Here is a 72089-nt window from a genome sequence, read left to right on the forward strand (position 1 = left end):
CAACATCAAGAGCCAAAATCCACACACTTCCATAATAAATACTTTTATGCTCTGACATATATAAATAAAGGCCTTCCAGAGATATTGTGCTGTAGGTGCTTCGAAATAATCTGCTGCATAGCCACCTGTGTCCCCTTGCCGGAGGAGAACCTGCTCCTCAAGTGTGACTTTAATTTATGGCTCAGAAAGCCTTAGCCAAGGGAAAAGTGTTACTGTAGTGGGCACGGCAGGAAGGCTGGTAAGGCACGTTACACCAACTCGACAACCACACATAAGAAGTCAAAGGAAGTTTTGCTCAATTTGACAAATTTCTAGGCGAGAAATGGTAAAAATAAATACTGAAATCTAAGTGAACCTAAAGCAAACACTCTGTCTATTCTGCTAAACATCAACACATTCAAAGGTTCCTCTCGTTTTCACGCCTGGTAGATAATCAACAAATATGACATATTATTGGTAGAATACAGCGCAAGCTGATTTTGCTTTCCTTCTCTGGAAAAACTTTGGTTCCACTTAAAAAAAGTTCCATTCAGTGAAACCAGAAAGTCTCCACGGCCTTCAGTTTCTGTTGGGAGTAGTAGTGACATTGAAAATTGTCCACAGCAACTGAAAAGTGCAAAATGGTCATTGCTGAAAAAGGATGAATGGAATGTGAAATGAAAAGTCAGTCACTGTCTTTCCACCTCTCATCGAGTCCTGAGATACTCTGGTGTGGAGTAGTTGAAGAGCAGGAAGTCCATTCGGTACATGTTGAACAGTTTCTTCTGGTAGAAAGGATTGATGTGCTTGAAGAAGCTTGCTGCCATGTTGCCATCAGTCCTGGTGCTTTTACCAGACGTCGGAAATTGAACCATCCCCTCCACTCCGGCCAAACTGAGCACGGCCTGAGCGTCCGGCTCCAGAGTCTCGTACTTCCCCACCACGTCGTAGTGGATCAGACACGGGTGGCAAAGCGAATGCACTCGCTCCCAGTGCTCGTTCAGCGGTTCCTCCCGTTGGGTCCGGGGATCCACGAGATACTGGACGAACTCTTGGAAAGAAACGTTGTTCCCTTTCTCCAGTGCTACGGGGTCGGCGTTGGGCCGGTGCCGGCGGATGATCTTGGTTCCGTAGCGCTTGTGGAAAGCCGTGTTGTAGCGCCGCGTGAACTTGTTCCGGTAGGCCGACACCAGGCGCTCGAAGGGCTCCCGCACGAAGATGAACTTGAGGTAGCTGCGGAGGCGCTGGTTTATCTCCGAGACGGAGAACTCGGAGAGTGTGCGGAGGTTCCCGGCTACGTGCGCCTCGTTGGCAGGGATGGCGAGGGGGTCGGTGTAGCGGCCGTCGCTGGTAAGGACCATGAGGACACGCTTCCAATTCGTGCAGGCTACCTGGAAGTCAAGAGAGGGAGGAGGAACACACATTTATGAACAGAAACACTCAATGGCTGCTGTGTTTATTCACTGTAACAAACTTAAACCTCTGGAAACTGACCCACGAACACAACGATAGGTTTGACTCTAGTGAATACTTGCAGCAGGATCTTTAAAGAGTGTTTTCAAACTTGAACATTGTGTTCCACACATGACAAAACTGAGAGAACTGTGCTCACCCCCTGCCCCCACCCTGTCCTTGTCAACAGGAAACTTTTTTTTGCCACTGACTCACACTGAAGGTTACAATTGGAGCCCTGTTCTTTTTTCTATTTTTTAGTCTGTATTTGTGTACATTTTTGCAAGTCAGCACAATTAAAAATGTGCCAAATTAGTTATTAGTAGTTCTTTTTTTATATAGTCCATGGATGTTCAAACTGTTGCTGGATGACACTGTGAAAAAACTAAAAACCCTTAAAACCATGACATTTCTTATGAGTTTCCAGTAAGGATGTAAGTCATAGTGGATCTAACAATGCATCATGTATAAATCATGGCCCTGTGTTCAGATTTGACTGAGTTATTATGACACAGAGGAGTCATTTGGAAGCCATAAGTGTCTCCTACATCATGTCATGCAGTATCTTTGTCCCTCTGAGATCCCACACTCCCCTTTAAAACCCTCCCAGTGCGACAAACTAACACAGTTTGAATACCTCTGGTCTAGGATTTCAGCTGCACTAACTTAATGTAATGGTAACCAACCTTGGGTACATAGCAGTAAATAAGGCTGTGTTTATCATCCACAATGAGGTGTTTGAGATCCTCAGGCGAAAGCACCCGGCGCTTCCTCGTGTGGCTCAGACACGCCTGCTCCAACAGCTCCCTGCGGCCTTGGAGGGACCTCTGAGCTGCCAACAGCTCCAGCTGCTTGTGATGAGGACCATGTAGTGCGGATGACGGAGGGAGCAAACAGGCCGTTGAGGGAGGAAGAAGCACAAACAGAAACACCTCGTAAAAATTGCTGCAGAGCCAGTTTTCTATCCAGAGGACGACTCCTGACACAAATCTTAATAGACAAATGGATTTCATCTACATCTATAAAGGAGTTACTGTATGACAGACTGAAAGGCAGAAAGCAGTTGGGAAGCTGCCGGCTCCTTATTGGTTGGCTGGTATTGATACTTTCTTAAACAGGATTCCGAGAAGCCCAACATCTTCAGTACACAGTGAGCCTGTTTACACCTGTCAAAAACTGATTGAGTGATCCGATCACAAGTGGACAGCAAGACACATTGTTCACATCACCGTCTCCAAATGTGTCCTACTGACCACTTGTGTCCACTTGTGCCCAGATTTACATTACTGCCCGCATCACTTCTGCTACGCACATGCACATGGCATTTGTTTAAAACTTTGGACCGGTGGAAACTGTTGCCTTGTGAACACCAACGACCCAAAGGATTTGGGTTTCAGGAGATTTCAGGAGTTTCAGGTTCTGCTTTTATATCTGTATGGGCTGTTCCAACTCTTTTGAGTAAATGGGCAGAGCCAGTTGCGCCAAAAAAGGAGGGCACAATTAAAAAACAAACAGCATAGAGAAGCAGTGGTTTTTGCAACTGCACTGCTAACCTCAAGACCCTGGTGAGCGCTATGGACGACTGGCGGGGCCCTTCACTAGTGATCAGTGGCTGAAACATTAAAGGATGCGGCGTGAAAGCTTTGATTTTCTGTGCGGAAAGTCCTGCATTTAAAAAAAGAAAGAAAAAAAAGTCCTGCGTTAATAACATATTTCCTGCTTCATCCTCGTCTGAGACGCATCAGGACTCATTAAAGCAGATATCAGCTTCACGGCCGTTTCGGCTAATGCTGCGTTCAAGGCAGGCTTTTGAAACCGTAAGTTACAGCTTCAAGTCACAACTACGACTTGGTAGCGTTCCAGGTAACCCGTAGCTCGTGTTTTTACCATCCTGTTGTCTGTGAAAGTTCCCTATAACGGCCACTCGTAACTTCCGACCCGTGAACTCGTACCAGATCGAACTGGTATGACTTCACAGGAAGGAAAAACACAAAGTACGAGTTTCTTTGAACGCACCATGAGTTAGCAGCCCCCGCCCTTGTCAGGCATCAATTGGTCCTCGTGCTACGTCACCACATTCACGCGCATCCCTTGGCTGCACACACAGCCCTTCATGCCGTTCTCTCTCCTCATTGGATAACACTTGTATCCCACAAGGAAAATTTTCTCCTCGGGTTACAGCAGAGCAGAGTGACGGAGAGACTCGTGTTTAGGCTGAAATACTTCATGTAAGTGATTGCTGACGGAAAATAGGACTATTTAGGACTTATATTAACAAAAACATTCCACTGATATCTGCTTTAACGTTTACACTAAAGAAAGAAATATGTTTTACAAAAAGTTTTGGTGCCGGTTGATCGCGATACAGTTGTTCAGAGAGATGTAAACAGGCTCAAAGAATGCTGCACAGAAACATCCCATCAGACAATGACATGACAATAAGTAATGAATACATTTCAATGAATTCACAGATAGAGGGCATGGGTAAAAAATAACTAAATGTGGGTGGGCAGCAGGAAAGGACAAAAGTCTCTGATTTCCTCCAGAAAAACTGAAAATATGTGCACAGTTAGTCAGTTAATTGAGTCATTATCAATCAGCTGTCATGAATTTCTTTCTTGTAAAAGCGTATCCCTTAATCTTAAGTTTACATCTGGCCAATTAATGGGACACTGTTTAAGAAGTTTAAATTAATTAGCAGCTGACAAGACAAAACCAAAATTGATGACATAAAGACAAAGAAGCCGGTCGTGAACATCAGATGGTGGACAATACTTTGTTGAAGGCCAAGCTGAACATATGGAAAAACTTTGGTGTGATCAGAGACAGTGATAAAGCTGTCAGTGACTTGCCACTTGTAAAAAAGTGTCACAAAGGATTGATGCAGGAGGAGCACAGCTGCTGTGCCAATGCAACTCAAACAGGAGAACTAGAGGTTTCATGATGCAGTTAGTGGTCTCATATGTGTGCCAGGACATTCACACTCTAAACTGTGTGTGGCGGTGGACTCCATCAGCGCCTGTGAGGGCTGTGTGGACACTCAGGTCGAGTTAGATCAGGTAGAAGCTTCTGACAAGTTTGGATGTGTGGACAGATGATCAATCACTTTGTGTTGCAAGTAGGAGCTGACTGAGCGGTTGCAGATCTTAAAGGGCTGATGGATAACCCCGGATCAGCCATTGTATAAGCACCAAGTAAATATAAACTGGTGTTATAGATGTAGCCCTCTGCACTTGATGCCTGTGTTTAATCACATGTTGTGGCTGGACTTATATTGATGTGGCAGGTCCAGATTTGACTGCATGTTACATAACAGGCTGCAAAGTGAACTCAGTTAAGGCCTTGAATCAAATCTACAAATCATGTTTAATCAACTATACACTGATTGTGACAGTAAGCATCAGTAGATGGTCAGTGTTCAGGTTGCTGTGACCTTGAATGTTAGGCTAATATCCTGCAGCTGAACCTTGAGTTCAGATGCCAAAATTGACACTATTTATTTTCAGAGAAATCAAGGAATGGTAATAAACTCTTTCTTTCAATGTTCCAATTAACATTCAAATGTAACAACTTTTACACTACACACTACACAGTGAAGATAAAAATGAAATTCTATGTTTATTTGCAAGCTTTAGAGGCGCTGGTACAGTAGGTTTCCAATACAGATGCTAGGATAAGATGCTGGCTGTAGCTTCACACTGAGAAGCTGCAGATACAGGGAAGGTGTCTAGCTCTAGGTCAGAGAGCAAATGTTCCCCTTTCCGAAATTTCAAGACATGTCTTTAAAATGAATATGGTTTTGAACAGTTCAGATTCTGGTAGACAAAAGACCCATTTAATGAAAGTCCAAATGTTTTGTTAGGGGATTTAGTGTTGTGTTGGCATCTTACCAGTAGCCTAATTACTCAGTCAGAAAAAAAATGTCTGAAATAAAACTAGAAAAATAAGTATGTCTGTGTGCGTGCGTGCGTGCGTGCGTGCGTGCGTGCACTGGCACTCTCACCTGGTCTCCATTGTAGAGGGTCTGCAGTGGACTTCTTCTGATTTTGCCAGGTCTGCTGCCAGTCTTCAGACCAGGCTCTAAAGTGAGACAGGAGATATATAATATTAAAAAAATTTCAGAGGACATGTTCCTGCGATGTCTTTATGAACTGATGCTCCAGTTCATTTCTAAGCTTTTGACAGGATTTATGTGAACCGACGAACGCCACAGTAAATCTGTTACATGCTGCGGGTTTTGTGTCAACAGGAGAACATGTCTGGTGGATTTTCACAGCGAGGTCTTTGTTGACTTTCTCACCACTGATTTGAGACTGACCACATTATTGTTGGTTTTCATAAGCCTGTATGTAGGTCACAGATGAGACACACTTTTTTACAATGTATAATGTATTTGCACAGAGGCTTGAATTACACTGTAAAGACGTCCGGGCAGAGTTATAGGGAAGGTGAGTCAGGGCCAACTTTCCAACCCTTCTCTGCTTTGCTTTTGTCATGATGTGATTCCGTCTCATAAGAAATCCTCTCCCTTTCCATATATAGATTTCATAGGTCATAATGTTTAGGCAATGGCTACTGAAATGCCATGTGACCACGTACGCAGTGACGCATCCCATTGGGCGAAGACAGTGAGGCGCTGACGTTAGATGTGCAGTGTAAGACATGATGGAAAAAGGTTAAAGTCAATATGATTATCAACAATAAAGCTCGCTCTTTAAGTTTATCACAGTCTACTGAAGCAGCCTCAAACTGGTTGGATTTAGACATAGGTTTTATATTTCCAGCTCTCTGACTCTTTAACAAACTGGACACACGCCACTTTAATGGTTCAACTCAGTCTGCTGTGAAATCTCCACAATTAAGTAAGAAATAAACAGATTTTTGACTGAAGTGTCAGTGGCAGAGTGCACCCTGCTGTCAGTGTAAACCAGACAAGTGGACGATGGTATCATACCTTGGTTCAACCATAATAAGAACAGTGTGTTCCCTCCACACTCCTTCTGTCACCCTTACATACTCCTTCTGTCTCTTTTTGCTCTGGCAGCAGTTGTTTTCTTCTTGGTTTGATTTGAGGAAATTACAGTTTCCTTGCTCTGCTGAATATATACAGCAGAGCAAGGAAACTGTATAAGACAGAACAAAAGGCCCTCTACCGATTTCCTAACATTACACTACCGAGAAAGATAAACGCATGTTGGTTAGAACAAAGCTTTTATTTGTAATGATGGACCTGCCGGAGGCTCCAGTCGGTTTGAAGAAGCTACAATATCTAGATGGAGACTTTATTATCGCCTCTCCTCCCTCCGTCTTTATAAACACATCTGTCTTCTCTACCCCCTCCCCCTCCCCCTCCCCTCCAGCCCTGATGGCAGTCAGTGTTGGTGTCTGAAGCTAATGGTACTGAGCAAGAACAGTGATTTGTTTTGCACATGTGGCCAAACAATGCAGAGCCGGGCTCCGCTGTGCTGGCACTGCATCATTCGAAGCCACGGGTGGATGTGTGCAAACTGTACAGCACTGTAAGCACTATGGGTTTTGTAAAAATTCAGCCTGAGCAGCCTCTACTTTGTTTTTTCATCTAAAGGTTAATAACCTGAGAATAATGACGTTGTCTGTTGAAAAAATAATTGTGTGTTTCACTCATGCTGCTGGACCAGTTATATCATTGGTGCCTAAATAGCCTTTGGCACTAAGAAGAACTACTTCATGTTGTTATATTATCATACCGTTCATATTGTTTATACTCTTTTTATTTTACACAGCCAGTATCAGCATCAGTAAATACATTATATTAAAGTGAAATTACATGAGAACTTCTTATTTCACTCTTTTCAAACTCATTTTCAGCCACACTGTCTGACTTGCATGTGATGCAGTGACTGGGTTGGGACTGCAGTTACCAGCTCCAGCATCTATCAACAACCTGCATGGGAGGTGTTTAGGGAACATCAGTAAATTGAATTGTGTACAGGTTAGGCTTTTAGAGAACATTAGGGAAGTGTAGCTTTTACCAATAGCCTGAAGGGTGAGGTGTTTAAGGTACATCAGTAAAGTGTAGCAACAAAAACTAACCTGGATTACCCCTTTATTCGAGCAAATTCATTACTTTTAATATTCCAAAATATTAATTTCAGCACTTAAAGTTATTTATGTGTTTCCTAAGTTGAAAAATATCTGACCTAAATTGTCAGCTTAAGGGGAAAAGGCCCTGCCTAGTATCACTTCACATCTTACACGAAGCTGAGATGATAAAACGGTGTGGAGGGATAAGGAGCGTGTTTTTGTGCAGGGTTTTGCATGAGAGAAACTTCTTGAAAGAAAGCGCCATCATATGGAAAGCATATCCGCTGGCACTGGGACAAAAGTGAAGGGTTATTCTATGGAACGCTGAAGGCGACTGAAGATGCTGTTTCTCTTTCTTTCTGCTGAGTTGGCGTAAAACACTCAAAGCTACATTCCCCTTGAAATGACAGAGGAATATATAAATCTCTGTGTCTGATTGGGAGTCTACGTAGTATCATGCTCTGAATCATAACAACTTCCTGATATTTTGAAGAAGAAAAACCAAAAAAAAGGAGAACAATGACAGCGCTGGTGGTGAGTCAGCAAATGCAGCAGAACATGTAGTGAAAGAAGATCTGAGATAGACAGCGCGACTGAGGCTGCCGTGATACAACCTCTGTCTGTTTCTCCTCTGCGTGAGCTCTCGTGAATCACCCAAAATCCTCGACTTCCTCTGGGTGAATCTGTGCCACATCATCTGAACGGACAGAGATAGACATCTACAGTAAGTCCTGCTGGACCCTGCTGAAAAGCTCTACTTGATACGTACACAATCCTGAGGCCATGTATGGATACGGTGCACAATCGCAGTTACGTCTCACTTATGGATACGATAAGGTAAACATATAATTACATGTTGGTACAGCGCTCCATGCACAGTTACAACGTCGCTGTTCGGATGAGACGATGAGAAACTGCTCAATGACAGACCAAACATTTGAAACATCACAGCTCATTGTCCACAGAAGTCAGACTGTCCAAATCTAATGAATGAGGTGTCTAATCTCTCAGTCAACAGCACTGCCGTCCACATCTTAAGCAGCAAAGCCTTCAGCAAACTCAGGACGCTTCCTCAGGAAGCTGGAAAGTAGGTCAAGAGACACTTGTGGAGGCTCTACTCATTTTAGTGGTTTATTGTGTTCTCAAGTATAAACATGACATGATGGAGAGGAAATATTTCATCCATTCTGATAAGATAAGCAGGAGACAGGAGCAGGAGAGAGTGACAGTCAAATACAGAACGTATTTATCCACTACAATCACTGAGGGAGCTGAGGCTCTAAAACTTGGGAGTACTGTCAATTGTTTAACGGTTTGAAAAGTTTGAGACATTACACCATTTAATAAATCACACAAAGTCATATGTGACATGAAAAATGGCTGTGATAATCCGTTATCCACTATTATTCTCCAGGCTGATATATCTCACCTGCTGGACTGCCATTACAGTTTGTACAGACTTGAAGGATTCATGGTCCCCAAAGTCTGAACCCTACTGACTTCTGATCCCTGACTTTTCCTCTATCACTACTAAGGTCTTAATTTTACCCCTCTCCAGTGAATATGTCAGGTCAACTGGCACTAAATTGTGTTACCAACACTACGGTGCAAAATAAAACACAGCACTTGTGATCAAGATAGCAGCTGTGTTATCTGTGTACATCAGTATGTGTGATGCTGGTAAAGATGGCGTCCATGTAGTGAGAGATAGAATTTCTTTCTAAAATGCCACTTGAGTAGCAGATCAATAAGCTCCTGCTTAATCATTCTATTGGTGTCTACTGGTCCCAGAAGGCATCAGCAAGCTTTGGGGTTCCTCTTCCCCTAGCAGTGTTTTTTTGTTTAAGTCAGGAATGATTTTTTGATCTGCTATGCATCAACGTTTTTACCTGCACTAACTGACAGTTGTTGTTTTCTGCTTAAAGGAAAAGCACATGACTACTACTCTTGTGATTATCACTAACCACATCTTTTTCAATGTCGTCGTGTGTTCTATCACATACACCAGAAAACCACAACTTCCTCTCAAATCCAGGAAGTGACACAAGACTGACAGTTAAAGAGGAGCAGAAGAGGCCCTAGTCTTACTACAAACACACACAAATGGGCCTGTTTAACAGTCTGCCAGGCCTGTAAAGCTGTGCTGCTGTTGTACTCTCAGACAAACATAGGTCTATTAAGTCTGTAACTGGTCTGGATCTTTATAAACAGACAGCAACTATCTTTTGAATTATCAGCTCACAAAGAGACAGTGACAACGTTTGTTAAGAACTTAACTTAACGCTCTGACTGCGTGGGCGCAGTACATGCAAACTCTTTAGCTGTTGTTGTTCTTACATTTTTTTCTTATCAAGACAAATCTCTGCCCCCCTCTGACAAAATCATCTCTTTTTCGAGATTCAAAAAACCTCATCGCATCTGTGGGTATGATAAAGATAAGAATAGATCCTGTGGCATCAATAATGTAAAAAAATTGACGCAAAGAGGTAAAACTTTACTTAATTGCACTTAAAAGGAAGCCCTGTCATTATGAGGGCCACATAATGGAAGTTTCCATGAGCTGAAACAAAACCACAGTGTAATTAGCTTAACTGGAGTGTGTTTCATAAAACAACATAATGTGATCGAAAGGGAAACTAGGATTGAAAATTGAAATGAAAACTATGGAAGGTGGTAGGAAGTGATGGCACAACAGGAAGTAACAAGTTACCAGATGTTTTGTGTCTGTGCTAAATGTAGCTTGTATTTTAAAAAAAAGCATGCAAGCACAGCATCCACATGCTAAGAGCTGCAGATGGTGGTAATTAAGCCAAAAGGATGGGCTGGCTTTACGATCAGTGACATCCTTTGTAACGGGGCTGGCACTTCCTCTTAATCTCACCTGTGTACTCCTTAGATTTTTGAAATGGGTCAAAAAATGCAACAGGAATACATCTGAAATAGATTTCTGGAGTTATTACTGCATTGACAAGCTAATTTCTTACTTCAAACTAACCGTACAAGTTGCAGGGCACATGATCACACTTTTAGGTCCAAGTGAACATTTTTGCCAAATCTGGATAAATTACTTCAGGGCGTTTGTGAAATATCACCTCATCCTACTCTCTTTGCTGTTCATTCCCAGTTTTATTGCTGCTGATAGTAAGTAAGTGTTGTGCACTTGCATTCTGTGTGTTTTGTATGAATGAATGGTGATGCTAAGGTGAGGTAAACTTTCCCACAGAATTTTCTGTAGGAAACAGAAATTCTCCTTGGGGTGTTAGTTATTTACAAAACAAAGCAGATCTTAACAAATGGACTTTTAGAAGTGCTTCCCACAGAATGAGGCGGAATAGAATAAATAACCAGCTGGTGCGGCGTGTGGTGCAAAGCGTGATCTGAAGAGCTGCCGGCATTGTGGGGACCTTCAAGGCATCATAGCATTGTTTGTTTGTCTCACAACAGCTGCACTGGTGTTGATGTCAAAAGATAAATGGCAGCGTGCATAAAGTAGCACTGATACTCTGAATTAAAAGATCACACTGTGTGTGTGTGAATAGTCATGTATGGAGATGAGTAATACATATTGTCAATGATAGCGATTACGGTGTTTGTGCGTACCTACAACTGGTCAAGTAAAGATAGTGTGCATTGAACTGAATTTTGCACAGACTGTGTGTGTGTGTGTTTGTGTGTGTGGAAGACACATCAGAGCAGGCCTTGATGTTGCCTCTGTTTATATTGGTGAGGTGGAATCCATCACTGTCACAGGGACCAGCAAGTGAGGAGAGAGGAGCATATGTGATGTCTGGCAAAACAGACTTCAAAAACCCACCACTCATCTGTGGCAGTCTCTTCTTTTTTAATCCAGCTAGGATTTGATCAGTGTGTGACAACAGCCGCGACAGAGCACTGGAGACTTAAAAAGAGTGGTGAGGTGTATAGCAGAACTGCTGCTTTAAAACGTGTCATTCAGGTGCCAGCAGGCAGTTTGGCTTGTTGATTAGACAGTTTGCTTTTGTCTCCAATAACTGGGAGATAGAGACAGGAGTTTTCCCTTAATCGCACAATAAATGAAAATGAACTTGATAATTTTTCTGGCTTCGATATATTGCCATGTGCACGTGTTTGTTTTCTTCATCTCTCACCCAGGGCCGTTGTATAGGGGAGAAAGGTGATGATAATTCTAGGGGCCCAGTGCCCAGTGGGGCCCATAAAAAACCCCAGTAGTCTAATCTTTGTATGACTGATTTATTCTGCGTAAGACCCTGACTAATACTCATAGTACACTGTAAAAACTCAACATCTTTCCAAGAATATTTGTCTTATTTCTTGTCCAAATGTCTCATTTCTAGTCAAAACTAATCTCTTTCCACTTAAAGCAGAACTATGCAACTTGGCCGCAAATAGCTCGCTCCTTCGTTGGTTTCTCTTTTTTTCCCTCTCCGGGGCTCCCCCACAGTTCTGGGAGGCACATGTCACTGTCGTAAAAAAAAACTCGCCGCCGCCACCTCCTCCACCCCCTCCCTACACGTGCTTGTGTTTACTGCTGAAGGTAGAGAGCGGTGTTTGCTAAGCACGGAGCTAATGCTAACACGGAGATAACGCTAACAGGGAGCTAATGCTAACACGGAGCTAACGCTAATACGGCCACACACAGACAAAGACACAAAGACACAGACATACACACACTTTCCAAAACGCGAAGGCGTGCGTGTGTGTGTCATGATGTATTACATTATCTTATAAAAGATCCATGGTGTGTGTGTGTGTGTCTGTTAGCATTAGCTCCTTGTTAGCATTAGCTCCGTGTTAGCCACAAGCCGAACTTCATCAGTACAAACATGTTTCCATGGTTTCCTCCGACTTTCCGAACTCAAACCAATCACGATTCATGACATGCATGACGTCATCTGCGTTCTTATCTCGTACTGCCGTAAGGCAGTTTCTCGCGATACTTCTATCCATTGATGAGATTTGTGACACCGAGACGGAGGACTGATCTTGCAAGTGCGGTTTTCAGCCAGTGGGGGGGGTGAGCGCATTGGCCTAGACCCCATTCACCTCATAATAGGTCACTCTACCATCACAGTGACTCTGAGCCACAATAATTACAGCCCAAATCCTGCATAGTCCTGCTTTAAAATAAGACTCATTACCTAAAAATTAACTTGTTTTTAGATAATTTTCACTTAAATTCACAATAAATAGAAAAATCTGCCAGTGAAAGCAAGTTTTTTGTGCTTGTAATAAGGAAGAAAAACTTGCTCCACTATCAGATTTTTTCTACTTATTCCAAGTGAAAATATGCTTGAAAGAAGTAAAAAGTGTCTAAAAACAAGCTACTTTTAGCTAAACTTTTTGTTTTGACTAGAAATGACATTTTGACTAGAAATAAGACAAATATTCTTGCTAAGATACTTGAGTTTTTGCAGTGTAATGCTGCATTAGCATCAAAACAAAGAAGGCTAAATTAAAAACAATAATACATACGTAGTCTAAGAAAAAAAAAGGAAAGGTTAGGGGGAGGGGCCCACTTTAGTATTCTTTAAGGGGGCCCAGAATTCCTAGCAACGGCCCTGCTCTCACCTCCAAACAGGCTGGATGACAAGAGGCTTCACTCTGTACATCTGTCTCAGCACCTGGGTGCGTTTGTTCCATAGCAGAATGAACGGAGTGAACCCTCTTGTCAGTCATCCACTATCTTTGTTTCCCAGAATGCATTTCATGGCAACCGGTAGCGATAGCGGTAAAGCTTAATTTTTAATTCTCGCTGAAGCACTGTTAACACGTCACTTTTTAGTTTTTATATTTTTACATGCGAGAAAGTTACAGTTTAGATCCCCAGTCTGTGGGCAGTTTATCCAGATAACGTTTTTGTGCAGAGCCACTGTGGAAGCAGCGGGGGCTTCCCAGAGGCAGCAGCCGGTCTGCTGAGCTCCGGTCAACCTCCATCGTCATCCTGGGGGAGAAAACGAGCCGAGTAACTTAAAGTAACATTGCGGAGTTTTTCGGCCTTAAAATAATGTTTCCAGACTCATTGCAATGGTAGAAAAATGGTTAATAGGATGAATGGTGCTGCCGCTGCAGCCTGAGCGGGGTCGCGTCGGCTGAAACTGCACTATGTAACTTCCCTGCACGGGTACGAATCACCGCTGAAATGAAATCTAACAATTGTGGCAGTCAAATTAGTTTGTTTGAATAAAAAGTGAAGCTTCAGGTGTGTATTGGACAGAAGCTGGTGTTCCTATAGGCGTTTGTTGTTGTGCGCGACGTACAGCTGCCGATACAAGCTGAGGTTGTTTTTTTTTTTTCATTGCGCTTACTATAAGTGTTCCCACACGATACACACAACTGTTTGTTTTTTTCAACCGATCCACGGACCACCCACATGCCTAACGAATCACGGATCAACAACGATCCCTTGCACCACTAGGAATCACTGTGGTATCCAATAGCAATTAAGTGACTGCTCATATGTGATAATATGATGATATTTAAGACGGCACACCTGAGAGTGCGGTCTCTGATAATAACCCGATGTGCTGCATCCACTGCTGAAGCAACTAAATATAAAAATATAAACTCAATATAAGCTTTATTGTTTGTTTCATTCCTGCCCCAGTAGCTCCTCTTCACTACTAAAGTTCTTTTTACGTTTGGAGTCTGGTGCTCCCTCCCAGATTTCCATTTGGGCCTTTTAATTAATTAATTAATAATTTAAGTAATTTAACTCACGTGAAAGAATAACAACTGTCTCACTATCAACAAACTCCAAAAGATTGACATAAACAATCCTCTAACTGTACGATCACTAATATTTTATCATGGTAGTCTTCTGTAAAAAGTGGAAGTAGTTCAAGAGATCCTAGATTTAGGTAATGAGGGTGATGATAGAAAATGGTTTCCAGTGTGAAAGGGTAAAGCCTCGGGTTAGTGTGGATCATGTAAATCCTGACAGCTTTAGTCTACCACCCTTCCACATAGCAAAGTTAGTTTGCATAGTAACAAGTACATACACTCTAACGCACACAATGACACAGCACCACAGCACTGCTGAGTCAACACAACCACATGAAAGAGGATGAAAGGAAAAAGAAAGTGGGTGTGCATCTCTATTTTTGTCAAAATTACGATGTATCTAATAAGAGGGGCTGACTGGAAATAGCACATGTCAGGGAAATTTCCTCACAATGTCAAAACCATTTTTACACTGTCCTGGGTAAGATTTTATTGGGGTAAGATCTTAAGTAAATTAAAAAAAGAAAATCAGGTCAAGAGTAGGCTATATCCCAAGTTTAATAAAATATTTTTCCTTTTTTTGTCCAATGAAGCCCCAAAACTTCTCTTTCTAGACTGATTTCATGAAGATGGCAGTGATTTAATGCTATGCTACTTTTCATTAGGGGGGCAGATTTAATATTTTCCCAATAGCACCTACTTTTAATTTTGGTAACTTGAAAACAGATTTGAAAAGAGGGAATCTCACTAATTTTGCCTTAGTAAATCAAGAGGATAATGAGTCTGATGTGATTAAACTACCAAGTGTGTGATAGCACACTGGGGAGGACTTGTATTTTTTTCCGGAGTGCCAAACCCAGGGTGTTGGCACAGGAAGTTAGACAATGGAAGCACAACAATAATACAGTTTGTATTGTGCTGTACATCCGGTATTATACAGTAGGCTTGATTTGGAGATGTGGTTTTGTAAAACAAGTGGACTGGAAAATGACTACATTTTCAGAAGGACATGGGTAGGCTATATGTCTGTTTTCAGTACTGTGTCTATGCAGCAGTGGTAGGAGTTGATCTCCTTTTGGGGAGAGAGGCTTTGGCTCAGTGCGATCATGCAGGTTTTACGAAAGGAAACAAGTGAGGTCACAAAGCTCAAATGAGAAGAGGTCAGAGGAACAGACTAACAACAGACAGGTAGTCCTGCTATAGTTAACTAAAAATGGTTTATCCTGCATCACTAAAAGTTAATCATGACCTGTGATGAGGGGAACTGAATCGCAGTGTAGGAACAAACAAACACAATAAACCAGCAAGAAGTAACAAACATAGGTAAGGACCAAAAAAAGGTGTGTGTGTGGGTGGGTTGGGTCATGTAGGTTATTATGTTATAATGTTAACAAGACAACGGATCCATAAAAACTATGTGGAATATCAGCTTCTTAATTCACTGTATAATTCAGAGAGAAGAAACAGAGAAAAGGGGATTGAAGGAGAAGAGGGAGAAAGGAGAAAGAAACAAGAAGCAGAGAGGAGAGAGAGTTTGGTGACAAATAATCAACATTGAAAATAATAGGAGTAATTTCTCCCTTTGGGACTCCAAGAGTGAAAATACACCAAGACGCGTCCATTTGGTTTCAATCTAACAGAGACAGAGAGTGTCTTTTGAAGCCAGTACATATCAACGGTGGGGGGGGGTTATTGAACACTCGAAGAGAAGGCTGGATTCCATCGTTTTGGGCCAGAGCAATCTAGTAGCAGAGTAATTTGTGGTTATCAGTACAAGCAGAGCGAATCACAACTTTAATGAGTTCAGTTCAGTTTGACATGATTGTCTCCCTGTTTGAAAAAACATTTTATTGACCGGACCCGACACCCCTCCAAAAAAAAAAAGATCATCGGATCTATACGAATCTCATAGGTGACCCATTAGCGAATTAAAACAGCACATTTCGCAGACAGTTGTTTGTCTATGAACAAGTCAATCAGCGAGTACACTAACGCACCTTCCACGCATTGTAGAAAAATCAAGAATGTGCCTGTATCCTGACTGACAGAGTTCTTGGTGTATAGAATAAATAAAGGTGGAGACAGAACAGCCCTGAGGGCAGCCCAAACTGGGAACTAGCAGATCTAACAGCTGTTCACTGCAGCGCTAGTGTGTATAATCATTTAGTAATTCATAACGCTGGGACATTTACCGCAGTACCACAGTAATACAACACCAGCCAGTGTTAAGCTCATTACCATCGCCGCTGTTTTCTTCTCTTTAATCTCAACCTAGCTCCCACCGCTCCGCCAGCATCCAGGGATCATTACTGGACGAAATCTCATATTTCTCACTCTCTATATTCTGCCGGTTGGGTGAACGTCAGACCTCCAACACCTCGGGAATGAAAAGCACTCGCGCACACGCTAAATCCCAGCGGCTGATCACAGCGGCGCTGTTATCCCAACTGTATTGAAAATCTGGCACATGAGGACACTATGAAAATACACTTAAAAACCACCAGTTTCAAACCTAAAGGAAATGTATTCTCGACTCTCTTTACTGAGTCTGACTAACCGTGCAGTCTGGTGTGTGACATCATGTCATGGTCAGGATATTTCCAACAGGCCTACGTTAAAGTGTGTCAGTGGAAACCCTCTGACTTGACGTGAATGTATCAGGTGTTGGTGTCAGGTCTCAACTTCAAAAGGCCTCTTTCAGAAGTCCTTATCATGATTTTTTACTAATGTAGCCTATAATGTGCAGCTGTTTTAAACCCAATATGTTTACTCTTAGTGGATATAACTTAAACAGGTGACGAATCTGCGTTTATTGCATTTTCAATGTGACAACATGATTCAAAGTAATAAAATATGCACTGCGCTGTGTAAATATGGGCCAGATTGTTCTACTGAAACACTACTGACTGGTTCCTTGTGTCTTGTTTCAATTCACTGGGCTCTTTCATCAGATTGAAACAAGAGCAGAAGTGAGAAAATAAAAATGGATGGAGAAGACTGAGATAATACAGAAACAAACAAGAGAGTTGGTTCTCAACCCAGCCTGACTAGATACACAGTAATTAAAGACGCCTTGTGCTTTGTTGACATCCTGTGAATTATCCCTCTCTAATGTGGCTTTGCATGGAGCTGTACAGCAGACAAGCCTAAACAGGTCAGGCACCTAATGAGTGGAAGGGGATCAATGTGTGTGCTACTTGTAGATTTGGCAACATGTGGTTTATTTCTGTCCGTCACTGACAGGTCTGCATACTTGGTTTGAAATGTGATTTATTGCATTGTGTCACAGTGTGTGAACGAAAAATTATGGGTGTCATGATTCCTTTTAATTTCTCACTAATAACGTATGATTCAGCGTGCTGTGACATGTAGCAATAAGGTTTTATTGACACAAATCCCACGATTGATTCTGCTCATCTGACTGATGTTTTTTTTTAAACAATTCCCTCATCTTTCTGTGAGAAGAAAAAAAGTAGGACAAGGCAGGTTTTCAGTCTCAACACAGCTGTTTTATCATCTCCAATATAGTACAGAAATGAACTGACTGTACCCTCGAAGCTAGCTGTAGAAACAGGATGTCATCACGTAAACTGTATTTGTATAGCATTTGTTTTCATTTAGGTTCCATTAGGCGAAGAAAAACAAAACTGCCTAAGCCTGCCTGTGTGGCACTAATGCGCTAGTAACACAGGATTTGCTTATAGTAACGGACACAGCAGGGAAACAGCAGCACTAGTGTATAGAGTGAAATACATGGTATGACAGGAATTTGTTGCATGAAAAAAAAAATCTTAAGCATTTTTCTATTGTTTCCATCCTTACTTAACATTACCAGGTCACAGACAGTCAAACTAGCTCAGTCATCATCTTTCTATACGACTTATGGGTTTCCGGGCACAGTGTAAAGATGAGTTTGACATCACTGTTTTGCAACGTGCGCATGCTAACATTGATTGAAGGAACTGATATGATCTGAGGTGTACGACTCTCAGTTCTCACCTCTGCGACACGTGTTTCACTAGTGTTGCACAACATCATCTTGAGCGTGCTGTGCAGAATTCATCTGAATACTTTTCCATATTAACTGAAACCCATATTGACCCATCAGGCTCCTCTTGGCAAACAATGTTACCAGAAAATAGACAGTGGCTTTTTCACTCTGCACCATTCCTCTCCTAACATGCAAAACACCTTGTAGTCAAATGCTCTTCCTCCTAGACTGTCCCCATGTGCCACTCTACTTCAGCTCTGTGTGGTCAGAGCAAATCAATCACCTTTGCTTCTCCTCTCTTGTTTCTCTGACTGAGCTCTGACCTCTCTAGTCTGACCGTCCCCTGGGGGCCAATCTGTCTTTCAATGTCCAGAATGGGCTCAGCCCAGGAAACAAAGGGAGAGGAGAGGTAAGAAGAGGAGAGAAGAGGAGGGTTACAGCAGAGGAATGCAGGAGGTCTCAGGGAGGGGGTTTTCAAAACATTCCACTGTTCACAGTGACCTTATTCATATACGTTCAGATTTCTTTATGTCTGTGCATGCCTTCTGTTTCATATGTGCACCTTTGCACACATGCACACTTACACACACACACACACATACACACACACACACACACACACACACACACACACACACACACACACACACACACACACACACACACACACACACAGAGGTGTGCCAGTGTGGCTGTGTCAAATCATTTGTTTGTCAAATGCACAACCCTGGCAAAAACACATGGTCCCATTTAGAGCCTGAATGCTGCATTAAATGTGGGTGCAAAGCTGTAACTCTGTGTAATAGACTAGTCATTAATATCTAGCTACTGGGAATTGCTTTAATTCTGTAGGCTCACCATTTAACATGCATATCAACCAAGACGCTGTCTATTGTTTACAACACCAAGCAGGCTATAATATACTGGGTCCACAATGGTGTGGTTTACGTTAAAATGCATGTGGATGTCTATGCAGTAGCCTATGAAAATATGCTTTTTATTTTATTGTGGTCGCTGCACAGTATTAAAGGCAGCACTGCTGTGATATTTAAACACGAAACCAAAAGACTGTCTGTGTTTGTGAGTGTATGTGGCTCTCACCTGGCTTGGTGATGCTCTGAAAGTACAGCACGAGAACGAAGAGCGAGCCGAGGCACGTCGCCAGGAACAGGCGTCCTCCTCTGGGCATCTTCATCCTGAAGCCCGGCTCTGCTGGCGGAGCCCCCGACCCCTCGTCGCTGCGTCGACACGGTTCATACGAGACCACCGGCCACAAAGATGTGAGACTTGTCTGAGAAAACCCTATGTAGGTTTGCAGGAAACGAAAAAACAACAACAGCCCATCAAAGAGTAACGTTACCCGGACCAGTGGACGAAACAGTTTACGTCAGCCGTTAATTTTAACGTTGTGGGGGACATACATCCAGAACCGCCCGATGTGGTCTTTGTCGCGTTTTAAAATTAACGTCAACTTGATAAAGACGACAAATTAAGCAAGGTCACCTTAGATAAAACATTGAACAGTATTAAACGGCCATGGCAAGCCTAAATTCAAAATAAAAAGTAAATAATGTACAGTTTTGTTTCGTTTCTGCTCCCACACCAGTGGCGTCTATAGTTTGTCGGAGCTACACAAACTTCTTCTCCGCCAAATATGGACAGGGCACCATGCCATGACGTCACACCCACCCCTCACTCGCGCCCTCTGCCCGTTTCAGAGGCTGCTGTGCTGCCTTCATGTACTGTCGAACATATGATAACTACACTGGGAAGGTTGGGTTTCCCTCACCAAGTAGCTACACACTACTGACCCCTGTGTTTGTATTAAATGAACAGCACAGAAAAATAATATCACACATTTTGGACTGATAATTATAGTTATGACTCTATTTCCAACTACAGCTGAAATGTCCCAGTGGTGTGTGAAGCTTGAAGCTTCCGAGGAGCTCTTGAACGCAGCATAAAAGTCGTTAACAGAGATTTTCTGTCTCGTGTAGCAATGACAGATAAATGGCAACAATTTCAAAACGTTTATTTCGGATACATTTGAAAGAGAAATTATTGCCAAGTGAAAATTCCAGACTAAACAAACATTGAACAAAAAGGGTAACAACAACTGTATGCATACCAACCTTTTGGATTTTGGTCACATTATAAGTCCATGTCCTATTTGCTATGACACAACATAATGGGCCTTTGCACAACAAAATATCAAAGAAATTAGTTTGTTTATCTTATGTAGCCTATAACTGTGTCTTATGACACAGTATTCTCTGGTTATTTTTCATGCAATTCTTAACTTCGTCTTCACATGCTCAAACTCCAATCTGCTAGACTTTAAGTGTCAAATGAGTTCTATAAATTGCTTTTCCATGCCAGAATCAAAATCCCCCTCTGAACAAGAGCACATTCCTGTGCACACCAGGGCTGAGTGATGAAAAACAAAGTGTCAATTTAACTCTTATAGAGTCGAATTTAACTCCATTTCAGATAACATTTGGTCCCACTCGAAAATAGAGTAAAATTTACTCAATGGCCAGTGTCAAATTTTCAGTGTTAATTCTACTCAATTCAGTGTCAAAATTAACAATGAAATGTGTAAAAATATTTAACACTGAGGTTTGTTCACACTGTTCAGAGTAATATGATTACACTTTATAGAGTTAATTTTACTCAATTCTGTGTCAAAATTAACAATGAAATGTATTAAAAATATTTAACACTGAGGTTTGTTCACACTGTTCAGAGTAATATGATTACACTTTATAGAGTTAATTTTACTCAATTCTGTGTCAAAATTAACAATGAAATGTATTAAAAATATTTAACACTGAGGTTTGTTCACACTGTTCAGAGTATTATGATTACACTTTATAGAGTTAATTTTACTCCAAATTTAGTTCTTAAAATGACACTATAATGTGTAATAATATTTCATTTTTATTTCTCCACAGTGTTATTTTTTAATTTTAGGTGATATACTATACTACTGAACTGCTTTGATCTAAACAATAATAAATTAATAATCAAATAGCAAATAAAACACAAACAATTGAGGTTACAGTCACAACTTCCTTTAATGCTCACCAGATGAAGCAATACGGAACAACAAAAAGAGCTGTGTCATTCACTCCATAGGACATCTGTATGTCAAAAGGCCTGGGATAAGGCAGTTTGTCAACATGAAAGACAACAAAATCTTGCTTTCTCCTTGTTACTTCATACGCATGGAAATGTTCTTGAAAACTTACAGTAAATAAAGGCAAAGTGAGCAGCAACAGTTTTTCATGAATTATCAGGACAGACTCAATCTGGTAAAAGAGAGGCATTTCACATTCAACTGCACCACAAATAACCAAATGTTTGCGGTAAATGAAACCATTGTGTTTAGCCCAATTCACTTTCATAACTTGAACATTGGAGGACACTTGCATTGCCTCGACAATTTCAGAACCACCTTTTACCATTTCTAAAGACACCATTTTTCCAGGACCAATGTCTAGCCGACTAAAAGTTGTTGAAGATCGCCAAATACATGCCATATGATGCTGGTGTTTTTTGGCCAGCGTTTTGGTGATATTTTTAAATGACTTGAGCTGTCTCTTAAAGAAATTATGCTTGCCTTCATAGCGCATGCACCAACTATGAAGTACAGGTCCTATTTTCTGGATGCAGCGGGGATAATGTATAAGAAAATGGTGCTTTGGTAAAAGGTTTTTCTGGGGATACAACATCTTGAACAGTTTGTGGTGTTCCACAATCAAATGTTTTAAATATACACACATTCCTTGAGATACCATGGCAGAAAATACAATGTTTATTATTTGTAGTAATAAAAGAAGTAGGCCCCAATGTTGGTCAGTAGGAGTTACCAAATCTCCAAAGAGGAGTGGAGTATTCCTCAATAAGCACCATGACTGAACCGCATTCAGTCCCAGATCATTAGACTCTCCACCTAAATTCACTGCCACTGGCCTATTGTTTCTCTCCATGAATCCATAATCAAAACTTTGTATTCTTGAATTCAGCTCCTCCAGTGTAACATGTTGTTCTTTAAAATACAAAAACAACAGCTTCAATTCGTACTGGGCCACTCCCTCCAAAATGTCATGCATCACATCAACTGAGAAGTTCTCAGTAGTGTGAAAATATGTCAGTGAATTCAATAAGCTTGACCTCTTCACACCAAAAACATATGGGAGAGATGGATTATCAGCCATTTCTTGACAGTGAGCTGTGTGGGTGTCTTTTGTGCGCAACACAATTTTTGAAGACTCCTCTGAGAATTCAGTTTGAAAGTCACCTTTTTCAGCTAAACAAAATCTGCAACAGTACCTTGCACTGAACGACTCCACCAGACCAAACCAGCTATGTATGCCTAAATTATCACCAGTTACCTGTACCACACTGCCACGAACACGACCACCGTATAGGGGAATCTCAATACCATCTTTCTCTAAAACTTTAATGTCTCGAACAACAGGAGCAAGAACTTCACTAAAACCGTACCGTTTAAGATCTTGTGCATGAAAAAGGGCACACAGGTGTATGTTGGCCAAAAATGAATTCCATTTTGGAGAGAAGTTTCTTAGGGTAAAATATATTGCACCTAGTTTATGAATACCTCGCTTGGAACCGAGAGGATTTGCAACCTCGAAGTCATCGTAAAACATTTGTATCTGCACTGTTTGCTTTTCAGTTGAAAACAGAGGGTGAGTCTTGAAAAAAGATCCATCACAAATATCTCTTAGTCTTGAGTCATCAGTGTCTGATTTTTTCAACATTTCTGCAACATACTTACTTTTAAATATCGACTCCAATGTAGATAAAATTGGAACATACATGAATTTATCTTGAACAACTATCTGATCATATGTCCCAGTCTCTTTATTTCGTCTTGTGTCAAATCTGGAGCCAATTACACATTCAACTGGTTCTACAGTTTCCCACTTGCTGGATAAAAATTTGGATCGCTTGTATTCTGAATTAAGAATTGTGAAAGGATTCTCCAACCCATCAAAACATGCTTCAACTTTCTTGCATGTTTCACTTTCTCTTTCATCACTGAATACATGCTGAACAACAGTTTCTTTAGCATGCTGCTGAATATCTTGAACAATCTCTTCCATGGAAATCACAACAGAGTTTACTACACTTTGGCCTACACCTGCTGCCTTTAAATCAGAAATGACAGATGCACAACTATTTACAAGGTCTTCTGCAGATAATGTAGACTCTGCTTCTACATGGTCAGACAACACATCAACATCAGTGGCATTATTTGTGTCAAGAACACTTTGGTCTGGTGAAAAATCACCTTCTCCTACAGAATCAACTGAATCGCTTACGTGGCACTTGTTCAGGTGTTTTCTAAAGCCAGAAAAGCTACCAAAAGAACGTGGGCATCCTACTTGGCCACATTTAAGATGAAGAGTACGGCCAGTACAGAGACCATGCATTACCTTAAGGTGCTTTATAAGGCTGTTTGGACTGCCATGGTCACTTCTGCAGAGAAAACACCTCATTGTTTAATCTAAGCAGACACTAATGCATTATTCTTGCTCGCAGTTCAGCAACTCTGGGAGTTTCCCTTGTTTTCCCAACGTCAATGTTGTAGATAGTTGTTTGCAGAAAAGTGAAAAAGTTAGCAAGGGAAGGACTGTACGAGGTACCAAAGATGTAATGGGCCTTAAAGAGTTCGTCAAGGGCTCCCACTGAACCTGTTGCCTTACATGGTAGTGCATACTTGTCGATGACAATGAAGAAGGTGTGGATGCTGCTTCTCGTAGGCCCCTGAGCGAGGAGGTAAGGCTGGCTGCTTTGGCTGATGTTGTTGAGATGCTGCTGTACACTGGTTCCAGCCTAGAATCAAACATTAAACAGCAATATTTAGTCACCAGTCTCTCGCAATAAATCACTGTACATGAAACTGAAGTTATGAAAAGCATATGACAAACAACTATCCAGCATACTTTTATGAATTTGATGAGGTGTTCCACAGCCTGACTTGCAGACATCTTCCCTGGCCTCTTCCTACCCTGGGCAGATGGTGGCAGGAGATGAAGGAGCAGCAAGATGGCGGACATGTCACTGTCCCAGCCTAAATGGCAACAAACATCAGGTTAGCATTAAGATAATGATAGGTTATAATTCATTATATCATCGATATTACAGTATAGTACAATGCATAGTCAAGTGTGTTATTGTACCTGTTTCCAAAAATCATAAAATAAAAAAGACAGTGTATAAGATATATAAAATATGAAATATCTATGCTACATGTACGTTGAACTGGCAGAATTACAAACAGTCACTGTCTTACCATTCTCAACCACAACTGTTGACTCAGCATTCCTCATCAAATCTAGGAGCTCTGTGCTCGGTACAAGTCCATGGCACTCTGTGATTACTTTTGCTTTGAGACTGGTGGGCCACTTTTCCAAAAATTTGTTTGCCGTCAGTTCATCAAACAGCAGCCTGAAATCTTGTTCTATCTGTAATACAAAAAACAAAGTGCAAAGAAAGGAGAGATGAGAGACACTGCATGTATGATGCCCACTATGTGCGCCCACATTTGTGGACTTAATAGATTTGACGCTGTTATGTAAAATGCGATGGTGGCGATACATTTAGTTACTGTGTAGTGCAGGCAAAACTAGCATTATGATTTATGTTTCTGTCATGGCATAGATAATGTGTGTGAGAACTCGACTGAAGTTGCCATGTCCTGCCATTAGTAAGACATTTTCTCAGTTCACAGACACAACCGGTACCCATAACACATGCTGTATGGGATATTTCATTGATTCATCTTATGAAGATGTAGATGTGGACTTACCAGTCCTGGTGTATCGAGAAACCGTGGGAAGACTGAGAAGACATCTGCTGCTCTCTTTTCATCGTTGACCATTGAATGGCGATAAATGAAGGTAGCTTTCATCTTCTCACGGACAGTGTCTTCATCAGCAGAGTGTTTCAAAACAGCAATAGCTGCTTCCACTTCCTCATCCGATAACACTTTGTCAGCAGTGAAGGGTCTGGGTTGACCACGGCCTGGCCCACCACCTTGAGACAAAACACAATTTTATTGACTCCTGCCTACACAATTCATCAACATAATATGTAACTGATAAGTATACTTACTCTTGGGAGATCTACTAGCAGGGGCACCTCTTTCCTCTGCAGCTTTTCTTTGAATGGTCTTCAACCGCCATGCAAGGTATCCAGAACCACTCTCTGGGTCGTAGTAATGTTCCTGTGTAATTAAAAAAAATGCAGACTGACTATGCTATCAACATTTCTAATGGCAATTAAGTGTGTTGTAAGAATCCTTTTACTTACATATCCATGTTGTGAATATGGGTCTTCCAGATATGGAAACAGAGCAACTATCCCCTGTGCGTACATCACCCTGACATTTTTAGGGGGGGACGTCCTAGTGTATGAATTCAATGATGACAATCACTCAATTAGACTCAATTAAAAACAATCCAATATTAACAATGTTTCTTTAGAGCCTATTCTTACCCATGTGTTTGTGTCATCTCAGCAGCAAGTATGTTTATCATCTGTCTTCTGGAGGCATCTTTCAGGGATTTGGTTTTTGCATACTCTTGCATGATGTGTTCGCCCCCAGGCTTTGTTGTGAGGATTTTTTCAATCAACTTAAATGGAAACAAAATATACAGTCAGAAGTGTTTAAACCATACGTACAATGGGGAAATTATAACAGAAAAACACTACCCATCAAATCGAACAAAATCCAGATTAAATTTAACTATGTCCACGACCCACCTCTTTTGCCTCTAAGTTTATGTGGCATGGCCTTTTATGTTGACTTCCTTCTGCAGCGGCTGCTTCTTCAGGAGGGTCAACCATCGTGAAGTTCAGAATGATGGTATCTTCAGATGCTGCTGAGCATGATGATGATGATGACGACAGAGAAGCATCTGTGCATTAAGGAATATGAACAAAACAGAAGAATATTAAATAGAAATGTTATTACTCCCATCCAAACCTTTAAGTTTAATATGAACACATTTGTGAATGGTCAGTAATTACCAAGTTCTTCATTGCTCAACATGACTCGGAAGGTTCCAGGTGACTCCTTCACTAATTCTTCAAAGACCTCTCCGTCAACTTCTGTGTCAGATTGGTCAAATACCTTCATATCTGGCTGCCTACATTCTGGTATGTTAAATTTTTGGCACACTGAAGTAAAGGAAGGAAAGGGAAAATTATGTTACAGTTACAAGACCATTTCCTTTTGATGAGAATCAAAATCATAACTAAGTGGAGTGAGCCTCATGTCTTCACAAAATGCTGTCAGTAGCCAGTAGGTTATTCCATGCATTTAAAGGCACAGCAGAAACAGTTATCAACTCAGAGGAATGTTTTATGGTGAATTAGGTGTATTAACTAAGTAAAAGGTTGTGATATTGTGTTATCCTGATGTACTCACCTTCTTTCATGAAGGCATCCAATGTTAGGTCAGACAGCCTGACATACTTCTGCTCCCCACCAAATGACACACGGAGCAGCATATTCTATTAAAATAAACAAAGGTAAAAACAAAAAAACAGTTGAACAAAGTGCTTACATTGTTCCATGTTCCATAACCTGAGCCTACTTACCACGGTCCACGCTTGACGCTTTACACCTACATCTGCTTGATTACTGTGAACAACAAGGCAAAGTGGCCATAGTTGAGTTAATAAACAAATCAAAAATATTTATTACACATATCTATTGAATGAATGCTGCATTTTGGAGCACAGAGGAAAGGAGACTGGACTTATACCATGCCGATGTATGCTTAAAATATCAATTTCTAAAACGTTAAGTCCTATTTTTATCAACATTGTGTCTCATATTATTAATTTCACACAGTGAGCTGGTCGTTATGGAGAAATAAACCCATGTGTGAATGGAACCGGACACGGACAAGCACAACTTAACAACTTTATTCCTTAGTGAGAGCTAGGAACAGTACAGTAGGCTAACTGGCATGCGCAACTTCACTGTCTTTGTGTAATTTTTTAAGGCACCACTTTGGCCAGTTCAGAAAATGGCAAACCGACCAACTGACCGTTTGAGTCATCGAGTATTGAGGCCGCATGTCGGGAGAGGGAGGGGGGCTATGCCGTGGTGTAGCTACTTCTTAGCTTCAAGCTAATTCGCGGTTAGCTTAACGATTAGCATACTAGTAAGTTAAACAATAACATAAAACTTTACCATAAGACAGGCAGCATGTCTTTGTGTGTACCAACATTGAAGAAAAAGACACGCAGTTAATGGTGCAGCTTAATTAACGAGAAATGTCGAACTTCTGAACTGCTAGCAAGTTGATATTGTATGGGACGTGTAGCTACTCGACATAACAGCCATTCAACAGAGGAATGAGCAACATGTCCTCAATCTACATTTATGAACCGATAAAACCGTGTTGAGATGGAAAACAATTATTAAACGTTCATAATGTTACTTACCGACCCAGGCAGGACTCCAGACCTGACTCGCTCTGCTCCAGACTAACCGTCAATGTGCCGCCAGAGTGTTCAAGACGTCACGACCGACTGGCGCGGATATGCCACTCCGTGGAGTTAAAGTTACACTGCATGTCTGCAGGATTTTACACTGACTTTTAACTCTACTCTCTGTGGAGTTAAAGTTACACTGCATGTCTGCGGGATTTTACACTGACTTTTAACTACTACTCTAGAGTGGGTTTACTCTCCATATAGTTGTAAATACTCTTTCTAGGTTAAAATAGGTTGACTCTGAAATATTGACACCCCATTTTTTACTGTGAAGCAGCTTTAAATCATGTCATTTCTAGATGGAAACTTTTTCTTTTTTGACAAATTGTGAGCCATTACTGATGAAAGATGATGATATAAAGCCTGAGGATGAATGAACATGCAATGGCCACGACAAAAATAATGTGTAGACTCAATCTGTCTGAGTGATCAATATCAAAAAGACTTCTGTTTAAAGATTCCAAACAGTGTGTTTTGTGCCCCATTTACTCACAGCTTTACATCATGTGGGTCTGTTTTCAAAATTCACACATTGATTCTTCAAACAAAAAACACCTGCATCCACCAACAATTATGGTAAAAGTTTACAACCAAGTGTAAGTATACAAAAAAAAACAATTTAGTGCGGTTGTACAAGGATAACAGAGACAAAAAGAGATGCACAGATCAGACAGTGATAGGAAATGTCCAGGTTCTGTCAGCTTGGTGCCACTGAAGAACATGATTTTCATTAAAGGTTTCCATTTATAGAAGAGTTATTTTAATCACTGTATTAGTATTGGATTTATCCTTCAAATTAGAGAACATACAGTTCATCCTAAGGTAAGATTTAACCTGATCAAAGTCTTGCGACGTGGCAGAAGCTGAGCCACTGAGGAAGTGCCAGGTCAGCGTGTGAGCAACATTCACCGCTGTATCTGAGAATGCCATAATTATCCACATGCCCATCATTAGATCTGCTACGTGCAATGCCTCCTGGGTTTCTTGGAAGCACTTAACAGGGATTTTAGACTTTAGAATGAGAGAGGCTCAGTTAAGGATGACTTGGCAAATTATGTGGTTGTTTGGGGTAGTGTTAGCTTGCCACACAACTCTCATCAGTGGATGTTTTTTTTTGGCCACCCACAGGCCTCCATCTACTCCCTACTTGTCGCTGAGGAGTTTTTCCATCACCTGACATCACCTGTGTTGTTGTTTCACTTCCAGTAGCAGTTCCTCCACTTCACTGCTAAAGTTATTTTTATGTTTGCAGTCTGTTGCTCCCTCTGCAGATTTTAGTTTTAGCATTTCAACTTTCTTTCTCACTTCACCTTCTCTGTTCAGTGCTGTTAGCCCTGCAGTCCCATGCCCTTTTACAGGCATTGATGGGGCGTATGGGGCATATGCCAGGGCTGTTTATTTTTGGCCCGCTGCCCAAGCTCAAATTTAAAATTTTTGAAATTATTATTATTTTCCCACTGTGATGTATGTTGCATGTACTGTATGACTCTGACCACTAGGTGGAGTCTGTCACCAGTGTTGTTAACCTGCTGGGAGTGTTCATAGAAGAAGAGACGGGAAGTAATGCTGCGTTCCAGGCAGGCTTTTGAACCCGTAAGTTACAACTTCAAGTCACAACTTACAACTTTGTACTGTTCGAGGCAACCCGTAACTCGTGTTTTTCCGACCTGTTACCCGTGAAAGTGCACTATAGCAGCAGTCAAACTCGTAACTTCCTACCCGTGAACTCGTACCAGATCGAAACTGGTACGAGTTGCTCCCTCTGCAGATTTTAGTTTTAGCATTTCAGTTCATGAACTCGTACCAGATCGAAACTGGTACGAGTTCACAGGTCGAGTTACGGGTTGCTACACAGGTAGCAGACCCGCTCAACCAAAGTACCAGTAGGATAAAAGTCACTTTGCTTCGCTTTAAGTGAAACACAATGATCAATATTATTATTCACATGGGTGTTTATTTTGCACAATTAAGCTATGCTATAGGCATATTTAATTCAATGCACTGCAACATGAATGTTTAGTTTGGCCCGGGCCGCGACCCTCCACCCCGATTCATTCTTGGTCCTTCACTGAGAAGAATTTGGGCACCCCTGACCCTATGCTAATCCTATGTTAATTAGGATCACCTGGCACCCTCACAATTTATGAGGAGATGGTATTCTTCAATGTAGGAACACAGCTGCGAACAACTCTGAGGCTTAAGAACACGTTGATGAATCTGACGTTGAGTTTTCTTGAGAAAGAATCTAAGAAGATTTTGGTGAATGAGGCCCATTGTCCATCCGTCCATCCATCGTCTACCGCTTTATCCAGTGTCGGGTCGCGGGGGCAGCAGTCGGAGCAGGGATCCCCAGACTTCCTTCTCACCGGACACTTCCTCCAGCTCTTCCGGGGGGACCCCAAGGCGTTCCCAGGCCAGCCGAGTGACATAGTCACTCTAGCGTGTCCTGGGTCTTCCTCTGGGCCTCCTCCCGGGCCTGTATTGGATGAGGCCCATTGTGGATACACATTTTCTCTTGATAACTAATGGTTAGCTATAGTTGTTCTACACTTAATGAAATTCAATCTGCTGTTACCAGAGTGTGGAATTGTAGCAGTGACATTGTTCCTAACATAGGCTAAGTTCATAATTTTTTTTTTTTTACAAACTGGTACATAGCCATTCAGTCAAAGTGGGAAAAGGCCAGAATTACTTTATCGCCCATAATATTAAAGAATACATCAAAGACCAGAAATAATTGATGATTTACAGTAGTAATTCAAGAACACTGATTGCACCTAAATCAACACAAGCTGTGGAAGAAGTTTTGAAGTGTATTTAATGTATGACTAAACTTGAGGGAAGTAAACCTTTGCAGTTTTCCATCAAGCATGTGCTGAAAGACCTGCAGTAGACGGATAACTTCATTACTTTCCTTTGATCTCGTATGGTTTTCTGTCTGTGGCGCTGGGATGGGCGGGGTCGACTGGTCCAGTGTGGAGACATCCCATGTAAAACTGAAAGACAATAATAGGGCCTTAAAACATGCTGTACAACATGAAGGGACATTTTCCTGGACATGAAGTTGAGTCAGTTTTTAAGTCTTGGAAAAGATTTAATCATAAGCCTGTGAAAGCAGCCTGTAATACTCTCAACTGCTTGTTTCAGACAGTCATACACAAATGAATTGCTGCTTTTGTATTTGTCATCGTACTGTACTCCGTTTGCTGACTATTACTTCTCTGTCTACATGCATGCGCTTGCTTTCATTTGATACACACTGCTCTATCAAGCCAGTCTTGAAGTGCCTCAAAATCCCCAAACTGTGAGAACAACTGAAAATCATCCTCCTCAACCTTATAACAAAGTGAGAACAAGAAAAAAATCCTACAGAAACCCCATGATATGAACGACATTGCCTTTACTTTCATGTTCACTCTATAATGACCATGTGCTTTTTAGATGCATTCAAGCCACTAATCTAGGCAACATCAATACGACCAAAGGATTCTGCCTATGTAAACATGTAACATCCATGTGGGACCCAATGCACGTGTGATCATGACTTTCAAACCCAGCTGAACCTTCTTTGTATGTCATGTCATATGCTAAAATCTGTCTAGTAAGGGTTGTAACATATCACATACAGGAGATCTAATCTCAATGTTAAATTCAAAATTGTATTTGACAAAATTGGTTTAGCTCAAGGTACAATACACCAGATTGAGTCAGGACAGTTTATCTCTTGACCAAAGGGAAATCACATCGTGGAGGTGATCAAGTTGCAGACAGACAACCAAAAAGACTTGTGACGTTGCAAAAATCCAACTATGTGAGAACCAGATCATTGATTCATCAGGCAGTTCATCAGACACTGTGACCCTCCCTAAAATTGCACATCAAATTAAAACTGATCTGGCAGAAATTCCACCGAATTTTATGTTAAGTCAGACACAACCAATTTAGGGTTGTGTGCACAGTGTTTGCCCATCTCAATCAGATATGTCCCACTCTTCCAAAACAAACAAACAAAAAACCGAATACCACAAACTCTGAAACAGGAATATTTCTTCATGTATGTAATTACAAAACAAAAAACAAAGTGTTATTATCTTAAATGAATTATAGATAGGACTTTTCATAGGGTTCCAGTGACTTCCAGTTCACATAGATGCTTTTGATTGCATGGGTAATGCTATAGATGTTTCTGAGGAACCAATATATCATGAATATTTACTATACTAAATATTCATATATTAAAGCCCTTCATCATAGATGACTTTGAGCATAACAGAGACCTTTTATTACTTCTTAGGTGAGATTCATCTTGAAAGACTCTTGCTGTATAACACGGTTGTGACACTTGATCCCTCTCCCCCTCTCTGCTCCAACTGATGAGGCTGTTTAGTCACCCTATAGGAGATTATTGGACTGTGAAAACACTTTTATTGAACCATTACTTGCACCATGGAAAGCATGAATCACTGTGTGTGTGTGTAGCCTCTCACTTTACTATACTTGTGGCGTCTGTAGGTTTGTGAGGACCAAAATGCATTATGTCAAGGATAAGGGATAGAAAAAGGTTGCATAACATAACTATAGTCAGGACATTTAGCCTGGTGCTAACTTTGTGATACACCCTCATGCGGGCCACGTTTTTTTTTCTTGAGGGATAGAGTTTGAATTAGGGTTAACTGAGAGTAAGTCATGCTTAAGGTATGGCAAGGGGCTGGCGTAAGCAATATGTTAACGAGTGTCCTCACAAAGATAACCACAAGTGTGTGTGAGTGTTTGCGGACTCATTTCCTTTCAGCTGTTATGAGTGTAATGGTATGTCAAATGCTGAAGTTTGAGAATATCAGCAAAAACTCCCTAGGCGGTGTAGCTAATAAAGCCTCAGGACTCTCTTTTTAAGCTTCTTTAACTTGTGCTTTGATAATTCACAGAAAGTTGCAAAAATAAAAATGGAGCAGAATTTCATGTTTTAATAGGGTGTTGTACCATGACAAGATGCCAAAACACCTTCAATATGTCTGAAACTCAGTTGGAGAGAAGCAGCACCATCCCTCCACAGCCCATGACCTCATCTGCAGCTTGGTTGATGATGGTGGAAAATACCATCTCTCACATGGCAAGGCAGAGTTTCCTTTAAGTGTTCAGCTGACAGCTGGGTTGAGGGCTGCTGTGCCATATGTTTCTCCTGTTTTGTTTTCAGGGCCATTAAACCATTTGGTGACCATTTGTGGCCCCTGTAGATTAAGGGCAGAAGCTGACTCCCATCAAATCACCTCTGAAGGTGCTCAATGAGAACACAGACTGGTCTTGTGTTTCCTTCTTCTTTGAAGAGCTCAGAATACGTTCATGGACAGTTTGCTGGGTAGGGAGGTGTGCAGACAAAATGCTGGTACCCCCCCAGACTAACTGCGTATTTATTGTAAACATGTGTGAGACTGGAGGTTCACATAAATCAAAGACGTTACACAACAATGTTTATTGCCTGTTAAAGATGTGAGCTAGGCAAAGCATTGTGGAATATTAAAGTTATTGTTTTAAATTTCCACATTTCTTTTCACGTTTATTTTCCCAATCTCAGCCTAATGAGCAAGTTTCCATGGCGTCTGCTGTCTAAATCCACAGATACAAACGGGGGTGAATGGTGCTAAAATACTTCACTCAATGGCTGCATGCTCAATTATGCAGTAATTTAATTTTTGATCAACGGGTGAGCAGCGTATTCCCTCAGCTGAACATCTGTAGGAGCTGCTCAGAGAACAGCAGCAGATCAGCGCGATCTCTCCCTCCTTGCAAACGCTGGCTCTGATCCAGCCCCGCTGGACTTTCAAAACTCTGAACATAACCTGGTCGGGACGATGGTGATCGAGCCGGGTTAAAAGAGAGCCACCTTCGTATTACAGTTAAAGGTACGATATGTAAGAATGTGGCCAAAAATGTTGCTGCAGTCAAATTCAAAACACAGCAGCGCGTTGTCCCCCCTCCCCTACCCACCAGACTCCAGGTTGCCGGACAGCGACGCGCTAACCTGCTCTGCTCACTCAGTCAGTCTCAAAGCTATAGTAAAAAGCTAAATATTCATCAACAACTTCACTGTTTATTGCTCTGACGCACAGTAACTACGAGACTCAGGTGATCTGCAAGTTATTGTTACATTCACCGCTCCGACGCTGTGTCTGTGTGTGCAGCGCTGACACACACACACACACACACACAATGAAAAGAAAGGGAAGTCCGCACAGCAGAGATGGCTCCCATCAATTTATTGTGTAACTTTCGGGGCAAGCCCTTCGTCAGACATCAAGGATTGAGTGAGGGCGCACTGTCCTAAATCATCCCCCAGGGATCACATGACACAATCAGGCCTAGTGAGCCACAGGTGTGAATGATTACGATCTTGATGTATACAAAGAAATAAAACACTATCAACTATCACAATACTGACAGTAGAAAATCAAATACACAAGTTTTTTTCACTATCACAGTATTCACAGTAGAAAATCCAATACACAAAGCATTTTTCACTATCACCATGGACAGTAGAAAATCCAATACACAAAGAATAATTCACAACAAGAATCTAGCACAGTAGTAGCAGAAGAAAGACAATAGCAACACACCAACTACTGTCTAAGCAATGTCTGTACAGGAGGCATCTAATGAACTCAAACAGGGGAGGCACACAGGATACAACAGGCAGAAATAGCAGAAAGGGCTTCACAGAAAAGGCCTCAAATCAAAATCTATATTGAGCCCTTTCGGAGAGAGCGTGTCTAGTGTATATATCCAAAAAGCTTCTCTTTTCAATACCAAGGTGTTGATGTCACCGCCTCGTGGGGGCTGTCTCACATAGAGTCTATGCCTATATACCTGAGTGCAGAAACATTGTGAGACGCTTGTGTGAAATGCAGTGCCACTGGGCTTCTGGTGTCATGGTTTCGAATGTTAGATCTGTGTTCAGAGATTCTTGTCTTGAGTGGCCTGATGGTCTTACCCACGTATGCCAAGCCACATGGGCACTTGAGCAGGTATATAACATTTTTAGTGTTACATGTGATGACCCCATTGATGTTGAAAGGCTTCCCTGTCCGTGGGTGATTGAATGTGGATGTCTTATGCGTGAAGTTACACTGGGGACAGTTTCCACACCTGTAATTGCCTGCGGGAACAGCCTGCAGAAAATGAGGTGGAGTCACAGATGTAAGGTGTGCTCTAACCAACATATTTCTAAGGTTAGGGGGTCTCTTAAACACAACACGAGGGGGTGAAGAGAAGCATGTGAGCGAGGGGTCAGAGTTGATAATATGCCAGTGTTAATTGATGATTTTTTGGAAGTCTCTGCCCAGAGGTGAGTATTGAATAATGCAATTAACTCTACGCTCAGTGGCTTTTGAGCACGTGCTGTTAAGACATTGAGATTGGGATACAGCATCAAAACAATCATGTGCATGTGAAACCCAGTCTTGTTTGTATTGTTTCTCCGGGAACCTTTTTTCTAAGACAGAGGCTTGAGCATGATAGTCTGCGTCAGAGCTGCAGATGCGACGTACCCGATTGAACTGGGAATCGGCAGACTCCTCTTGAGAGGAATAGGATGGAAGGATTGTCCATGAAGGATGGAGTTCCTGTCAGTGCTTTTACGGTAGAGGTCAGTGCCCAGTCTGTCAGTGTCTCTGTACACCAAAATGTCTAAAAAGTTCATCTTGTGTGTATTGTATTCAATGGTGAATTTCAAATGATGGTTGTTGGTGTTGATGAAAGTGTGGAACTCAATGAGTTCTGCTTCTGAACCTGTCCAGATGAAGAAGATGTCATCAATGTATCTCTTCCAGTGGGAGATGAGGGGCAGGTACAGGTTGTGGTGCTGGTTGAAGATAACTTCCTGTTCAAAGAGTCCACAGTATAGTGAGGCGAAGCTCGGAGCCATCTTGGCACCCATGCTCGTGCCTGACACCTGGAGTGGACTCAAGGGTGATTAGACGTAGTACTCAAAGGCAAAGATTGCAATGTTTTCAGAAAATTGTTCACGACTTACCATGACAAAAACAAAATCTCTTGAATAAAATTTCATCCATAATCTTGAAGTCACAGCTTCTCTTCCTGCCACAGCAACTAGGGCAATGGGTCAAGCATGTTCCTTCCCAGCTCAGACAGCAAAACTGTTAAAAAAATAAATAAATAAAGGAGAGAAAAAAAAGGACTGAATGGTACAAAAGTGGCAGCATTGCACTCAGCACACTGTGTTGTTTGTTAGGCCAGGGCAATACAGCTGTTTCTTTCATTATTATTTATAGTATTTGTCTTTAACTAGCTATTTGAGAGGAGTGAGGAGTCTTTTCGAGTTCCACTTTTAAAATGTTCCATGAAAACAGGCCCAAAAGGGCTTATTGGTGCTCAGCATGCAGCAGAAGCAGGTAAGCCAAATGTGGGTTTCAGACAGTTTAAGATGAAGGGAAATGAGCTCAGTAGGTCCATCCTGTCTGAAACGCAAGCAACAGGCCCCTCTACCTTGTCATCATCAATACTCTGAAGAGTGAAATGAGAGGTTTATTTTAACAAACCTTCTGTCTGCATACATCTGCATGGTGTCCAGATTCATGTGTGCTTCTCAGTGAGCCTTCTGGACTATCACCATAACCACATGTTCCACCACATATTTCTTGAAAGATGACAATGGATTTTTCTACAAAACCTCAGATTACATTCAATGACAAGGAGCCATTATAAAAAAAAAATAAAATAAAATAAAATCTCAAAATGAGAACCTACTTTTGTTGGTTTACGTTTGTCAAATTTGTGCTGGAATGCTGATGCAAACAAATCTGCCATAAATTCATTCATTTCTGTCAGATTGATGCCACCTGTTCATGGGGAGGTGACATTCAAGACATTTGACTGTTAGCATACAATTTCCATACATGTCTACCTGATCTGCTCCTTCTGTGGGCAAGTGTCACTCACAGTGGCTGCAAAGAGGAAAATACTTAAGCACTGCCAGTCCTCTAGTCCTGCTTTTTGAAATCAGAGGACAAATGGATGAGGTTTTGCATGACTCTGGGATTCTATTTCTGCAGCCATGTTTGTGAAAGACAGCATGTGATAGTCATTTATATGCCATGTTTTTTCCTGTTTACCTAAGCAGCTTCTGTTTACTATTTTTATGTCTCTCTGCTGGCACCACCCACCCATCCCATTCATGTTAATATGATTTCTTCATAACAACTTGAATAAATTGTATTCACATTTGGCACAAACATTCATTTCAACTCTGATTTTAGATTTTAGTTGTTGAAGTAGGACAGCTACCTCACAAATCAATTTTTGGCCTTGTGAGTGCAATGTCTTGGGAAATCTTCAAGGGAAAAAAAATTAGTACAGTACAACAGTACAACCACAAGGCAGTAATTCTAGTTTCCATGCTCTTTTATGTGGTGGAAGTTTGTTTTGCATAATATCCTGGATGACTGATAGGTTTGATTTGGGTTAGTATTCTCCCCCTTTGTCTAACCCTAATCCTCACCCTCTGGCTGCACTTGGTAGTAGATACTGGAAGTCACCCCATAGTGCCCACCCATTGGCTTCCATAGAGTTCGAAAATGTGTCATTTTGATTCCTTATCCATCATTTGTAAAATCTTCTGTAAATATACTACCTTCATATTTCTGTCATTACAACAGTAAAAAATAATGGTGTTTTTCACAGGTGTAATGGTGTTTTTCACAGGTGTGTGTCTGCGTGGCAGAAGCAATCAGTGGATTTTGAGAATGGTCTGCTGCTGTTGTCTCATGTTAATGTTGTATAATGAATGTGTGATAATATACAGTAACATGTCAGCATCCACCGTGCTGTGTTTAGCAGGCAGGCTGCTTTTCACTTGGTGTTACATACCACAATGGCCCCGGTTTGATTTCCCCGGAGGCCCTTTCCTGCATGTCATACCCCCTGTCTCTGTCTTCCGATTTCCTGTCTATCTACTGTCCCGTCAATTAGAAGGAAAAAGCCCCCAAAAACACTTCAACAGCATTTTCATTTTAATTCATTTTTTAATTGTGTAATAATTGTGCACCCACTGTTTCCTAAGCGTGCTCTAAGAATGAGTCCCAGCGACGGGTCTGAAAGACGAATAACCGTCCATTCTTGAGGCTTCTTTATAAGGTCACTTATCCACAATCTACAATGCTGTACTGACAGCCCCTCCCAAGGGATTTAACAACCACTTCCTCAGATGACTCAACAGCAACAACACTAATGACACTAATGACGATTCATTAGTAGCTACTCTCAGCAACAAAGTGTCACCAGTCCCCACAGAGGCTTGATGCTTGTGTCTCCTCACCAGACTGTTGGATCTGAAGAAGCCTCCTCAAAGTTAGATTCTTCTTAGTATTGTTAGCCGAAAGATAAAAATGGATCTTTATGGACTTGTTAAGATCTTACTAATCACAATGTAATGAATCACCATTTCGAATCACTATGGGCTGCTGCTGTGATTTCTTTGTGCTTTATACATTAGCTTTTGACAGTGTTTCTCCGAACACATCAAGTTCATTTTAATTTTACTACTAAGAAACAACAATTAGGCTATACAATTACTTTTAATTTTAAATTGTTTATAGACAGGGTCATGTCTGCTTTAAGCGTCATGTTTTCACCTATAGTACCATTTAACACTTTCTGAGTTGGACCATTTTGTATACTCTCCATTAGTTGAAATACAACTTACAGCTTTCTTTTTTAAAGAAATGTGCAACAGTTTGCCAAATAATTAAAAAAAATACAAATATATATGCACTTTTTGTTCTTGCATGGTAAGCAACCAGTTGGCTTAACCAGCTGGAAACATCGTCTTTCAAAAAAAAAAAAAGAAAAAAAAAGATTCCCATGCAAGCTTCGAACAAGCAGCAATTAGCACGTTATCCCATTAATACATTGGCATTCGAGAAAATTGTTTTAAATATCAAGCTAACACATTTAACTGACAGATGAATTCTATCAAACTTTTCAACTAATTCCTGGTAAGAAAGTCAAATTATTCTCCAACTTTTCCTCTTACATCATTGGGTTGTGTCTTACTTGGCCACTTGATGTCAGTGGTCAGACCAGTCAGGATTTTCTTTGGATAGGACTTCATTTTCTCATCAGGGCTTCACTTGGTCAGCTGTTCTGTCAATGCTGGAGGTTTGGCATGAGCCACAACAGCAGGAGAAGCTCTTCTTTGACATCTTTCCCACAGTTTTCCTCCCTACTCATAGTGGAAAGAAAGCCTGCCAACCTCCAAGGTCCCTTTTTTTGTTTATTGATGTATAGTCTCAGTGGCTGTTTCTTTTGTATCTTTACCAATACTGAATCTGACACAAAGGAAAAATTCAAAGCGAATGTAACCAGGTGGTTATTTGCTGTGTATATACAGTATATTGTATTTTCCCAGGCTTGTGGCTCCGCCGAGCCATGGTTTCCCGGCGCAGAAAGCAGTTCTTTCCTGTTTTCTCCTTTTTCTTTTTGTAAAATACAGTCTTGCATGTGGTGATTAGTGGCAGATTCACAACAGGTGTGCACCTGCTCACAGAAGGCTTCATTAGCCACTCCCCTTGCCACCCCACACTTTTTCTTTTCTTGAATACAACTAAAAGACCCATGCTGGTTGTGTTACATATTACCAGCTACTTTCAAGCCACAGTTCACATCTACTGTGGCGAAAATGCATCAGTGAGTGAGCACTACGTATCAGCCACAAAAAAAGACTTATAATCTTCACAAAATCGCATCAAGCAGGACTTGATCTCGCTTCAGCAAAAGCAACATTGTCATAAACCACCAGGTTATCTCTGAGTTAATGTAACTCACAGATCCCAGTACTTTCCCTGCCTATTAGTCAATTACATCAGTACTATCCAGGTAAAGTTTTGACTTGAGCTGACCACAAGTGGTGAAAAAAAAGCTTTCAGTGGAGAAAAACCCAACATTCCCCCCATGGGCAAGCACTTAACAGTGGTAAGGAAAAACTCCCCTTTAGGAAGAAACCTTAGGCAGAACCTATAGGTGGGAGGCCATCTGCTTTGACCAGTTGGGTTTAGAGATAAGGAGAAGACACAGAAGCAACAATAGAAATATAGCCTACTTCCACCACTGATGGGCACACAAGTGGTGGTCAGCACAGCAACCATGACTCACAGGAGCACCATCCATAACTGGCAGGGCATGCGACCATGATCCATAGCAGGGGTCGGCAACCCTAGGCACGCGTGCCACGGTTGGCACGCGGCGGCATAATCATTGGCACGCTGGCACACCGCTACCAGCTCACGAGTCACTGGGCGTTCACACCAAAAGCGACCGGAGCGACCGCGGCGACCAGCTGCCATTCATTTTCAATGTAGGCCTACACTGGCGACGAGGAGCGATGAGGAGCGACCGGCGGCGGGAGCGACGTGATGGGAGCGACGCGACGCGAGCGATGAAAGTTGGGAGAGATTGAACTTTATGCAAATGAGCAGCGGCGCGACCGCGGCGACAGCCAATAGCGGACTGGGATTCCCACAGCCGGAGAAATTGAGAGAGAGAGTTTTTTTCAGTTTCCTCTTGCAGCTTCACAATGACCGCATGGATGAATGCATTCACAACCTTAAGTGAGAACTGTATGGAGTTACAGTTTAGCCATATAACAAAAAAAACATTTAGCATATAGAAGACTATATGTACCTCACTCTCGATTTCCCTTCCAGGGACCAGATTTTGCAGGTCTGTGGCAAATAACTTGTACGGTCCCACTTTGCTCCACAGAACACCTTGCCAGTCATCTATTACTGAAAATTACAAGACAGGGTTGTTTCAGGCCTCATCTATAACTGAGTGCAACATAATTTTCCAAAAAATCACCCATATCCTGCTGATGCATATGACAGGCTCTGCATATATACAGATCTTTTACAATATGTTGGTCTGAAATGAAATTGTATTATATCTATACTTACATTCCTCTGGGGTAACCAAAAATGAGGGCTTAAAGGGAGTTGTGTTTGTGCCCTCAAGACTTGTGGACAAAGAGTTTGGTGGACTCGGTGTGATTGTGCCCTCAAGACTTGTGGACAAAGAGACAGGTGGTGATAGTGGTAGAACTTGAAGGGCTGGGCTGCAGTGTTGTAGGACAAGTGGAAGAGGTGGTGGCAATTCATTTTGAAGGGATTCTTGGCTGTGGTTCCATAGATCTCTTCAGATGGTCAATGTTAATCTTTTCAATGGTGTTTCCTTTTGGGGTAGTTAGATCAACACTTTTTCCTTGAATGCTGGTTATGGTAAACGGACCCAATAAATCAGCCTCTAAATTTCCCCCCTTTTCTTTGTTCTTGACAAATGTTTTTTTCATAGTACTCTGTCACCCACCACAAAGCCATCATCTTCCCCCCTTGATAACTTCCTCTTTCGCACTTATTGTTGTCCTTCTGTGATATTGGCCTCCACTTTTGTGTACACATCTTTAAGGTCTGTAGTTATTTTGGACGGTTCCTCATTTTCAATTAGTGCATTGAGATTTTCATCACTTATCTGAAACATTCGTATAGATAAATAAACATAAGTATGTATACAAATGCATATGGTTGCCAAAGCAGCTCCTATTGTAGGAAAAACCATCATACCTGCCACTTGTCTGGAATTTCAGATGGATAACGGGCCTCCCTTCCATACATTAGGAAGTAAGGAGAATATCTTGTTGTTTGTTTGTTTTTGTCCGCAATCCAAATACAGTTGGTTTAAAGTATTTGTCCCAGTCAATTGGGTGGTCCTGCACCGTCTTTTTTCAAAGCCCTGAAATTGAAGAAAAAAAGAACAAAAAATTAAAGCAGAAGTAAGCGATCCGGTCGTTTTGGCTAATGCTGCGTTCCAGGCAGGCTTTTGAAACCATAAATTACAGCTTCAAGTCACGACTTACGACTTTGTAGCGTTCCAGGCAACCCGCAACTCGCGTTTTTTCCGTCCTGTTGCCTGTGAAAGTGCACTATAACGGCCACTCGTAATTTCCGACCCGTGAACTCGTACCAGATCGAACTGGTACGACTTCACAGGTCGGAAATACACGAGTTACGAGTTGCCTTGAACGCACCATAACGTCTTGTCAGCCGATGGAGTTAGCAGCCCCCGCCCTCGTCATGGATCTATTGGTCCTCGTCCCTACGTCACCACATTCACGCGCATCCCTTGGCTGCACACACAGCCCTTCATGCCATTCTCTCTCCTCATTGGATAAAACTTGTAGGATACGAGAAAAGTTTTCTCCTCGGCTCAGAGCAGAGCAGAGTGACTGACAGACCCGTGTTTCGGTCCAAACACTCTATGTAAGTGATTGCTGTCTGAAGATGTAACTATTTAAGACTTATATTAACACAAAAATATCGCTTACTTCTGCTTTAAGGGAGCTCTATGTAGGCATGATATGTTGTTTGGTTTTCTTTAATTTTCATTTTGTTAATTTATGCAGTGACCTCACCTGGCAGGGACTCTCTTCCTAACTTGTGTTGAGTCAGTGGTTTACAGAAGATAAGTAACTTAAATAAAGAAAATGGTTCTATTGTGATTAATTAATTAATTAATTAATTAATTAATTTGGGGGGGAAACCCTCTGAGAAATTAAAGTAAAAAGTAGATTCTTTAGGTGTAAGTCCTAAGGTGGCGTTGTTGGTGTTAAATTCTCTAGATCTGCTACTCGCAATTTCAATCCGGTATTGGGCACTGCCACACAAAGCACATTGATGCAAACCAGGTTCCCATTGCAGCGGAGGCTTTGTGTCTGTATCTGTATGATATCCTGATGATTGGCTCTGGGAAGGTGGACATTTTCACCCATTACAAGTGCTGATGGTACATAATAAAACAACAATATATTTAACACTTTAAATTTAAACAATTTATTAAAAAAGTTATAAAATGTAGTTCACTGTGAAATTTTCCAAGGCAGCAATGGCATTTTTTTTTTATTCTGTGTGCTGAGGATTTGTAAGGTAATTCATTGGCTTTGAGTACACAAACTTATGCAGTCATGCAATTAATGATGTAATGTTATGATTGTACCACAGAAGGAAAGGAAGAATCTGTAATATTCAACAGGTTCTGTGGTTCTGCCTTACATCACATCAACAAACATTCCCAAAGAAAATAATACAAATTCCATTACATGGCCAACCATGTGGCATCCAACAGTGCTCAACTGACTAGCTTACATCTGCCAAACATGACCTCAACAGTTTACAGGCCTCTGCAGCTGGTGCACCATGATGCTAGATTAAAGCATTACCACTTCCTCACCAAAGATGTAGCTGACATCAATGAAATAAATGCAGACACAGCGGGGACACCTCGTAAGTGACGCAAATACTGGGTGATGGCTGACGCAAACAGAAAAAAGGTATTTGAACGTTTGTACATTTTAAAGTGTACTGAACTGAAAAAAGTATGTCTTTATAGACTGGTAACAGAAATGTGGCACATTAACATGGCAACTTTCTATACAAACTTTTAATGTCCATGGAATAGAAACAATTACAAAGTAGTGCTCATAATGATAGACAATGCATGTTAGTTTGCGTTTTTCCACCAGAAAACCAGCCACCTCAACTAAAACAAATACACAAAAAGGCCAAACCAACTACATATGTCAGGTTCTTAACACTCTCTCTGTGGCTCTTATACCCCAAACCATTCATTCCTAATAAAGATCAACTGGAATTGTTTTTATATAGTGTGTTTGGGTGTGGGTGGGTTTGTTATTCAAATTCACAAACATTACTCAAATAGGGATAAATGGTCTGTTGGTCAGCTGTGAAATTATACACATTTGGTGCTCAAACAACTATTTACAGTCAAATAAACTAAAGTGACCATGTTTTTATGATGGGGGAACATGTCAAACAAGATCAGAGTTTGTGTTATTTAGTTTACGAACAGCTCTGCACAGAGCAACAAGTATTACCAGGCTTTGGGTACACAGACACACACAGTGCTCATATCAGTTCATTGTTAGTTATTGTTAGTTATATATATACGTATATATCCTTTTAATAGTCTTCATCCGGTTGTGTTTACTTCATTCTTTTAAGGTATCAAAACACTAAAGAGTCTAATTTTATGATCCTGTGCCATCGTGTCTGTCTGCTCTCTCATCTGCAACATGGTGAAACTAGAGATTTTACACCCAAACATTCGTGCACCAAAGGGAACACATGTCACATTGGATAAATCTGTGTGGCCACACATAGTTCTGATTATCTCTCCTGCAGTAATTGCTGTTCTCCAGCCTGGTTTAGGTGGTCTCCAGAAGAATCTCCCTAACACAGCCTGAGTACTTCCACATGCTGAAATCTTTGCTAATGGTTTGGCACATGGCTTTAATGAGAGCTTCCAAGACTTGGGGATCTCTTCCTGGGTACTTTCTACGATGCCACTTCAATAACAGGACACAGGGCTTGTCATTAAATTGATCTGATTAGGTTTGGAGAAATTATAATATGCAGAGTAGGCCTGTGATTTCTCTGCACTATGGTCTCTGAGTCCAGAGAGGCATGCCTGCTGACTGGGCCTTTATCCACACTGACAGTGCAAATTACTGTAGGGCTCGTACCTTTCCAAATGTTTGGAGGAGCTCATGGCAGTGGAATGCCTCTGCATTTCATCCTCATAAAGCTTCAGCTTCTTCTTCCTCAGTCCAGCTGGAAGGTAAAAGTGGACTGAATATACTGCAAATGGGTTGTCTAACCGCAGCGAAACCACTTGAATAGTTCCCAAAGTATACAACTTCACTCATGTGGCGCTCAGGCCCAGGCCATCCCTCAGCACTCCAACTCTGCTGAGGCTGAGTCATTTCAAACCCCATGGTGGCGGCGTAAGTGGAACAGAAGAAATATTGATTTCTAATTATATTCATCAGGGAAGAAGAGACCGCATAGGTTGGGCTGATTACACAGTGGCATTACTTTGCTTGATTGTTTTCCAAGCTCTCATGGGAAGGTTAATGACTCCTTCAGAGAAATATGCAAGAGAGATGGGAGAGGTAGAAAGAGAGAAGTTGGATGCAGGTACTGTCTTTTACATAAAATGTTATGAATTTAATCCACAAGGCACACAGGCAGGAGGAAGCAAAGCTCTAAAGGTTTTGGGTTGGATAGAGACCCAAAATTACAGAGAGCAGGAACACCTTCCTTTAACTAAAGAGCTTCAACCTATACAGAAGAGACATGCAATTTGACACAGACGTATGTCCTTAGTTTTGGCTTCATGAAATGTTTTTACAAACATAAATAAAAGCTGACTTAAAGCAGATATCAGCTTCACGGCCGTTTCGGCTAATGCTGCGTTCAAGGCAGGCTTTTGAAACCGTAAGTTACAGCTTCAAGTCACAACTACGACTTGGTAGCGTTCCAGGTAACCCGTAGCTCGTGTTTTTACCATCCTGTTGTCTGTGAAAGTTCCCTATAACGGCCACTCGTAACTTCCGACCCGTGAACTCGTACCAGATCGAACTGGTATGACTTCACAGGAAGGAAAAACACAAAGTACGAGTTTCTTTGAACGCACCATGAGTTAGCAGCCCCCGCCCTTGTCAGGCATCAATTGGTCCTCGTGCTACGTCACCACATTCACGCGCATCCCTTGGCTGCACACACAGCCCTTCATGCCGTTCTCTCTCCTCATTGGATAACACTTGTATCCCACAAGGAAAATTTTCTCCTCGGGTTACAGCAGAGCAGAGTGACGGAGAGACTCGTGTTTAGGCTGAAATACTTCATGTAAGTGATTGCTGACGGAAAATAGGACTATTTAGGACTTATATTAACAAAAACATTCCACTGATATCTGCTTTAATAATTGAGATGATTAAGATAATTTGGCAAGACAAATGGTCCCTGTCCAGCATGCCCACCTCCTTCAAAAACTCAATGAATAAAATGTCTGCCCATTGAGAACTGTGTAATTCAGTGATGTGAATGAGGGAGAAGAGAAACTATGAATAAAGCTTAGTCACAGTTTTCCAAAGTGAATCTGCAGACACTCCTTTGTGCCAGTCAGGCTATAGAGGAACCAGCCCACTAAGTGACATGATCCATCCAACAGACTTAAACACTTATTAATGAAAATGTGGTAAGGTTTGGTTCTGTAACGCTGTAGGTGCTTCTCCTCATAGCTTTCCAGATCACCATCATGTTACAAGCCAGATGTCTGTACTTTTGGTTTCGAAGAGTTTACTTCGAAACAAAAGGCTGCTGTTGGTTCACAAAGAGGAGTAGCCAAAGTTACGATCGACAACATGGACTCCATGTGGGCTCAAGACCACCTGGTTAGGCCTCAGGGATCTGACAGATCAGGGATCTGTATAAAGTTAAATAAGTTACAAAATGCCAGGGCTTGCTGACTGACTTGATGCAAGAACAAAAGTCTTAAGTCTTACGTTTCAAATTTGCACTTGTATAATACAGAGACATGTGTGAGCTGAATTTAAAGTCACAGAAAAACAAGACTGGATCCAAACCTGTGGCTGGACTGTGTCATGGGCTGTTTACATTCAGCTGGCTTCAGCTCTTGACCTGTTTCTCTCTGACTGCATTTAATCCACTTTCCTTATAATCCTTGTTACATCATAAGATATGACTTAATGAAGGCAACATGTAAAATGTTGCATATGTGCGCACAAAGTTCCAGTTATAATCAGCCAGATAAACACATTTGACATTAAAACATGGCCCAATAAGTCTATACACCAAAAGCAGTTGATCTGTGATGCAAACTTTAGTTGTACATTTCGACTTTTATTTTATTTTATTTTATCTAACAGAGTTAGCAGTGGTCTCATACCCTGCAACCCCAACTCCCATATCCTGGTGTCTGAAATCAAAGGCCCACCAAGTCCAGTGGAATTCACTGCACTTAACACTGTTAAAGTTTCGGTGCTGATGAGGATTTACTGTTGCTGCACTCTAGTTCATGCACAGTGCTGGCTCTATGTAATCTTGACGTTAGAAATAACTCATTAAAAACAAACAAACAAAAAAAAACCCCGACTAAATACTTGTGATAAGAACAAGCTAAAAAAGTTATGGCTCATTTTCAGTTTTTTCCCCCCACTTTGGGCACTTTAAAGTACAGTGCAATTAAAATGGTCAGGTTTCATGGTCATAATAACCCATGACTTTGATGTTAGTACAGTTGTGAGTGATTCAAGGTTGTGGATCCACTGGGAAATGGATTCAAGATGAAGAATTAATGTAACACCAGCCGCAAACATGTAATCCAACATTTAGATTTATCAATCTGCACATATGTGAATTTTTTTTTCTGTGACTTCACTTTTCAATTCACTATGACTTCACTATCAGAACACAGAGATCTGTGGTTATTTTCTGTGAGTGATGACAGGTTTTTTTCTTTCTTTTTCTGCATTGATTTATTATTAAATCAAATGATTAAAAAAGAGATGTTGCAGTGATGTAGACAGAACAGATTAAAGGTAAAGAATAAAGGTAAAAGCTGAATTCAAAGTCATTTAACTTCTTACACACATACACACACACCTCTTTTGCCACACAACAATTGGCGCATTTTACCATTTTTGGTTGGAGCTGTGCAAACTGCAACAATGGCTGTTATGGCTCAACAGGCAGTAGCGTCACTGGCAACATCTGTCCTACGTTAAGCAGACTCCGAGCCAGTACAGCCGTCAGTGGTCCATGACACCCACACCTCCTGCAGGACACCACACAGTTAAACAATCACACGTGTTGTTGTTTTGTTTGTACTGTAAAGGCAACTCTTCCCTCTTCTGACACTGTGCTCGTTCATATAAGTGGAAAAATAATCTGTTGGCAGCTTTTACACCATCACCATACACATCATTGATTATCAAATCTAATGGAGATTCTCCCACATGGAAAACATTACATGACAACCAGGGTCATCAACTCGATATGACAGTGTCTTTTCATCTAATCTAATTTCCAAGCTGCACTTTCAAATCTACTTATTTTACATGACAAATTAAGAGAAACTGATCTGTATATCAATTTGTTTAACATCAAACATCTGTGGGTATACTGGGTTTATGAAGCAGGAAACATGTGTTCCCAACATGTTATCCCATTTTTCATGAACTGAAATGGAGCTACAGTCTTCAAAGGCACACATGCATTTTAACGCAGAACACAACTGGGAACCTATACAGAAAATAATATCAGTTGACATGAACAGTGGGGACCATAAAGCAAGCTGGTGGTTATGGGGGTGCTTGTAAATTTACAGCACAAAGTTTTAAAGACTGTACAAGGAAAGTGACAACACCCCTCTCTTCTATAAGCAGCAGAATAAGATCTGACAAGCGACTGAATCTGATCGAACACAACGCGCTGTCAGTTTATTAAAGGGATACTTCACCCAAAATCGACAATTCACCAATTTTCTACTTACCGTCAACTGGCAACGGATTTTCATATATTGGCGGCGGATTGTGCTCACTTTTGAATTGCCCAAAACACACACTATGAAACATCCAAATACCTCCATATTACTCGTCCATACTGACCCAAGTGTCCTGAAGCCGTGACATAAAAGAGATGTTCGGAAAAAAATAATTTGATCTCTGTTTTCAGCCTTTTTGTAGTCGTAGTTCCGTTGATGTTTGTACACATGTGCAAGATTCATCATAAATCCAATGGTTTACAATGACAAACAAACATCTCGCGGCAAATCTCGCGCATGCGTACAAACATCAACAGAGCCACTGGGAGTCACTACTGTGTAACCAGGGCAGAGTAAAACAAACCAGGAGCCTTGTTGGTACAGAGTGTTAGAGGGAGAGTGCTGGCATCAGCACAGTGTTACAGTAGCTACTGCCAGTTGCAAGCTAACAAACAACATAAACAAATAAAAGATGCCAACCATTCTGGTACGCCTGCTAGTCCCCAGGCAGGCTCAAACGTGTGGCAGTTTCTCCAGCGTTTCCTCCTCCAGCCATCCACTGCACTTTCACCTGTCAACCTGGCTCACCACAACAGTGGTGGTGGACTGGGGAGAGGGCCTGATCCAGAATTTCTGTGAGGAAGTGTAGATGTGCCTCTGGCTCCAGATTTCCTCTTTGTCTTTTCTTTCTTTTCTTTTTTTCTTTTTTTTTATATGTGGGATAATGACGTTAAAGTTTATTTGTACATATTTTAAAACATGTCTGGAGATTAACTTTAATTAAGCTGGATGTTCATTTTGGAGGCTACAATTTGTGGTGCTGCTGAAATGCATTGTGTTATGTTGAGTCTTGTTCCTATTTTGTCCACCCCATTCAAATTAGTGACAGTAGGCTCAACAACATGCAACATTACCACAAGCTGCACCCTACAAAATTATCACAAAGTTGAGTTAACACCACTAAATCTGTTTTCATTTCATTTCTTATATATTTCCCCCCCAAATGTTCAACATTATAACCAAGAGGATTTACATGCTTCATTGTCTGCTGTCAAATTATTAGGAACACCTGCTGAGTATGTGTACCATCATTGTGCAAAACTGAGTGTAATCAAATATGAAAAGGCGTGTCCTCTTCTGTCAGTCAGTGCAATGAAAACCAGAGCTTGTTTACATGAAATACCCCTCAATTTGCAGAACTGGTCTGAGGCACAGTTTTACCTCAAGAGGCCCAGTAAAGATGGATAAACAATGACCTCTGCTGTTAAAAAAGAAAACAACTGCCTGTGTAAAAAGGAATTAGGCTACTTAACTGACCCTGTTGGATTATAAATTGTGTTACTGTGACACTATTGACTGATACAATGGCACTAGGACCATGAATGGACCAGGGACATATGAAACACAGCTGGGGGACATTGCGACACACACCATTCAGGTTTCTCAGTTGTTGTTTTTTTTTTTTTTTTTTTTTAAATAAGACCACAGACATTTTCATGTCATGCTCAGTCTGGACCAGCAGGTGGCAACAGTAACAGTTTCTGATGAGCTCAGTCACTAGCTCTTGTATCTCTTTCATATATTAGTTTGTTTTTGTTGTTCGTTTTTCTTTTTTTTAATTTTTAACTCATTCTGGGAAAGTGGTCTTAGGCTTTGGAATGGCTTCAATTACATGATAAAGACTTAGACATTCACTTGAAAGCTTTAAAGTAGCACTTTCGCAAATACAGCATAGCTATAAAAAAAATTAAACGTGCAATAAATATAGGTCCAGGTGAGCCATAACTATATGTAAACTAAATATAGCCAACGGTGTAGTGGCTGTGGAGCAAATGCGGAATTCCTTTTTGTTATGAGACAAGCCGGCTCAGTGCTCAGCCCCACCTCCTGAACGGCATGCTATGTAAAGAGGACAAGGATGTTTATATCTGATATGCTGCACCACTGGCTCCATCTAGTGGCCGAACAAAGAATTGGAATTTGATTGATTGTGCTACTTTAAATCAAGTTACAGAACACAATTGGATTTTAAAACCAAACCATGTTTTGTCAATTTCTGTCCATTTTGGATCTCTTGAACTAGCTCCATGGGGTGTGTTAGAACTTCCTTTTGGTTGTTTTCCATCTCTTTGCAGTTGTTTTAGTGGTCACTGTGCATCACTTGGTTGCATGTACATGTGGAGCATGTTAGTGGTACTGGGGCCCAAATCCCTAACAGGCAACGTTTGCAAATAATCATTTCAACAGAGAGGAGAGTCTATTCTCCTCAGTGTTGTTTCTTTCTGAGACAGGAAGAGAGTAAAGGAGCTCTGAAGAGGGGAGAGCGAGGAGAAAGGCTTCTTGGGGATTCAATTTCCTGGGCAGCACGGGGTAAAAACAGTCTGACAGGCAGGGGGTCTTAACCACTGTAACATCACTGAGCGTGATTCATCTATTCAAAGAAAATAATGTGTCAAACTTATTCAAAAACAACACACGATCTCACAAAGTCAGGAAAACCCAGGGAACAAGACTCTATTGATACATTATTTTTTACAGCGCAGCTCCAGATGCATGAGTCCAAGTAGTATAACTCGCCCGTTTACTGTGGTTACACATGTGGGAAGTTGTAAATGTCGAACAACATTATTATACTGTATAGAGGCTAGATGTGAATCTTGGCATTGACAGCAATGGCAAGTTTTCACCTTCCTGAATCCTTGATCTAATCTGTAACATTTATTCAATTTATTTACGTATTCAGCCATGGTGGTTCATTTGAAGACCTAAATGAGGAAGGGGATAGTACCACCACAGACGGCCTCAGTAGGCTACTGACCTCCTGGTCAGCACTGCTGCTTCTGCAAACTGCATCAGCCAGGAACGACACTTAGCATTGTGTCAGTGTGCAGTGGTGTTCTTCAACAGAACAGTTGAAGTTTATCACTTGCCACCTTATTGGGACAACTAATGTCTGTGCTTTAGTGATTTGTTTGAATCACCGTATCATAAAATGTTGAGTGATTTGTCATGTGGCTCAACTTCGGCCTCAGTGGTCATTCCAGTTGTAGTCACTTAAACACTTAAACACACTTAAAAATGCCATTTAAATGCTCAACCAACAGTTAATGTTTCTCTGTGGCAGGTGGTTGCATCACCTAGACACGGATGAGGAGTCAGGCAGTGCATAAATGAGCTCTTGGGCTAAAACTATGAATTCCCCTCCTGCAGTGGAGCAAAATGATCTTATATCTTTACCACAGTATGCAGTGCATCTCTCTGTGATCTGTCATTTTTCTTTGAGGAGGTAGTAGTGAAACTTAATGGTATTCTGCAGAAGCTGTTTGGGAATTCAGACACAGGGTGCCGTCCTCTTGCTGTCATAACTCATCAGAACCCCACAGGTTTCACTCTTTATCCCTTTTGTTATTATCTGCAATGAAGACTAAATAGAAATACCATCATTATTTTGATTTTCCTGCACAGCAATTACATTTATTATTTGATGTTCTTCATCCTTCGCCTAATAATATTCACTGCCTGAAAAAAACAAAACAAAACATATGCTGTAATATTATGTGGATGAACAAACCTGCAGCACTTAAAAGGAAGCAACCCGAAAAAGACATGCAGGTTAAGCATTTGAAGGGCAAATGTCAACTGAGCCAGCCCTTCCTATTTTGCACCTTTTGTGGCTCAGACCTGGTGTTTGGGTTCATCGACAGTGAGTGACCAAATTTGACTTCTAAGTTTTTGTCCAAAACCACGTTGGATATCCAGGAAGAAATCAGAGGACCAAAGTTACCCATAGATTGAAGTGTTATCATATGTGATTATGTTTTTATGTCAGCTGTTACATATTGCAGGTGTTTGCTTCTGAGGTTGTTTTCACACCTGACCAAGAGGACTTGGTTCGATTGGGCAGCGGAAAGTTGTAACATTGTTGCATTCAGTTTTGCTTTCACTCTTCAGAAGCGTACCAAACTTTCTGAACAACGTCACAGAGTTGAAAAGGGCGCTCGTCGATTGGACACATTTGCAGGGGAAATCCCTCCCTCTTGACCTGCAAAAACAAACAGCAAACATGGATCGCCATGTTATGTATTTTTTTAATTTTTATTTATTTATTCTTTTTATTATTAAGGGAAAAAAACACGACAGACAACACAGTGAACATGCATTGATGACTTACATTGACATAAAATGTGAAATTAGGTGGGTGTGTGTGTGCGTGTGTAAGTCAGTTATAATATATTATATACTGTAAATGGTGATCATAATGGATCACCATGTTAAATTAGATGTTTTATTTCATACACGCCACACACCACCGTATGTGGCATGTTGACCGTCATTCATAGAATCATAGAATCGAGTCCATAATTGTTCTTTTTTTTATTTTTATACTTATTAAATAATCGTGGCTCAGCAAATCGTTTAATATGACCATCACACAGGTTAGGCAGTGAGGCAGAGAGCATTTGACTCTTACAATGAGAAAATGAAAGGAAAACGGCCCCGGAGGAAAATACGATTGATGACGGACAACAAGGTGTTTGTGTTGCTAACATTTTACAGACACACTGTGTACAGATGCACTGTGTATTGCGACACTTTCTACATTTGGTCCTGTGTTTGATCCGGTGAGCATTCACACTGCATACGAACCGCATCACGGTTCACTTGCAATGGAACCGTTTTCAGGCGGACAAAGGTTCACTTGTTTGGTCCACCCCAGAGTTCAGATGAGCTTTCACACCTGCCCAAACGAAGCGGACTGTCCCAGGAAACGAACCCTGGTCCGTTTAAAGCGGAGCAAACAGCTCTGGTGTGAAAGCGACCTCAGACTGCCTCTCTGCTGCTTGACAAGCCAGATCCGTCCTATCTAACTGCGTCCCTTTTGCAAATGAAAGCAGAAAATGGAGCCACTCTTCACTGCTGAAACTCTTCTCTGCACTCTATTAGCAACTTGACAAAAACAATCTGTCACTTTCTGCTCAGCAATAGTCACAACAACAGGAGTAAGGAGAATTATTATCTGCTACCTGCCTGTCACAGACAACAAAATACTGAAGAGGAACTTTTTAATATATCCACGTTTAGCATAATAGAATGTCACGGCTCTCCATTTATGAAGTGTCTCTAAATCATTTATGGAAATGAACTGCGTTGCACTTTACAATTGTCAGGATTACATAATTTGTAAAGATGGGTGTTCAATGCTGTGGTAGTAATTGGAAGCATTTTTTCGTGGATTTCTCTCTGTTCCATGTGTTTCATGCCTTTGCATCTTTGTTCTGAGGCAGACAGGTAAAGAGAAAGGAGTTGGAAACAGATGCAGGATATGGGCAGAACTGGTTCCCCCAAAACTGGCTCTTTGCCTTTGTGCTTGGTGTTTTCTTCCACAGAAGTTTTATTTTGAGCGATTCATTTTTGATTGTAGTTTGAAGACACTCTCCACGTTCTCACAGAGCACAGAAAGAAACTGAGAGGATGTAAATGAAAAAGTGGAGGAAAGCAATTATAGAACTTGGTGCCTGGTGGTGATCCAGATCAACAAGTTGACTCAGTGTTTTCTGACTGTTCTCACTACACCGAAGCATCTCACAGCGAGTTCAGTTCACACCTTCTCATGATTGAAGTGAACATGAACTCTTCTATACCTGAAGAGGCCTGAATTTGTTGCTGAGCTACAGTCTGTAAGATTATGGCTGCAGTCAAGTCAACGTCCACAGTCCTCATACTGGATAATTTGCACAATCCTATGTAGAGCAGTTACAATATAATTGAAACTGATAAAAAATACTATTGTATAATGATACTACTTTATTGCTGATTCTATTATGAACACAATATCAAACTGACATAACTTATCTTGTTTTATCTTAAGACATTTTTTAGCATAGCCTAGTCTGTGCTTCAAATATGTCATCTTTATTTAATGTATAGCTTCAGGATGTTGCAACTAGATTAGATGGGACATTCTAATTTCAGAATAAATACTGTAGCTCACCTACTTTACACACAGGTCAGTGTCCAGCTGTATAGTTTAATTGTTGCTGTCTTCTAACTCCAGAACCAAATAGACCATCTTCAACTCCCACTCTTTGAAATCTAGAATTGATCATAATGGTTAATAAGAAGTGGCGTTTACCTAGGACTTTTCTCTCTCTCCCTCCATCTTGTCTGCTCTCTCTGCCTCATGTATCTTACGTTAACTTATTCCTCTTGCACCTTTGGTAATAATAATACATGTAATAAAAATGTCTTATTTACTGTGGTGGTGGTGATCAGTGTACTGGAAGGTCCTCTGCTTCCCGAGCAGCCAGGAAACCGAAATGAGTCAGAGATTGAAGTTCAGCACTCAGCTGACCAGTGATGGGAAAATGAATCACTCAGTCAGTCAGTGACATTTGTGACTGTGGGCCTGGTCCCACTGTGGTCGTCCAACATGGTTCCTCAGGAGCAAAGGCGAAGATCTAAAACAGATGGTCGCAACACATTTTTCTTCACAACATCCTGTGTTTCTCCTCACTCAGTCTTCACAAACGATACCACGTCAGGTTGAGAAAATGACATTTTATATTTTGAAAATTAAAGTGTGAAGTCTTCCATGGAGAGCTACTCCTGATTGTGAGCACATGCTGATTTTCTCACAGGGAAGAAAATTATGTTGAGGAAAATAATTTGGATGAAAGGCAACTGTAAAAGCAACTCACCAGAGGGGATGAATATAGAAAAGGCCTCCTGTCCAGGAGCGTTGGCTCTGGTTGTTGAGTAGACAGTGGGGAGCTTCTCCTACATTTGAGTGGGCGCTTTCACATCAAAAATAAACTAATAAAATAATTATAAGGACCAAGATTGTTAATGACAGAAGTGCCAGTTCTGGGTGTAGGCCTCTAAACGGACTGAGTATTTAAGAGTTGGTTTATTAGTTTTCAGGCCACCAGAATTCAGTATAATATGCTAACAAGATGTGCTGGAGGTGACAATGAAATGCCCTGTTGATATAGGCGATAATGCTGATAACTTGTGAAACCATTAAGTGTTTCATTGTAATTTACCTGTGACAACTGTGTTGATGCTACATGTACATTTTTAAAGGAAATAGTTTACAATGTACCCACGCATGTATGTACTGTATCATTACAGTAGCAGAAATGAACAAATAAACTTAAGACAACAAGTGTATCATGTTAGCAGTAATAGGCACCAACTGCAGCAGTGAATCAGGATATTCTCAAGCTAACAGGCTAACAATAGATTCAGTTAATCAATTAACGATAGTCATTAAAGGACAATTCCGGGAAAATTCAACTTGGGGCTGTATTTTCCTAACATTTTAGGTCTAAAAGAAGGAATCTGAAGATTTTCAGTTTAATTGCTCCTGTTTTGCGGTAGTTGTGTCTGTCCCCGCATCGCCACGGCAGCGATGAATGGAGCGGATTGAAGTTCTGCTGCTTAGGCTGTTTACATCTCTCAAAGCCGCAATTTTTTCCCACAGACAGCGTCAGATGGCTACTCAAACATCAAACACCGAGAAGTTTGTTTACTTCCTGCCGCCATATAATTTGATATAGGCTACAGTATTTGTGTTGCTGCAGCCGTACACCATTTCTGTTGGTGAGTGTGAATAAATGTGTAGCTTTGGCGCTCCGCGCTCACCATGTAATTACCATTTTTTATATATGCTAGTTATAGCATTCAGCTCACCTCACTCATTGTCATTGTTAAGGATTGTACTTTTCTACAAACACCAGCATGCACCTGTCACTTTCACCTCCCCGTTTTTCTCTCTTCTCTGATGCTTGAAGGTAAAAACTAAATTAGAGAGCTAAATATTTTTCATTTCAATGTTTGCATCTTATCTGTGAAGCATTTTTTTTAATCAAATGATTGATATTTGACAACATGTGCCAACACAGACATAAACAATAAACGGTCTCATTTCTGATTCTTGCATGTGTCCAGTGCGGCGCCCCCCCCCCCCCCCCCCCCCCCCCCAAAAAAAAAAAGGAATCAAAACAAACTCAGTGAAAATCTAGCTGGTGGTCTTGCAAAACAAAATAAGAGTTAAAGTGGTTGCTAAGCAACAGATATATCACTCTGGCCTTCCTCCAGCAGCAGATGCTGTTGGAGGATGTTTTTCACCCCATCATGAAAAAAAAATCACAAGTTGACATGACTTCGTTCAGCTCTCGTCGGTTAACAGAAATGACACTTCAATAAGAGGACGTTGGCAGTTCATTAGAGTAAACATCTGCATATTGGACATGGAACTGGATGAAATATCATTTAGACCTTTAAACAGCAAAGAGAGTGGTTTGTTGTCAGAGCAGGATGGTTGAAGCCCAACATCTTCTTCTTCTTATAAAAAATCTAGTTTCTAATTTGTATCACAAAATATTTCCACCAGATCTATTTTTTTCTGCATCTCCTGGTGTTTTCATCTTCTAATCACAGTTTATCAAGCCACTGGTGGTCAGTACCTCTGCTGTCCATGTGATGGCGCCATTGGTTCACATTGAGGAGATGTCCTGGCAGCTGGAACCTCTTTGCAGCACCCATGGAAAAATAACTCTCTTTACATCAGTATGATAATGATGGGAGTTTCTAAATACAGGCTTCAATATGTACCCTCACACTGTGGCATGAGGCACTTAGGCTAGTTGATCCTTTGATGTCCCAGAAATAGGCTTGGAAGCAGGTATCATTAGGGTTTTAGAGAGGGAGCGAGAGAGTAGCTTCTCCATCAAAGCCACGCGCGCTCCCCTTTGTAATGGAAACACCGGATGAGAGCTGCGCTGAAGGAGTCTAGCCACGAGTTTCCATGTTTGAAAGGCAGATACAAAACATGCCACACGGAGCACACAATTCTTTCACATGTTTGCTGTTTCAGAGGTGACATTACTAATACAGTGAATAATGTGTGCACTACATGTTCTGTGTGAAAGACTCCCGAATAATCCCTTGAGCACCATGTGAATCCATATCAGTCACACATTGAATGTTTAATTTGGGAAAATCAATATATTTATGGCTTCAAAAGGCTTATATCAGTTGTTTTCTTGTATACATATCTTTGACTGCAATCACCCATTGTTCAAGGCAGAGCCACAGCCTGGATCTTACAGCCGTGACAAGGAAGGAGGCGCTATTTTAAAGGTCAACACGAGTAGTTTATTTAACAGATATCAACAAAAGTATATTAACAAACAGTGACAAATCATAAAGTGTGGATGTGTGGATGGGGTGTGTGAATCTTGTTAGGTGCATAAAATGACCAAACACAGACAGAAAGAGACTGAGGCTGTCACATCACCACTGAGGATGCCTACAGAGAGAAGGGGGGGTAGAGAGAATGAGTGACAGGACCTTAATCTTACAGACGGGTGAACACTGGGCCCAGGTGCCTCCAGAAAGCTCTGATGAACATGCTGCAAAATGGACAGAGACACAAACAGCAGGGGGCGCCACAGCAGCCACAGGTTTCAATTTAATTATAATCCAGAGTTTGTTGTGCCCACATTGGAGAAATGTACTTTTTTATGCTGCAGTAGTTACAAGTAACGAAAGTATTAAGTAGAAAAATAACAAATGAACCAAATTTAACATAAATGGTTGCATTTGTAAAGATGATAAAAATGATTTAAGCATTGATTGATTAATCATGGCTATAATGGCATTAACTTACACAATGCAGCATACTTGAGTTTTGATACAGTTCTGACTATACACTTCTTCAATCAGCATGGTTGACTAATTGTTTCAAATCTAATCTCAAGAGGAGTAGTAATTAGTCAAACCTCCAGTGGCATGAAAAAATGTGGCAACCATTCTGATCACAACCAGAAATTGTTGTTTTGTTTTTTCTTCTATAAGGCTAAAATTGAGAAATATGCCCTGGTTTCAGCTGCTTTTCAGTCTTGTACATCATTTCCAATTGAACGTCTTGGTCTGTCAAAACAAGACATCTGCAGCCCCCGTCTGCTAGAAATTGAATTTATGCTACATTTATCGGCAAGCTGCAAAAGTGGATGTTTTAATAAAAAAACATTCCTGAACATATGGCATGTCACAAAATGTCTACAACTTTCTGTAACGTTTTGGGATTATCTTTAGGCCCTCCGAGCAGCTGGTGGAGATTAAGGGAAGGTTGTCTTGAGCTTTTAGAAGGATTTTGATAAATTTTTCTGTATTAAACCACAAGTGCTGTTGTTGCGATGGTTTCAATGGTCTGCAATGGTGTCAATTCCCAGCACTTCACCCACAATACCTACAGGTGATACATGATGCAGTGACAATTATCCCATTAGAAGTTCTTTATTTTCTTACATTTCAAAAGCAACAATAAATAATGAGCTAACCGGACAGAATAATAGATTAATTTGATTAATTGATGAATGAAAAATAATGATTAGTTGCTGCCCTGTTTGAGGGCTCTTACCATTCACAACTAGTGGTTGGGCCAATGTGATGTATCACGAATGTGACTCTTTTTTTAACCCAGCTAGATCATGGTAACTTACTGTACGCTTAGTTTATAACCTGGTCCCAACAGAGTTTCATCATAAAATTGGCTATAAAAGCACAGCTGTTTCACAATTTAACTCATTTAGAGCTGGCGTCACCTTTACTTTTAAAGTCCAGTGGAGCTGGATCAGAATCGAGCATTTGTAGCCCACGGAGGGAGAGATCGTGCTGATCCGCTGGAGTTTACTTTCTCTCTGAGCGTCTCCGCCTACAGATGTTCAGCTGAGGGAATACGCTAGAGCCGGGAGATACAGATACAATTTCAACGCATTGAGTAAACATCTATGATTGCACATGGCTGCTTTTAGGTGTCACACTCCTCCATGTTCTTTCCCTCACGCCAGGGTCACATCACTCATACAGAGTTCGCTCCATCTGTATTTTCTGTGTAGACGTCCAGACAGTGATTCTCCAGATTTAACAGGTTTCGTGTATTTCAGTAAACAGGATTTCTTAATTACCATGTGAACAGTAGAAGTGATCCGTAAGGGTGTACTTATTACTGTATACATAGTAAGAAAATATAATGAAGTAATTAAAAAAAAAAGCAATTTGCTGGTGGCTCTGCATAAATGAAAAATAATAATATTTCTGAAGACAATTAGATGAATAGAATTTGTCATTAAAATGTTTATAAATGACTTCAGTTGTCTGCCTGAGGTGGAAAATTACACCGCTGTTATTTTTTTAACTATAGCGTGAGGTGAGCTCACACCTCACAGGCGGTCCACTGTATTTATGTGGATTTTAAAAACCCACTCAACTGCTGTACAAGCTGCAACGTTTTCCAGATCCAGCTGCCCTTAGACAACACTAGATAACAAACTATGACAAGGCAGCGTCTGCAGAGTTGTGTGTGCCTTTTGTGGGCTGGCCTAATTAGGCTTATAAATCTGGCCAGAATCTATGCAGTATAGCTGCTTGCTCCCACTCCAGACTTGACATATTCCAGGTTTTACCCCCCAAATCACCAGGGGCATCTCTTGGAGAACATAATCCTTAATGCTCCAATTCATCAAGTCCCCAGCACTGTAGCAACGACACAATGGAGAGAAAGTGAGAGAAAAAATAAATGAATAAAATGCAGCAGAGAGAGTGAAAACTTTCAGGTTGTTAAAACTCTGAGCTTATCCATTTGGCATCAAGGCCCTTTTTGCTCTGCACTCACATTAGTCCAATCCCTTATCGCTCTCACGGTCCAGACACACTCAGATCTGGGCAGCGGTGGGAACATTGAGTTTTATATAAATCAATACTATGTCCCCAACACTTTGCTGCTCCCAGCACCCCAGGGAAGATTATAAAACGCTTGGCCAGATCATCTCTCCCCCATCATTTCTCTCTGAGGTAGAAACTAAGAGTTGAATTGAAGAATGTTTTTTTTTTTTTTTTTTCTTTGAGGAGCAGGTTGTAACACAAAGACAAACAGTGTGGTGCCCTGTCAGCTCTATTGTCATTACAGTCAATCCTCAACTCCTGGACACATTGCTATGAGTGAATGTTGTTACTGGAGTCATGAAATTGTTGCCTCTTGAACTGCCTTTGAACCACAAATGCAATCTTCTCCCCACAGTCCTGCAATCAGACCAGTTAGAGGCAGCTCCTGCGGTAATGTCGATGAATAAGCCGACACGGTGTTATTGAAATCTTGGGTGAAAATGTTATTCACAGAGACTCAAAGTTAACAAGTAGTGAGCTTAGGAAGCCTTTCAATTCGTCAGTTATTCAGACTTTGGGGAGATGGGAACAGGTTGGATTAGATGGGATAGTCTGTTGCCTAAGCAACTGCTACACTCCGCTGTGTTCGAAGAGGCTGCTTTATCTGTGAGGATTACACTGGGCGCAGGTAGGGAAAAAAAAGTAAAAAAAAAAAAGTAAAAAAAAAACCTGTATGCCTGGAGTCAAACAGTTCAGCGGCAAGGCGAAGACCTGTGTCGCCGCGGGACTAAATCCTCACTTGGTTTAAACAACAAACAAAAGAACAGAATCTGTCAACAAGGCGCGAAAACAAAGTCAACAGAATCAAAGAAAAGGTGACAAGGAAGAGGAAGGAAAGATAAGAAGCGGAAAATGAGGTTGATGTATGCTAAGTCCACTCCAGACAAAAATTATCCTGAAACTGCAGCACTGCGTACCTAAGCTCTTAGGTGAAAAGCGACTGGATTAGATTTTTTTTTTTTAACTTGACAAGTGGAAACAGTAAAGCCACGTGGGATGTGTCACAATCCCTCCGAGAGCTCCTCCAGCTTTTTTTTTTTTTTTTTTTTTTCCCCAAGCGAGGTGACACTTGTTAATATTATTTATTTACATCATTTTGTCGCGCGGCGCACCTACATCGCTGGAGCTCCGGCCTGTATAATCTCCATAAGGAGATTATTCAAGTTGTGTGATGACAGGAGGATAGAAACAACAACACAACAACCTCCTATCAGAAAAGAACAAAACAACAACCGCGCTTTCATCTCTGAAGTTCACAGGTGCCTTTGACAGGAGTTTGACTAAAGCTATTACTATAACTATAAACACACACACACACAGGAGCACAGCTTCTGCTAATGCGATGAAAATTTTAAGGACTATATATAGTGTGTACTGCTTCCTATAATGTGAACATGCACTGTGCTAATACATTACCTGCAGGATTATGCTATAGACAGAAAGACACATTAAAGGCAAGGTGTTACTAAGATACTGTTTGTTTGTTTGATCACATCATTTACAGCAGTGGAGTCACACTAGTCATCCTTGAACCGTCTGACTCATATGTGTCCATCCATCCATTAGCTATGCCATGCTTATCTTCTGAGGGTCATAGGGGGCTGGAGTCAATTCCAGCCGACACTGACTCTCACAGTCACACTGTGGGTTATCTGGCCAAAAGATCATATGAGAATCTTTTTGGTTCGGATCACATTCCACTCTACAAATCGCAATCTGCATCCCATTTCCACTCTGATTTTATCCTGAAGGTCCTGAGCGCAAGTTGTGATTTAAAGCCTTCCTGCAACTTTTTCACTTGTTTATCGTTTCACAATTCACAGTGGGCTGGATAAAAATCAAAAATATTCCAAACTAATGATGCCATCTGTGTTATTCATCTGAAAAATAGACCATGTGCCCAGAGTAAGATTGTCAACAATACAGGACTGTTATTTATCCCTATTGGGAAGTCTACAGTTAACCTCAGGACTGAGTCAGGAAGTAAGAGTTCCTGGTGGAAACCCACACAGGCATCAGAGGATTCATACTTGAGTATGAGTTCTTTACAAAAAAAAATAGTCAGACCTGGCAAACAATTTAAAATAAGATAAGAATAACTTTAATTATCCCAAAGGGAAATTAATTTGTAAGGCAGCTCATCTATTAGAAGAATCAAAAAGTATTAAAAAGCCTGATGGCTGTAGGTATGAAGGATCTTCTGTATATCTTGGTCATGCAGTGAAAAGAGAGGAGTCGTCCACCACTGCTGTTTTTTTTTTTTTTGATCCATCAAGTTGTTATGGAGTGGATGAGTTGTTAAAATGGCCTTTGACATCTTCAGTGTGCATCTCTCCACCACGTCCCCCAGTGTGTCCAACCTGGCTCCAATCACAGAGCCAGCTTTTCTAAGTAATTCATCTAGTTGCCTTGCATCCTTGTGTCTGATGCTGCCTCCCCAGCAGACTGCAGCATAAAACGGCACACTTGCAACCACAGAATCTGAGCGTTTGAGAGGGAAGCAGGAAAGAGCCAGAATGAAGGGGTACAGAGGCAGCTTTTATGCGATAGTTATAGATCGAGATAGAGTTTTTTTTATTGAACGAAACTTTCAATAGTGCCCCAATATCATATTAAAAGCCCCTGGAATGAGCACAGTAGGTCCCCTCTAACAAAAAGAGGCAGCTCTGCCCCTTTTTGTAGAGTGCATTTAACACACAATTTAACACTATCATGATTTTTAATCCATTGCCAGATTCGTACAATGAAAAGTCTTACTCTATTCGGTCATAACCAGGTTAAATCTCATCAGTCATGATGCACACATTCTTACATTCAGTATATCTTCCCCTAAAAACATCATTATCTCTGATGTCCATCATAACTAAACATACATCTGCAGAGTTGAGGGATCGTCAGGTTTTTAAGTTCACTTTTAATGGAGCCAGGTGCCAACACTCCTGAATCCATGGCAATGAAATAATGAGCAAAAAAAACCCAAAACACCACAGGATTAAAAAGGTTAATTGAGACTTTTCAAGCAAATAAGTGTTACAGTGGTTTTTAAAGCATGAGCTCTGATTTGGCCTCTCTGAGTAGATTGCTCTAAAGACGACACTTTCAGTCATCAGCTCTGACCTTGGTGCAGCCAGAAATCTCTGCACTCTGCGGCTCTGAGGCTTTTAACAGAAAGTATAAAGAGGTCTGCACCAGGCAGAATCCATCTATAGAAGATTTACTTTTTATGATGTTCTGAATGGGAGAAACTAAATCAGGTTTTTTAGGTAATACATTTCACATTTTTTCCCCTTTCTCTATATTAAAAATTGGGGTAAATGGGACAATTTGTCACATTGAAGTTGAACGAAACCTCCAAGATAATGTGTACCAACAAAGGTGTAATAAAATGTAAAATGTGACACACACATATTTAATTCAGACACTTCATTATTTCAGTGTTTGCAGGAAATGCAAACACTGAATAGAAACATTGAAAACAGGTAAAAACAAAACAAGAAACAAAACCATTGTCAATATGAAGAAAGTTAAAATTAACCACAAATAGAGATAATTAGTGAATGAATCATTTACCATATCAATGAATGAATTCAAATTCCGACTGGGAACATTGCTTAACTTCTCTTTCCCTATCCAAACTATTCCAAGTGACTGAAGCAGAAAATATGAAAGCTTTCTCCCCCATCCCTGTGTGTGCACTGGGGACCAACAGCACATACTGTACATGTCTTGTGATCTAGGATTGTGACTGGAGGATGAACTCTTCATGCAGAGATGTGAGGAAAAGTTTGTTGAGAATGGCTTTGTGAATACAGCAACTGAACTAATGCATCAAAACAGGTGATGCTCTGCACTGTGGTGAACCACGTCCAACGTGTGAAAACACTGGACCTCATGCAAGCAGTGACTAGTGTTTCTAGTCAGATCCACCATCTTATAGTAAACTGCTCCTTTCGCACTGATAAATCCCACCTGTTCAAGAGGAGTTGCGCATTCATGAGATTTGATAATTAGCATAATCAACACCCCTAAAATTGCCATATGGCCACCTGTTCCGCTTCGTTTCTGTGGAAGGTTCATTCACAAAAAAGTCACGCAAGAGTAAAAAGAATCTCACCGTGTGAAGCTTCAAGTCCTGCTGTCAGAGACGAGCAAACAAAAACAGAACAAATTTAGCAGAGTCACTGGTGGAATTACAGGACCCACACCTATTAGAAAATGTTAATGGTACACCTGTTGAGAGCATTTCATCAGAACTGTGCTGATGAGGGAAACTGAAGGAAATGGATTATGCTTAATGCTAAAAAAATTTTTTTTTTACAAAAATGGAGCAGACTGAGACAAATATGAGAGGCAATCAAGGTGTTTTATCAGACTAGGGGATATTACTGATTGATTTAACAAAGGGTGGTACTGGACAGCGACTTTCATAATGGGGATCTGTATCTGTGCACTTTTGTACAATGTGGTATGTCGATAGGGGGTTGATATCTGTCTTTGTGTATAGATCTTTGTCATTTCGTGTTATGTTTTACCTATGTCGTAAAGCAGAAGTAAGCGATCTGGTCGTTTTGGCTAACTTCCTGTCAGCCGATGGAGTTAGCACTCCCCGCCCTCGTCCCTACGTCACCACATTCACGCGCATCCCTTGGCTGCACACACAGAGAGGACCGCCCCTTTATGCCGTTCTCTCTCCTCATTGGATAAAGGTTGTAGGATACAAGGAAAGTTTTCTCCTCGGCTTACAGCAGAGCAGAGTGACTGACAGACCCGTGTTTCAGACCAAACACTCTATATAAGTGATTGCTGTCAGAAGATAACTATTTAAGACTTATATTAACACAAACATTCTGCTTACTTTTGCTTTAAGTGGGAACAAACAGACTTTTTTCTCAGCACCATGAAGAGTGAACAAAAACAACCTTTTCTATTTATGCTACGTTTCCATCATTATAAAGCCCTGGTATAAGCTCACTGGCAGCCACCTCCACTACTATCTAGCATGTGACAGCTTAATATTTAACTTGTAAATGCATTCTTATGGCTGTTTTCTGATTTTCCGTAGTGTGCGATTCTATGATTCTGACTCTGATGAGCTCTACACAATACACAAAATGCACAAGGATGGCAACTGTGGTTTGGGGACACAGACAGGTCTTGGGACTACATTTTCAAGGTCTTGGTCTTGTTTTGGAATCAACAAAATTTGTACTTGGTCTCAGTCGAGCTGGACTCAGGATGTTTTCACAAGACGAGTCAAGACCACAGCTGCAGTGACATCTTTTTTTATAACCACTGTCAATGTCACTCACTCACTTTGGTTCATGTAATGAAATTGAATAACTTTAAAATAATTAACATTGTTCTTTAAGTGTATTATGCTTGTGTAACTATCTGAAAAACTCGGTTGCACCAGTGTCAAAAGTGGGAGACTTTAACAGGTTCTATGCCGTGTTATTCTGTTTCAATTAAATGTGGTATAGATTTTATAGCAAATTATCTTTTCTTTTTAGCTGAGGGACAATGAGGAATATCAAGCCACATGATTTTTATGAGTACATGGTCTCGGGTAAGGTGGTCTAGACCACAACACTGTTTCTATGAAGTTTAGTGACAACAGAAGCCACAGAAATGTCGACACACTATCTATTAGTGAGTTAAAAGTATTCAGTTATGGTAAATCTCAGTAAATAGTTCCTCAAGGTGTTCTCTGAGTAAAAGTCTTCAGCACCTCTTGAGATTAAATGAATGATTCCTTTTAAACTCAATTTAATGACATAACAGTGGGAATGTGAAATAACCGTTAAAGTATTTTGTGGAATCATGAAATTTAAACTGTCACAGTTTATTTTGGTAGACTTACGTTTTTAACACCAAATATAAATCTTAGCTTAGCGCTCTCGTGACTAAACGCCGATGAAAAGCCGTCAGTGTTTTCACACTGGATGTGAGATTAAGAACAGCCAACAGCAGCCTGGAGCTGTGGTATGTGAGATAATAGCTCTTCAACATTCGGTAAACCTACAGCTTTAAGATGAAAAAAAAAAATCTCTTTTTTTGACATTTGGCTCGTCAAGCTTCAATTACAAGCCTTAGCTGACTAATCTTATAATGGAGATGGTCACATATGACACTTAACACACATGCAGCCACAAACATGTGAGAGCAGCTCGAATAGGAATGCTAAAGCCGAGCTAAATGGATTAGCTTCCTTAGAGGTGATCTCAACTCTGAGGCTGATCTTGTGTGTGTTTGTGGTGTCATAGTGTGTGTAGGCTATGCACGTGTGTGTTTGCCAAAGCTCTACTGCAGGGAGCAAAGACACTGCAAAGAGCTGCTTGACTCCTGCCATGTCTTCACAGCAGAGGCTTGGATACTGCAGTAATGAGTGGTGTGTGTGTGTGTGTGTGTGTTGCGTGTACACAACTCCGCTGTGATTGGACTCACCAGAGAACAAACAAACCCGTTACGCTACACTTGCATGTGCTCACACACATCCGTGTCCTCCGAGACACAATTATAGACACAGAAATAAAGAAATTAAAGCATCCCTAATGTAAATATGAATACAGTGAACGCTCCATTAGTGCTGTGATAAGGTCTCCGCTGAGTTCAACCCTGCTTGTTGTGTTTGTTTAGTTTGTTGTGTTGTGATCTGGCTGCAACAGCGGGACCTCCATTTACCCAGGGTTCCCGGCAGGTCAGTGCATTAACGGCAAAATGCAGAACGCTGTTGGATACGAGGCCAGTGGGGATGGTGAGGAGTCATTTCATGTGGCACTCGGTGCTGAATGTGGGAGGACTTCTTGTAGGAGACACACAAACATCCTCATGAACACATACACAAATACACGATATACACAAACGAACACTACCAAAGCTACACAGACAGAAATGCAGCTGTGATACATTGACGCACTGACTGAGACTTGAGAGAAACACTAATGATGTGTGTGTGTGTGTTAAAACTGCATAAGGTCCCTGTGCTTTACAAAGAGCTACAGGATGAGAGGATGTCAGTGAGTCCTGCTTCCAACATGGGGAGTGCTCACTTTCTGCTCTTTAGGAGACTTTTTCATTGCCTCTCTGAAGGTTTGACCCATCACCTCCTGTGGATTATAGAGACAGCGTTTTGATGTGATGCAACACGGCGATCACAGCTTGATGCACTCTGATGTACACTGTCTCCCAGATGCTGTCTGGATTTATACTTTGTGCAAAAAAAAGACAAACTGCTGCACAGACCACAGTACATTAACAAGTGCTGTACATAACTTGTATACTTGAATAAACAAGGTGCCGGACTGTGATGCCACAGGTTCACATCCCGAGTCTGTTTTGTGTTTTTCTCTGCTGTGAAATTGTCAGGAGGAGGTGGTGGTGGTGGTCGTCGCCTAATGAGAGCTTTAGGCCGCGTTCAGACTGCAGGCAAATCTGATTCAAATCTGATTCCTTCTCATATCCGATTTTTAGGGCTGACTGTCCACACTGTTTTTAGCAAGTGTCCAAATCGCATTTGGCTCTGTTCCGACTGGGCCACATTATTGACCCATCTGACAGGTTGCTGTATGTGACAGGCGATGCCTCGCGCACGCAGCGGCTACTCTCGCTGCAGCACGGTGATCTGCCCGGTGCTGCAGCCGCACTACCCCGCTATAGCTTCAACCTCAGCCCGCCTGGTGTGTGTGTGTGTGTGTGTGTGTGTGTGTGTGTGTGTGTGTGTGTGTGTGTGTAGCCACAGAGACTCCAGCACCCCAGAGCTGAGAGCGCGCCGTCGCCGTCACTCCTGTCGCCGACAACACGGTAATTTGCATAAAAGAAAAGTAACAAGAAGGAAATTGATATTTAACTGGAGCTCACGGGACCATACGAGACCTGTAACACAGTGACAGCGCCGCGGAGAGTGACGTCACGGACAGTCAAAACCGATCTGAGTGTTTGGAGCTGTTCAGACTGAGACACATCTGTCCAAATGCGATCTGAAACTACCTCCCGGAGGTGGTTTCGATCCGTTTTGCAAAAATCGGATTTCATGTGATTTGGGACTGTTCAGACTTCAAAAGAGTCATCCGGTTCCAATCTGGATGGGCTAAAAATCAGATTTTTGCTGGCAGTCTGAACGCGGCCTTAGTCTTTCTTGTGTTTACAAGACAAGAGGTTAAAATGTGTCGTCTGAGCAGCGTTATGTTGAGGGATTGCTGGTTAGCATGCTAAGTAGCAGAGAGAAGACATGATGGAGAAGAGTTAACAGTGGAATGGAGTTTGATTCTAATCTCAGCATTACTCCTAAACTAACAGTTATTTGTGCTAATAGCTAATTTTACAATGTTGACTAAGGACAAAGGCTTTCCCTATCCTTCAATCAAAAAAAAATGTATATATATATGTATACGGGGAATATATATATATATATATAGATATAGTTTCTACAAGTGAAATATCTTTCAACTGGACATAATGTTTTAATGATACTTGATTATTTCAAATTTAACTTTATTCAGCTTCACTTATCTTTTGGCTTATGTCAGGCTGTTACTTTCAGTAGTGTTGTATCCTGGTTATAACTATGTTTTAGATATCATGTAAAACATAACCTGTTTTTTGTATCCCTGTATGATTCATGCAGTACTATCTACAGTATGTTATGATTTATCTGTATCATAGGGTCTTTGATGCCTCCATCACAGTCTGTCATTTCTGTATTTATTTTTGTAATGGATTTGCAAAGACAGCTATCATGGAAGGTCTCAAAGTTAAATTACCCAATAATTGTTTTATTTCAGCTTATACATACACAACCATTAAAGCACAGTGTAGATTTTCATTGAAATTAATAAAGCAATTTACATACAGTGGGATCCACAGGTCAAATGTCTGAGGCCACAAAGGGAAAGTGGTCTGAGACTGGGTTGGACCCCTCTACTGTATACAGGAGTAGAAAAAAAATCCATGTTCATTCCTATCATCATTCCTTTGGTGTTTCCTTTAATATCCCTTGAGAGAGGATCCCAGCTTAAATCTAGTGCAGCAGGAACGTCTGGACAGGATTTAGACAGACACTCATTAACAGGATGCAAGTGTTCAGTCAGCAGCACCCCGGAGATATGGTTCACCTCCAAAATGTCACTGAAACAGATGCAAAATGACGCTCTGCTCACATTGTTTTCTGCTACAACTGAAACTAATGCCTTTAGTCTTGTTAATAGAGCACAGTGGGGCAATTCTGACAGCTGTCATTACAAGGATAAACATCTGGATTTACAGCTGATACCTACTTAATACCTGATGATCAGAATTATATTTTTGCCTGCCTCAGAACATCATTTACATTATTTTTATTTCAGGATGTAGAGCAATGTCATTATAGGCCATTTTATGTTAAACCCACCATCTGTCAGATGATCTAAGTTTAGGACACTCTAAATTGCAATTATGATTTTTCTTACATTTTTCTTACATTATAAAAAATATATATATTACCCTACACAGCAGTTGAGTAAATAAGTGGCTTTAATGTGACATTGCTGATGTAAATGAGTCCTGGTCATATAACAATCTGATGTTGGATTGCATTCACTGTTGCAGCTTTTGGGTGTAATGTGTGTATTCATCTACTGTAGCAAGAAGTTTGTATGTGAAACCGGTGAAGAACGATTTCCCTTCTTTCCATTTTACCTTCACAAAGCTTTCAGGTTCAGACCTAACAGGGCAGCACCTAAAAATGATTCTCTGTACATGTACCCTACAATCTACTGGGCCTGTGAGACCAGTTGGGTGTTCCAGCAGGCAATCGTATGCCTTTCATTTGGCTTTGAAAATTGAACAATTTGCAGCTGAATGGCTCCTTTGTCAACCTCCTCTCCCACCAAATGTGAAGGGAGACGCAGACACAGACAAATGTGTTGCTGACAGTCAGATACACAAAGACTTGGACAAGTCACTCAGCAAAACAGTTCAGATAGCGACTCTTCTCATGAGAGTCTTGTAATTGCTGCTATGCTAAGATAACCACGTTGTGGGGAAACCTCAGGTACCGCAGACAGCGCCCGACAAGAAGTTAACTAGGCCGGTTCTCCACTTTGAAATAAATAAAACATAAACCCAAAGTCTTCCAAATCTCCCAAATCTTTGTTCTTCCTATTAGCGTGTTACCTTTCACTTCCTGAGGGCATGAAAAGTGGCCTGACAGATTTCTACAGAGCAGCCAGTGACAGAAGTGAAGCTACAGCAGCATGCATCAGTAGAACTCAGAGAAACAGCGGTGTGTGAAGCATGAATTCTGTCAATAGCCTGAGAAACTGAAGTCGGCAAACACAGAGCAGGTACAGAGTGGATGTCACATCATTCACTTCTGCATTAACAATTGAAATCCAAGCCTTGTGTTTTGATGTCAAAGTGGAATTTTCATCATCTGCCAAATGTCACAAGCCTCGCTCGCTTCTTTGAAATGGATCATCAAGAGGTGCTCCAGCATGTTGTCACAAGGTGGCTGTCACTTCTGCCAGCTGTTGAGTGCATCCTGCACAGCTGGCCTGCTCCTCGCTCCAACTTCCTCTCTGAAGGAGAAGAACAGCCGCGGTAAGGTGTCAGGGTAAAGCCAGCTCCCGGGAGGAAAAACACTCCGTGTGTTTTCCAAAACAACAGTCCTGAAGTTGGAGGTAATTTCTGTCTTAGAGTTTCACTCTGTCAGTCTCTGTTTTCTAAATATTTTATTTTTTGCCCTCATTTGTGGGCGAGAATTACATACCTTTTAGTTTTAGTTATGTGATTATCAATCAGCTGTGCACATTGTCACTGCAGACATCCAGGCTGAACCACTCAGAGGCTATCTAGGATTCATTACAAACAAAACCAGAACAAGAAACTTCTTCACAGACCAGCCAGGTGGATAAATGCATATTTACAAGAAGCAGCTACAGCACTGCAGCTTAAATAGTGGATTTTTAATTTCACTGCACATTTTGAACATCTTTTTTTTTCTTGGAAGAGAAAGGCCATCAACTCAACATCTGCATTTTTTTTTAGTTTGATTTTCTGAAGCTTTTTTTGCACTGCTGACGTCCATAAAGTTCTCAGCGCATATATTTTATTTATATTTTACATCACTTCATGTTGTACCTGACTGTGGGAGAGGGATCGACTTTTATCTTGGACTGGGGACTGTGTTCATCTTCACTGTTTGAGGAGAGGGTTTATTATCTTGATCTATTTTTCAGCACCACAGAGCATGATCATCCTTTATCATAAAAAAAAATCCCACTGCTGTAAACTGCTGCCTTGCCTGCTGTCACTCATCTTTGCTGCACTTCTAAATTCCTCTACAAAAGCAGAACCTGGAGCTCCGTATTTGCAACAGCTACATGTAGCTCTCAGATTGTCCAAGTAAAAACCAATCCTCCGAGTAACTGCATGCCTCACTGTCTTTTCTCAGGAGAAACTCAATTCTAGGTATTACTTTTGTCTCCTTTGTGTTTTTTTGTGCTAAAACTGGGATCTATCTGCCTATAATCAAGCATTATTATGTGACTCTGTTCTAATATTAACAGCAAACTACAGAATAATACACTGAATCGATACTCTTCTTGATTACAAATTTCTCCCGGGAACTGTGCTCAATATATATTGTTAAATTGATCGTTAACGTCACGCCGGTGTTGCTTCTATGCCAGAGGTAGAAAGAAAAATGAAACTCTGGAGAGATGGAGAGAAAGAAAGAAGGGGGAGGGAGCTTATGGGAAATAAAAGGAAGAGAGAGCATAAGAAGGAAGGAGAGAGCTGTTCAGACGTGTGAAGTGGCTCAGTGTAAAGGCAATCTATTTGCTACCACCGCGATGACAGGAGTGGGCGGGCGTTCAATATCATAACAGCACTGAGGTGGAGTGGCAAATCCACCTTTCCGCTGTCCCTGCCATCCATCCACGCATCTTTCCATCTGTCCGTCTCTACATGAGGAGGCAGTGGAGAGATGCCTGTCAGTCAGGGGGAGGGGTGGAGAGGAGCTGTGGTGATGGATGGCTGAACAGAGGAGGTAAAAGCGGGCCAGAGTGGTGGAGTGTGTTCTTTCTTACATACCCACCCCCACAACTGGTGCACACACACACACACACACACACACACACACACACACACACACACACACACACACACACACACACACACACACACACACACACACACACACACACACACACACA

General features: G+C 41.1%; 2 protein-coding genes across 2 annotated transcripts; both read right to left on the reverse strand.

The window, feature by feature from the left end:
- Positions 1-568: 568 nt before the first annotated feature.
- Positions 569-19555, reverse strand: LOC310989070 (carbohydrate sulfotransferase 11-like). The gene is made up of 4 exons (XM_083975958.1): positions 19307-19555; positions 5435-5511; positions 2118-2282; positions 569-1370 (listed from the first exon to the last, which is right to left on the reverse strand). The coding sequence occupies exons 1-4, from the start codon at positions 19398-19400 to the stop codon at positions 687-689; spliced, it is 1020 nt and encodes a 339-aa protein (XP_083832084.1). The 5' UTR covers positions 19401-19555; the 3' UTR covers positions 569-686.
- A 1726-nt stretch (positions 19556-21281) lies between these two features.
- On the reverse strand, positions 21282-28009 carry LOC310989303 (uncharacterized protein). Its single transcript, XM_083976320.1, has 11 exons — positions 26839-28009; positions 26667-26751; positions 26267-26416; positions 26000-26154; positions 25733-25869; positions 25547-25640; positions 25349-25460; positions 25044-25270; positions 24528-24699; positions 24178-24305; positions 21282-24067 (listed from the first exon to the last, which is right to left on the reverse strand). Exons 2-11 carry the CDS (start codon positions 26746-26748, stop codon positions 23750-23752), a joined length of 1575 nt encoding a protein of 524 aa, XP_083832446.1. The 5' UTR covers positions 26749-26751; positions 26839-28009; the 3' UTR covers positions 21282-23749.
- Between the last annotated feature and the right edge of the window lie 44080 nt (positions 28010-72089).

The sequence above is a fragment of the Trachurus trachurus genome (genome assembly GCF_905171665.1).
Source record: "Trachurus trachurus genome assembly, chromosome: 7".
Taxonomy (NCBI): domain Eukaryota; kingdom Metazoa; phylum Chordata; class Actinopteri; order Carangiformes; family Carangidae; genus Trachurus; species Trachurus trachurus.

Excerpts from the sequence above, each read along its gene's own strand:
- LOC310989070 (XM_083975958.1), bottom strand. The coding sequence starts at position 19,400 with ATGAAGATGCCCAGAGGAGGACGCCTGTTCCTGGCGACGTGCCTCGGC. Across the intron at positions 5,512-19,306 it reads TCAGAGCATCACCAAGCCAG|AGCCTGGTCTGAAGACTGGC; the intron begins GTGAGAGCCACA and ends GTCTCACTTTAG. Across the intron at positions 2,283-5,434 it reads CCCTCTACAATGGAGACCAG|CAGCTGGAGCTGTTGGCAGC; the intron begins GTGAGAGTGCCA and ends CCTCATCACAAG.
- LOC310989303 (XM_083976320.1), bottom strand. The coding sequence starts at position 26,748 with ATGCTGCTCCGTGTGTCATTTGGTGGGGAGCAGAAGTATGTCAGGCTG. Across the intron at positions 26,155-26,266 it reads GTTGAGCAATGAAGAACTTG|ATGCTTCTCTGTCGTCATCA; the intron begins GTAATTACTGAC and ends CTTAATGCACAG. Across the intron at positions 25,870-25,999 it reads TAAACTTAGAGGCAAAAGAG|TTGATTGAAAAAATCCTCAC; the intron begins GTGGGTCGTGGA and ends TTTCCATTTAAG.